General features: G+C 45.1%; 3 protein-coding genes and 1 pseudogene across 3 annotated transcripts; 1 reads left to right on the top strand and 3 right to left on the bottom strand.

The window, feature by feature from the left end:
* Positions 1-10,763: 10,763 nt before the first annotated feature.
* Positions 10,764-11,303, top strand: LOC112880904. Its single transcript, XM_025945635.1, has one exon. The coding sequence runs from the start codon at positions 10,764-10,766 to the stop codon at positions 11,301-11,303; it is 540 nt and encodes a 179-aa protein (XP_025801420.1).
* Positions 11,304-40,370: 29,067 nt separating this feature from the next.
* Positions 40,371-40,985, bottom strand: LOC112880903 (annotated as a pseudogene).
* Positions 40,986-42,065: 1,080 nt separating this feature from the next.
* On the bottom strand, positions 42,066-45,428 carry LOC112882482 (probable LRR receptor-like serine/threonine-protein kinase At4g37250). Its single transcript, XM_025947552.1, has 2 exons — positions 43,165-45,428; positions 42,066-43,084 (listed from the first exon to the last, which is right to left on the bottom strand). The coding sequence occupies exons 1-2, from the start codon at positions 44,903-44,905 to the stop codon at positions 42,351-42,353; spliced, it is 2,475 nt and encodes an 824-aa protein (XP_025803337.1). The 5' UTR covers positions 44,906-45,428; the 3' UTR covers positions 42,066-42,350.
* An 8,981-nt stretch (positions 45,429-54,409) lies between these two features.
* On the bottom strand, positions 54,410-59,551 carry LOC112880902 (B3 domain-containing protein Os01g0234100-like). Its single transcript, XM_025945633.1, has 7 exons — positions 59,378-59,551; positions 57,637-57,774; positions 57,233-57,303; positions 56,273-56,396; positions 55,646-55,852; positions 55,306-55,396; positions 54,410-55,224 (listed from the first exon to the last, which is right to left on the bottom strand). Exons 1-7 carry the CDS (start codon positions 59,549-59,551, stop codon positions 54,557-54,559), a joined length of 1,473 nt encoding a protein of 490 aa, XP_025801418.1. The 3' UTR covers positions 54,410-54,556.
* Positions 59,552-65,073: the final 5,522 nt, after the last annotated feature.

Genomic DNA, 65,073 nt, shown 5'->3' with positions numbered 1-65,073 from the left:
GTGATCTTGGTGACCCTCTCAATCATATACATGACATATGGAGCATAAGGCAGATGCTTCCTTGAGTCATCCATGACTCGCCTTAGCTCATTCTAAATGAAATCAAATGCATTGAATGGCCTTCCACCAGGTGCCATGCGGTTTAAGAGATTCACCGCATAGAAGTTCAGAGCTGTGTAGTCCCCTTTCTTAGGGTCAATGGTGCTTCTCATCATGAAGTTGGCATAGTTGTAAAATAGCTGCAGGTGGATGGACTTGCCCTCACGTGCTAAGATGGGGTTAAAGAACATGAAGGTGGCATCATGTAGCTTGATTCTCCTTTCCACATGAATGGGATCATACTTCTCATGCTCGGAACCAAGTCCAAGGATGTGAGAGAAGGTCATGTAGTCCAGACAATAGTGCTCCCCCTTGGTGGTCCAATGGAAAGTGGTGTTCCTTGCATCATAGAAGAGAGAACAATAGAACTGACTGCTGATCTCGGTGTTCTAGTTGTACATGAAATCCATGAGATCCTTAAGATTGAACTCCTCAAACCTGGCAATGACTAAGTTCACTGCCGGATCATTCATCCTCTCAAAATAATCTCAATCAATGTATTTCATAGGCACAATGGGTGGTTCCTTGGTCTTCAAGATCACTAACACATACACATCCCTTAGGAAGTCACACCAGAAGTGGTACTCCAATCCTTCACTCTTTTATAGTGATAGGGATCAATGGCTCTTTGATTCTTGACTGCGATTGATTGCTTTGAATGTCTTGTGGTGCTGTTGCCACAAACACTTCAACCACTGATGGTCTCCTCAACCTAGGATGATTTGGATAGTTGTGCTAATCGGCATCAAACTCCACAACAAGGCTGTCTAGAGTCCTTGGACAGATGGCATATGCAGCACCTCTTGCCCTTGGATTTGGTCTTGCGGTGGCCCTAGGAACCGGCATTGATCTCATCATGTATGGTCCTTGCCTAGGAGCTGGCTGAGGATGTGGAGCAAATTGTGTCTGAGCGGGTTCCTTTCTGGGTCTTCTTCCATCCCTTCTCCCCCTTGGTTGAGGCTCAGGAACCTCCCCAATCTCTACCTCTTCGCCACTCTCATAGTAGTTGGGGTTAGGATTTGGATCATGCCTTGCCTTGGTCCTTTAGAGGATTCTCCTCCACCACTGTGATGTGTTTCTCTACCCATCTTGAACAGAAGATGATAGATAGGGAGTTAAGAAAGGATCAATGAATCAATGGCATGACATCCCCTATAGGTTTTATGCACAAACTTCGGAGTCTCCGGACATTTCTTTGGAGTCTCCGCACAATTGTTTAGAGATTCCAGAGATTTGTCCAGAGATTCCGGAACTTGCAGCACAAACCCTAAAAGTTGTCATGCACAACAATCCACCATGGGAATATAATGTAACTTGAGATCCTAGATCTAGAAGCCCTATAGATCAGTTCTATTTAGAAGAAAATACCTAGAACAACGTACATTGACAGATCGGGCGAAGACAAGATTAGGGTACCTTGGAATTTAAAAATGATGAATGTGAATCCAAATCCAAGATCCCCCGAACATTTCCTCGCAATGTAGGAGCCTCCCTTGAAGATCTTGATCGATTTTGACACTGGAAGACAAAACTCGCCCAAGGAGGTGTCTAGAGGTAGAAACTAGAGAGAGAGGCGGTGGGGTCAAAGTGAAAAGAAGTAACCGTTCACTTTTTCCCCAGGTAGGATAAATACCCTAGAATCTTCGAAGTCTCCGGAAAAAGTTCTAGAGTCTCCGGAGATCTTCGGAGTTTTCGGAAAAGTTCTGGAGTCTCCGCTCCCCTTGAAACTGAGCTGGATTTTGAAGAGATGAAGCCTATGGTTTGATTCCAGATGGAAGATAGACCTTCTTTGAGAATTCTATATGGCATGAGAAATTTACTTGCTTGAGACCAGCCAGCAATCAATCAATAGTAACAATAGTCTCAAGCTAGCAAATACAAGAAGCGACATTTTCTTCAAAAACACACTTCTAGCAACTAAATAAGGATTTTTGCAAAGATTATTCTAGAGACAAACAAATGTATGCATGATATCAAACTATGTTATGAGAATCCAAGATATTTAATTCACTCCTCAAGGTGCAAAACCTTTGTTCAACGACTGGTTTTGTGAAGATATCGGCTAGTTGTTTATTGGTGCTAACATGGCTTAAAGCGATATCTCCTTTGGCTTCATGGTCTCTCAAGAAATGGTGTCTTATGTCTATGTATTTGGTTCTTCAGTGGTTCACGGGATTGTTCACTAGCTCGATAGCACTCTCATTGTCACACAAGAGTGAAATCTTATTAAACTTATAACCAAAGTCGCTCAAGGTGAACCTCATCCAAAGTAGTTGCGCACAACAAGCACCGGCTGCAACATACTCGGCCTCGGCGGTGAATAGGGCAACGGAATTTTGTTTCTTAGAACTCCAAGACCCTAAAGACTGACCAAGAAATTAGGCAAGTCCCCGATGTACTCTTTTGTAGTACCTTGCAAATGGCATAATCCGAATCGGAATAGCCAAGTAGATCAAAAGTGAAGCCCTTGGGATACCATAAGCCGAGATATGGAGTGTTGACCAAATATCTTAGAATTCTCTAAATAGCCATTAGATGATATTCCTTAGGATTACTTGAAATCTTGCACACATGCACACACTAAGCATGATATTAGGCCTAGATGCAAAAAGGTTAGCAAAGAGCCAATCACGGAGCGATATACCTTTTGATCCATGGCCTTACCACCATCTTCATTTAGGTCAAGATGCCCATTTGTTGCCATAGGTGTCTTGATGGGCTTAGCATTCTCCATGTCAAACTTCTTGAGCATATCTTTTGTGTACTTGGTTTGAAAAATGAAGGTGCCCTCTTTGAGTTGCTTGATTTAAAATCCTAGGAAAAACTTCAACTCTCCCATCATAGACATCTTGAACTTTTTGGTCATGATCCTACTAAAGTCTTCACACCACTCTTGATTAGTAGAACCAAATATAATATCATCGACATATATTTGGCACCCAAAAGTATCATTTTTTACTTTGCGAGTGAAGAGAGTAGGATCGGCTTTGCCTATTTCAAAGTCTTTCCTTAAGAGAAAATCCTTAAGCCACTCATACCATGCTCTAGAACCTTACTTAAGCCCATAGAGCGCCTTATGGATGTAGACGTGGTTCGGATGCTTCAGATCTTCAAACCCCGATGGTTGGTCAACGTAGACCAATTTGGAAATTGATCCGTTGAGAAAGCCACTCTTCACATCCATTTGATATAGCTTGAAATCATAATGAGTAGCATAGGCAAGTAATATACGAATTGACTCAAGCCTAGCTACGGGTGCATACGTCTCACCAAAATCCAAACCTTTGATTTGTGTGAAGCCTTGAGCCACCAACCGATCCTTGTTTCATGTTACCACACCATGTTCATCTTTTTTGTCGCAAAACACCTATTTTGTGCCAATCACATTTTGCCTTGGGTGTTCCACCAAGGACCAGACTTAATTCCAAGTGAAACTGTTCAATTCTCCTTGCATGACCATTATCCAATTGGCATCACCCAAAGCTTCTTCAACCTTAAGAGGTTCCAAAGAGGAAACAAACAAGTAATGTTCACAAAAATTTGCTAACCGAGAACGAGTTGTTACCCCTCTTTGGATGCTCCCTAGGATATTATCCATGGGATGATCACGTTGTATACTTTGGTGAACTCTTGGGTGAGGTGTTTGAGCTTGGTGTTGCACTGGATCATCATCCTCATCTTCTTTGTCTTGATCAAGGGCTTCTTCATCTGCATCTTTGGAGTCTCCCGTAGATTTGGCCAAAGTCTTCGAAATTTTCATCAGCAATGTTTGGCCCATCCTTTGAAACCTCTTGATCATTTCTTTCTTGAGGCCTGATTTCTCCAATGGCTAGGTTTTCAATGGCTTGTTGAGGTGGCAACTCATCTTCTGCATCATTTAAATCAACTTGCTCCTTTTGAGAGCTGTTAGATTCATCAAACATCACGTCGCACATGATTTCAACGCATCCGGGGGAATTGTTGAAAACACGGTAACCATGAGCGTTTGAAGCATAACCAAGAAGAAAACCTTCATCAACTTTAGGTGCAAACTTAGAGCTTTTGGGCTTCCTGTTGAGAATGAAACACCTACTTCTAAAAGCTCTAAAGTAAGACACATTAGGCTTTTTACCGGTTTGAAGCTCGTAGGCTGTCTTTTGCAAGATCTTGTGTAGGTAAAGTTGGTTGATAGCATGGCATGCCGTGTTGACCGCCTCCACCAAAATTGATCCAAAGTCTTGTACTCATCAAGCATGGTTCTTGCAGCTTCAATGAGAGTTCTATTCTTTCTCTCTACAATACCATTTTGTTGAGGAGTGTATGGCACCGAGAACTCACGAGCAACACCTTCTTCATCAAGATATTCTTCTATGTTGGTGTTCTTGAACTTGGAGCCATTGTCACTCCTCACCTTGTTGATCTTCACATCGAACTCATTTGTGCTCTTCTTGTAAATTTCTTGAAGGTTTATTGCACCTCACTCTTACCATGCAAAAAGAACACCCAAGTAAAACGAGAATAATCATCAACAATGATAAAACCATATTTGTTACCACCAATGCTTATATAAGCGACAAGTCCAAAGAGATCCAGTTGAAGGAGCTCTAGAGGTCTTGTGGTGGTGATGATGTTCTTCGGTCGATGTGGCACTCCAACTTATTTCCCCGCTTGACAAGCACTACAAATTTTATTTTTCTCAAAGCAAACAGTAGTAAGCCCGAGGATGTGCTCCCCCTATAGAAGTTTATCAAGGTTCCTCATTCCAACATGTGCTAGCCGGTGATGCCATAACCAGCCCATGTTGGATTTGGCCAACAAACATGTGTCAAGTTGAGCTCTTTCCTTTGTAAAATCTACAGGATAGAGCTTTCCCTTGAGTACACATTTGAAAGCCACCGAATCATCACTTCTTCTAAAGACGGTCACACCCTCATTGGTGAACAAACAATTGTAACCCATCTCACAAAGTTGTGACACGGATAACAAATTGTAGCTCACAAATTCAACCAAGAAAACATTTGAAATTGAATGATCGGTGGAGATAGCAATTTTACCTAATCCAAGTACCTTTCCTTCACTACCATCGGCAAACACAATGTTGTCACTTGCATTTTCATTTTGCTCAAATGATGTCAATAGTTTCTTCTCTCCGGTCATATGGTTGGTACATCCACTATCAAGCACCTGTCACACCCGGTTTTGAAAAGGTAACCGAACGCATCTTATATGTGCGCCAGGATCAAGTTCCACACATATGATAGACAATACAAGTGTATATCCGAAATAATGTCATAGTGAAATAGAGTATCATAGTACTTTATTACATGACCGAAAGTCTTAATCTTAAACGTATAATTAAATATTTATAACTAGCAGCAGACTTCAACTTCACAGGCAGATGACTAGGAGACATACGCCTAGAACTCCTCAAAATCTTTAGGGAACTCCGGACAATTATCTTGTTTCGAGCAGCATTGATTTCAATAAAACAAGCATGAGTACAGTTATGGTTGGTACTCAGCAAGTAGAGTAAATTATATGACATGCAAGGCCAAATCAAGGATAAGCTGACATGGTTTGACTGTGATAAGCATTTTAGTTGATCAAGTTTTATTTAGCAAGCATTAACTAAATGTAAGTATATACCAAACCTTAAATAAATAAAAGAGATGAGATAACAACATTATGAACAAAGAACCTCAATTTAGATCATCTTTAAGTTCAATTATCATGTGAGTGTCCAATCCGCTCTTAACCGTGAACACCGCTGATATATTAGTTTTCAGTCTACAGAGGTCCCCACAATTCATGTTTCCCTTGATATCCGGGTTTGCAAGGCCCTTAAACACTTCCAAGGTGAGTGGCAGAGATTCATTACGAGGCCTTTACAAAGATTCCCTAACTTATGACAATCCACTAAGGTTTCAAGTCAAAGCGGTCATAACTCTCCCTAATGAGGCAGACGCCTTTACCAGGATCATATCACACCCTCAAGAGGACCGAGCTATACCCTGACGATGCAACCCCCCTTGCCCCTTTGGTAAGATTATCATAAGCTAAAGTTTCTAATTAATTAGCCAAGACCAGAGCCATGTAGTATTGTGGTTGCACTATTTTCCTGGGTGGTTCTCCATATTCCAATTAATGCAATGATCTTAATTATCACCATAAAAATATTCCAAAACATGAGTAAATCCAGTGTAGCATGATTTCAGGTTATCCAACCAAAATCTAAGTAAAAGCAACTAGCATAGCTACAATATAAATATAACAACCCAGATTTAATCAAGGAAGTTCAAAAGAAACTAGGCACATCCTTAGCTCGGGATCCATCATATTCTAGACACATGCATGCATATAAAGTAAATGTGTGTATTTATAATGTTATTGGGACTGAAGTATGATCAAGGACCACTTGCATGCACGGTTTTCACCGCGGGCTACACAGGAAGATCGCGGGCGCTACAGGAAACTCATCAAAAGGCTTGAGTTGGCGATGCGGTGGCCAGAGAGGGGCACACGGCGGCGGCGCACGGCACGGCAGTGACGGTGAGGAAGAGGGGGAGAAAGGGTCGGCAAGGTTCCTCACTCCAAGGTGTAGCTCCGGCGGCAGCTTGCGGCGGCAGTGGAGCGATGAGGCGGCGGCTGTGACGGCGACCGAAGCGCGGCGGCAATGGCGGCGGTGGCTAGGCCTTTGAGGGCGAGAGGCGGCAGTTGTGGTTCTGGCGGACTCTAGGGCACAGAACGGCGCTTTAAATAGGGCGGCCGAGGGCGTTGGCGTGCGGGCCCGGGGCTCCGTGCGGTGGGGCATCCGTGCCGTGCCGGACTCATGTGCGAGTCTGAGACAGACTCGCACTGGAGGTCGGGGATGACCCTGACGGGCGGGCCCCACCTGTCAGCGAGAGAGAGAGAGTGAGAGAGAGAGAGAGAGAGAAGGAGAGAGCTGGCGCGCGGGTGGACTTGGCCAGGGGAAAAGAAGCTGGGCCGCGCGCAGTGGAAGGAGAAGGAGGAAAGAGGCCAGCTGGGCTGGGCCATGCGGGGAGAGAGCAAAAAGGGAAATGCTAGCTGGGCTTGGGCCGCAAGGAAGAAAAGAGAGAGGGAAAAAGAAAAAGAGAGTGGGCTGGGCCCAATTAGAAAAAGAGGGAGAAAAAGAATTGCATTCAAATGTTTATGGTTAAGTAATTTTTATGGTTAAGTAATTTAAATTCAAATGGAAGACAAACAATAAAACAGTGCAATGCGGCATGAAATGCACAAAACCTATATTTTCTTATGTTTATTTTTATGGTTAAGTAATTTACTATTAATTTAGATAAATACTCTAAAATCAAAATGTTGGAATAAAAACTTTATGGGTCCTAAAAGAAATCTAGCAAAATTTATTTTGGTTTCTAATTATAAAATTAGGGTGTTACAGCACCCATTTGATCCGCTATGCTAAAATTAAAATATTGGAATAAAAACCTTATGGGTCCTAAAACAAATCTAGTAAAATTTATTTAGGTTTCTAATTTGAAAATTAGGGTGTTACAACACCTATTTGATCTGCTAGAGGAATAAGCCTACAAAATAAGTTTAGGCTCTAATTTCATGTGCCCAAAGAGATTTGTGTTAGACCTAGGGCCACGGGACTGCGCACATGGCGTACATATTCTAGGATAAGGGATGGGAAATGGCCCATGCCCTACATCACCGTAGTAGGACTAGTCGGAACAGAAGGAAACTACCCGAGTAGTACTTAGGTAGGACTCCTAAGCTCGTATCTAGCTAGAATTTCCATGTAACCCTATCCCCGACACTATATAAAGGCAGGTAGGGACCCAGTCGAAACACATCAACATCTAAGGCAATACAAACCACTACACAAGACGTAGGGTATTACACTCTCGGCGGCCTGAACCTGTCCAAATCTTGTGTTCCTTGCATCTTCGAGTTCCTAATCTCGGCGACACCCCACCTACAATCTCTCGAGGATACCCCTTGGTGGGCTTGGAGGTTAAACATCAATAGCTGGCACACCAGGTAGGGGTGTTCATGGAGCATCCACTGGAGAATTCGATGGTATCTTTTGACTTCACCAGCACCGTGCTTGATGAGGGCATAACATTCATCTTCGGCTCCTAGATCTGTGTCGCCAACGGCTCAGGTGGTTTCAACAGCCACCTAGCCGAGACCAGCAAGCCGGAGGCCCCTGTAGCAATCTCGATGAGTTCATCAACAACCTCGACGACATGCTGCTGCCCAATCTCGCTGGGGAGGTCAAGAAGATGTCCGTTCTCCACACGACTTCAACTCGTGCTGCACCAGGACTTCCCGGATTGGACTCAACCCGATCTGAGGAGGGCCATACCCGATTCCAGTTTGGGTTATGCAATCTCGCCTCAGTCTACTAGAAGGCTATGTGGTTTGAGTCCCTCTCCGACCTTCAGGGAGCCACCGCTTGCCGGGGGGGCCCTATCTTCGATAACTACTCGGATTCAGACAACGACCCCGAATCCTTTTCGGGTAGTCACCTAGGTTTGACCATAACTACTACACCGCAAGGTCGGTTAGTGTACTGGAAGGGCATGGAGCCCTCTGAGCTACTCAAATACGACTCCCGCCTTGTGGCCTTCACGCAGGAACTACCTTTCCAGGAAGGCAAGCCCCTTTCTCGCATCACTAAAGAGGAAGAGGACAGCACAGAGCTAGTCGAGTACAGCCATACGGCTAAGACCTTGTTGGATCGCCAAATCTACATGGCTTCCCTCCGTAATGTGGAGGACGATGAGCTAGGTACGGAGTACGACGTCAAACTACTCGCGGACGTATCCGCCGACAAGCGCATGGCGGACGCTCCCCAGGACGAGAACGAAGAGCACGGGAGGATCCGACGGTTGAAGAACGCCAAGCAAGCCAAACGCAGGCGGAACATGGAAAACCGTGCACACAACCGTTGTACCGTAGGAACCTCAACAACACCTTCGCAGCGGTTGAAGATCAGGAGTACAGCACTCCGATCGGTGCCATTGCAGAGGCAGCACTCCTAGTTCAGCAATTGCCACGAAACCCACAGGTGCAAAGGCTACAATACCTGACCCAATGTGCGTTCGTGCAACTCGATGAACAAAACCCATTGTCTTCGACATGGAACACACCCTCGAGATCCAAGCATCATGGTGACTCTGCATAGGTCAGTCGCAACCCTAGAGGTGGACTTAGACCCCGGGGGGGGGGGGACGGGGCGACAACCGCTAGCGCAACCAGGAGAATCATGGCGCCCATGGCAATCGCCAAGGCCAGCAGCCCATGCATGGCAACATCGACCAAGAGGTGCAGCAACCTCAGCGACCACCCCGCAGCTAGCACAACGTAAGGCCTCAAGGCGAATCCTAGCCTAAGACCAGTGTACAAAACGCTCCATCGGCTGATCTAAGGCAGAAGATCAATGACGGTCGCGACGCGCGGTGCGTCATTGAGGCAAGGAGAAGGGACCAACTGACAGATACCACGATGCTGATGATAGTGACCGCTTCCCTACATTCACCTCCAACATCACCGATCATTCCTACCCTAAGGACTTCAAACCAGCCAGCATCCCCAAGTACAACGGTAAGCAAGACCCACACCAGTGGATTCACTGCTACTCCGTTGCCATCGAGGTGTCAGGTGGATCCAACTCTACCAAGGCGCTCTACTTCCTGGTTGCCTTGGAATCCATGCCTCTTAATTGACTCGAGAGCCTCAAGCCGAACTCCACCGACTCTTGGGAGGATCTCAAGAGGGCCTTCATCGACAACTTTCAGGGATCTATAATCCGGGCAGGTACTTGTCATGACTTGTCTTAGGTAAAGCAAGAGATGAACGAGACCCTGAGTTCCTACACCCAGTGTTTCTTCGAGATGCGAGCCTCCATCGCCAACATCACCAACGAGGACGTCATCCGCTGCTTCCACAATGGCTCTTTCTCGAAGCACACCTACCACGACTTCGGATGCAACTGCCCGAATACTGCCGTGGAACTCCGCGACATGAAGGCACGGTGGGCTGACTAGGAAGATGAGGAGAACGAGCGCTTCCCCACGCGCAACAACGACAAGCAGGGCAACACAACAACCACTCTGACAAAGGCCAGCGAAATGACTCGAGAAACCCCTGAAAACGCAAGCTAGACCATTAAGTTGCAGCTGTTGAGCGCAATCCGTGGGGTAAGAAGTTGGGGAACAATCAAACTCAGTTTGAGAAAGTCCTGCACAAGCAATGTCTGATGCACCTGAAGTCTAAGCATTCACTCTTCGAGTGCATTAGCCTTCGCAAGTCACTCAACAGTCCACTCCCTAATCAAGACGGCAAGCGGAAGGATCAGGAGGACGACGATGAGGGCAGCAAGTCGGGGGGCCAAAGATTTCCAAGATCGAAAGAACGTTGTCAACATCATCTTCGGCAGAGACGGTGGCTTCCTCTCGAAGCTTGTGCAGAAGTTGACTCTACGCGAGATCCTCTTTGTCGAGCCAGCCATACAAAAACCTATGAGATACAGTGAGGTCCCAATCTTCTTCTCTAGGGATGATCAGTGGACCAGCTTCTCCGAGCTGAGAAAATTCCCGCTCGTCCTAAATCCTGTCGTGGCAGGCTCACAGTTGACTCGAATACTCATCGATGGTGGGAGTGGCCTCAAACTGCTCTTCACGAAAACACTGAAGAAGATGGGGCTGAACATCACAAAGATGCTCACACCCAGCAAGGCTCCGTTCTATGGTATCATCCCAGGGAACGTGGCTACACCACTCGGTTCGGTAGTCCTGCCAGTTACCATTCGGACCAAAGACAACTACTGCACAAAGTACATCAAGTTCGAGGTGGCCGACTTTGAATCGTCATACCACGCCATCCTCGGTAGACTGGCTCTGGCCAAGTTCATGGCCGTACCTCACTATGTCTACTTGCTACTCAAGATGCTAGGCAAGATAGGGGTACTCACATTCCGCGACGATTTAAAGAAGTTGTATGACTGCGACCAAGAGGCGATCGAGTACACCGCAACATCACGCGTGCCAGAACATTTGACAGAAGTCTTCGCAGCCGCACAAAAGCTCGCCGACTCAGAGATAGAGGTATCCTATCAGAGACCCAGCCAGTCCAGGGTAAAACTCAACCCCAACGGCGTCAGCATCAAGACCATCCAGCTACGAGAAGGCGACCCATCCAAGACAGCTTTCATTGGAGGCGGCTTGAGTGACAAATAGGAAAGTGTGTTCATCAGTTTGCTTAGGGCCAACCACGACATATTCGCGTGGAAACCAGCGGATATGCTAGCGTGCCCAAGGAGCTGATTCAGCACTACCTAAAAGTCAACCCCAAAGCCACTGTGGCAGAACCAACCTGAATTACACCGGCTCAAGTACGCAAGTCCGCTCCCAAGGGCTCCAACGTACTTCAAATGGTGTAAGCCCTTAGCCTGTCGGGTAACGTCCCGATAAACCACCGAATGCAGGATCAAACAAGGTACCTCGCACGAAGGTGAGTCCATAGATACAATCGCCAACATATTTTACATCACAGGCATTTATATCACATGAGTGTTCAAAAGTAACATAAGTTCCCAACTGATGGAAATTATTACAAAATAGATTAAGGTTTCAAGTCATGGAAGCGGAGTTTAAAACACGGTCACTGTACACGTCGCAAATCCAGACATCATGCTAAGCCCTGGCATGACATCACTCGGTATGATCAGAGTTGGCCGAGTACGGGTCCCACTCCACGGCCAACCATCGGGCAGAGGGTAAGACCATGGCATAGGCAAAGCAGAGTCTTTAGGGGGATTACCTGAATGAAAGTCATAATGCAAGATTGAGTATTCTAATACTCAGCAAGGCTTACCCGTTTCATGGTATACTTAGCCATGTAACTAGACTTATGAAGGCTTTAATGGTTATGGGTAAAATTTTCAGCTGAAAAGAAACAAAGAGTAGATCCTTAATTCCAAATTTTAGCTTGCAAGTTCTATGTGATTATCCATTCTAGATAAGCACCTATAACTATTCAAGCATGGTAGAATCTTTAGCCAAACATCATCTTTGATAACCATAAAGTTTCTCTTGTTACTCTATGTGGCAAAGGGATCAATTAGTCTCAATCTCCGCGAGAAACGGATGATTCCTGAATCGAATTTCAGCCTTGCAAGGGTAAACCTAACTCACACGCTTGGAATATCTAGAGATTATTCCGAAGCAACCGTTTGCCTTTCATTCCGACTCGTGGATCAGATCCACCACAAGTGACTGTAGGACCATACGCACATCCAATGTGCAGGACGTACGTCTGTAGTGCGACTACACGACCGTACTCCTGGTTGCCCGGCAACACGTATTCCCACACGATGAAGCAAGTAACAGGAAAAACCAAATACGAGTGGTGGGAGGTATGTCCACTCCTCGGTCCGATTGGTTACTAGGCTTACCGCTTACCATATTTCGCGGCATGTGGCTAGTACTTTCAAACGCTTAACCACAGCTACCACACACTGCGACCTTAGCCAATTTACCAACACAGATGGGGCATCATCTCTTCCATGATACCTCACACAAATCCCGTCCGTTATCCTTATAGTGATTACAGGAATGTAAACATTGCAACTCCTATATCGCGCGAGTGACAGGAAATCACCCGACTTCTACCGGTCCTACTAGCATAGCAGCTATTCGAACTCAAGTTTTAGTATTCAGTATATTGGTTCCTAGGAAAATGCAACTAGGGTTTCCCATACAATTCCTAAAAACTTAATGCCTAGATAGGTATAAATAAATATAAATTGCATTATAAATAAAGCAGTGGATTATGTCTGGGGCTTGCCTTCTTGAGTGGGGTTGGGGGCAGGAGTGTTAAAGTTTTCTGAACTTTGGTTTGGAGCTTCAGTTAAATTTTCGACGATGTTCCCGGGGTCTTCAGAAATTTCCACTCCTTGATCCGGGATCAGTTCGTAGTCTCCATCGGCGAGAGTAGTTGAGTCTATATGACATGCAAACATATAATTTAACGGATGCATATACTTTTATTTTATTTCACGATAAAGTTGCAATCCAATGAAAATATAATTTACTCATCAAACATCTCATTTACCCCAGTCATTTATCGGGTATAAATTAACCTAGTTAGCTACATTAGGCAACATGAGTTGTTGTTACAAAATAAACTACCATAGTACTGGGGTTGAAATTTTTATTAATTGTAGATTAAGCTATGCCTAAACCACTATAGATTTATCGAGATTTTATTTCTACAAAGATTAAGCCACAAGGATAATTAACATTAGTACTAACTTATTAGGTATTATTTATAGCTATACATACATGCAAGATTTTGTTCTAGATTTTTGGTGTACAAGTTATACTATTTAAATTCAACATCTCAAAATATTTTCATAATTTTTAAATGTCTAGAGCTGTAGCTATTAAATATCTAAGATCAAATAAGCATTATTCATGATTAAACTCATACATTATAAAAATACTATACAAACAGTAGGTTAATTATTTTTCCTAAATACTACATGTCAAAGCAAAACTCACACAATTGGTTTTACATTTTTACCATTTTTCTATTATTTACTAAGCATTTTTATAGATTCCAACTACATAAACTTGACTTTTATTTTAGAGTAAAACTATTTAGAAATTGGAAGTCAACCTGTAATGAAAGTTGTAGATTTAGAATAAGGAATCCAACAAATTTTAGTTTGCATTTTTATAATTTTTCTTGAATTGCTATGGAATTTCAAAGTTGGCAGCAAAAATGACAAAGGGGTCCTTAATGACACTATTCCTCTGAGTCTTAGGCTCTACAGACAGCCCCCTGGGCTTTTGCATCTTCCAGCCCGAGGTCCCTGGCCGTGGTCAGAGAGGGGGGCACGGGGGTTGACCGGCCAAATCCGGCGACGGCGATCGCCGGCGGCGAGAGTGGAGGGCCGGGGAAGCATCACAAGGTCCTTGCGCACCTGTGACTGCTCGGGATCAGGTGGGGGCAGCCTGTAGCGGCAGTGCGACAGAAACAGGCGGCCGGCGGCGGAGGTGGATGGCGGAGGCAGCGCTCTGGTGGTCGTGGGTGGCGAGGAAGTGGTCGGGAAGCTTCAGGGCGGTGTGGGGAAGCTCGAGGTAGAGTCAATTGAGGTCGAGGAGGGTCGGAGGAATGGGTTCGACGAGGACAGAGGCTCACCGGCGAAGGGGTCACGGCGGCGAGGTCGTTCCGGTGGCTGGGATGCCGGAGGGCAGTGAAGGAACTACTGAGAAGCTTCTGCTGGACGATGTGGTGCTGCTGGTACCCCTGGTGGGGGCTGAGGGGCTCTGTGGCGGTGCGTCAACGGTGAGGCCAAGCGGCGGCGAAGCTCGAGCTTGCCGGCGCTGTGGGAGACGAGGCTCGGACGCGGGAGATTGAAATTGAATGGGCTGGAGAGCACCAGTGGGTTGTCGTGGTGCGGTAGGAGTATTGGATCGGGGTTGAACGACGGCCACGGCGGCTGTCAACGGTGAGCTGTGGCCGCGGCGGGAGTCCGGCGAGGCACTGCGCTCGGGAAAGGAGAATGCCATGGAAAAGAAGTGCGGGAATGCGTAAACAAGACCATTGAGCAGCTGTTGGGTGTGTTTTAAGGCCAGGAGCGGTGCTGTGTGTGCAAGCAGGAGCTGGCAACGACGACGAGATGCGTGGCAGCCGGCCGTGAGCTCAGGCAGTCGTGGCGCTCGCGGAGGAGGGCAGCAGGAGAGATGAACAGGGCCGGGGTAGAGAAAGGGCAACGCGTGGAGGCCGTCCAAGCAGGAGGTGGAGCGGCGGCGGCAGCACAGCGGTGGCGGGGAGGTGCTTTGCACCAGCGGCAGAGGAGGCAGGGGGGGCAGAGGGGTGCCAGAGGAAGAAGAAAGAAGGGGGGGGGGGTCCGAGGGACTTATATGCAAAACCAAAAGAGTTTAGGGACCTCTCGGTAAAGTAAAATTTCCTGCTAATCTAAAACTCTAATGAGTAAATGACCAAAATAGAAGTTGGAGAGTTTTTCAAACCCTACAACATTGCTTTAGGGTTCAAGTTCAAAAACCTAAAGCATACAGCTTTACATTTTAAATTTTGAGCAAAAGTGGTATTTGAATAGGTTTTGTCCTTACTAAGGTAGATTTCATGTAATTTTGGACACAATTGCTAGTTTTCATGCAATGTCATGATGACTTGTATTCTTATATTTTAGCCCTAAGTAAAATTTGAGAGTTACTTTTATACTTCATTAATTTGCATAAAAGGACCCATACTTTTGCTTTAATCACATCTTGGTCCCTGTTTTCACATAAAGACCCAAATTTCCTAGAATTTAACATATCTATTGCAATTTCTTTCCTATGGTGATACAAATTTGACACCTAGTGTTACATTTTTCCTAGGTTTTGATGCTACCTCCCATTCTTACCCAATTAGCACTAAAGGGCCCACATTTTTTTAAAATTACATAAACACCCTTTTTCCCTTTGCACTTCAATTTGAACACACATAAATAAGATCAAACAAGCACACTTAACTCTAAGATCTAGTGTTTTAAAATTCTAAATACCTGAATGTTACAGCCTTCCCCAAAAAAAGAATCTCATCCCGAGATTCCAAAGCAGAATAGAATTGGACGATTAGATTTGGGAATTGGCTTGAAGGAAGTTTGGGAAATTTCGTTGAAGGTAAGATTCAGTTTCCCAAGTTGCTTCTTTTTCGGTGTGATGATTCCATAAGATATTGTGCATCTTAATTTTCTTGCTTCTGGTGACTCTCTCCTTGGTATCCAGGATCTGGATAGGTTGTTCGGTGTAAGATAGATCAGGTTCAATCTCAATGGCTTGTGTTTTAACGATCTCCGTAGGTACTTTGATACATTTCTTGAGTTGAGAAATATGGAAGACATCGTGAATGGCAGCCAATTGAGATGGAAGATGAATTTTGTAAGCCACTGGCCGCAGACTTCAAGGATCTCGAATGGTCCGACATATCGGGGTGCCAACTTCCCTTTTATGCCGAAACGTTGAACACCTTTGGTAGGAGATACTCGGAGATAGACAAAATCTCCTACATGGAATTGTAGAGGTTTTCTTCTTTGATCTGCATAACTTTTCTATCTGGATTGAGCTGCTTTAAGACTGGCTTGAATAACCTTGACCTTATCTTCAGCTTCGATAACTAGATCTGGTCCAAAGATTTTGCGTTCGCCGGTCTCAGGCCAACTCAAAGGAGTTCGACATCTTTGACTGTATAACGCTTCAAAAGGAGCCATCTGAAGACTAGATTGATAGCTATTATTGTAAGAAAACTCGGCCAAGGCAAGACACTTGTCCCAGCTTGTACCATAGTGAATAATACAAGCTCGGAGCATGTCTTCAAGAATTTGGTTGACCCGCTCAGTCTGTCCATCAGTCTGAGGATGATACGCAGAGCTTCGAATTAGTTTGGTTCCAAGAGCAACTGCAATTGTTCCCAGAAGCGTGCAATGAATTGGGCCCCTCGATCATAAATGATGGTCTTAGGGACACCATGTAATCGAATAATTTGATCAAGATAGACTTCAGCATACTTCTTGGCAGAATAAGTGGTATGTACCGGAAGAAAGTGAGCAGTTTTGGTAAGTCTATCAATGATCACTCATATGGAATCATGTTTTTGGGATGTGTTGGGAAGACCTACTATAAAATCCACACTAATGTCTTCCCACTTCCATGATGGGATGGGTAGGGGTTGGAGTGTACCAGATGCTCTTAGATGACTGGCTTTGACTCTCTGGCATGTATCACACTCGGATACATATTTAGCAATTTCTCTTTTCATCCTGGTCCACCAAAAATTTTGGCGAAGATCTTGGTACATTTTGGTACTACCAGGATGAATAGAGAATTTAGATAGATGTGCTTCATCAAGGATTTGTTTACGAAGTTGATGATCCTTAGGTACAACAATACGATTATTGAACCATAGAACTCCTTGATGATCAGTGTGGAAGCATCTGTACTTGGCTTCTCCCTGAGATAGTTTTAACTTGATAATTTTGATACCTTCATCATGTATTTACGACGTGATGATTCTATTTTGAAGAGTAGACTTGATAGACAATAGATTCAGACTACCTTGAGGAATGATCTCTAGATTGAGTTTTCTCATCTGATTGCAAAGAGTTTCACTGAAGATCTCTATAGATAAGCAATGACAATGTGCTTTGCGGCTAAGTGCATCCACAACCACATTGGCCTTGCCAGGATGGTAGTGCTCCTCAAGATCGTAGTCTTTGATCAGTTCTAACCAACACCTTTGCCTCATATTAAGGTCAGCTTGAGTAAAGATATATTTGAGGCTCTTATGGTCAGTGTAAATATTACACTTGGCGCCCATAAGATGATGTCTCCAGATCTTGAGAGCGTGAATAACTGCTACCAATTCAAGATCATGTGTTGGATAGTTTTGTTCATGCTTCCGAAGTGCTCGGGATGCATAAGCAATGACCCGGTTGTTTTGCATAAGAACACAACCAAGTTCAGTTCCGGAAGCATCACAATAGACATTGAAAGGCTGAGTATTATCTGGCTGAGCTAGCACTGGAGCAGTTGTTAGAAGTTTTCTCAAGGTGTGAAACACTTCTTCACACTTGTCGTCCCAATGGAACTTAACCTCTTTCTTAAGTAGCTCAGTTATAGGTTTGGCTATTTTGGAGAAGTCAGGAATGAATCGGCGATAGTATCCCGCCAATCCAAGGAAACTTCGGATTTGATGGACTGAAGTTGGAGGCTTCCAATCCATAACCTCTTGGACTTTGGTTGGATCAACCGATATGCCTTTACTGGAGATAGTATGTCCCAAAAATTTCACACTATCCAGCCAGAATTCACATTTCGAGAATTTGGCGTAAAGGCGATGATCACGTAGCCGTTGAAGAACGACATGTATATGATTAGCATGATCTTCTTTAGTCTTTGAATATATCAGAATATCATCGATGAAAACCACGATGAATTTGTCGAGTTCCGGCATAAAGACTGAATTCATGAGATACATGAAATATGCCGGGGCGATAGTAAGCCCAAAGGACATAACCAGATATTCATATAATCCATATCTGGTCGAGAAAGCCGTTTTTGGAATGTCACAAGGCTTGATTTTGATCTGATGATAACCAGAGCGTAAGTCAATCTTGGAAAAGATCTTAGCTCCAGCTAGTTGATCGAATAAGATGTCAGTACGGGGAAGAGGGTACTTATTTTTTATAGTGACCGCATGGAGTGGGCGATAATCGACACATAGCCTTAAGCTATTGTCCTTTTTCTTTATAAAGAGAGCAGGACAACCCCATGGTGAAGCACTTGGGCGTATAAAACCTTTGTCAAGAAGATCTTGGAGTTGGATTTTTAGCTCGGCCAACTCGTTTGGAGGCATGCGATATGGCCTCTTTGAAATAGGAGCGGTGCCATGTTGAAATTCGATAATGAACTCAATGTGTCTGTCTGGTGGCATCCCGGTAAGTCATCCGGGAAGACATCGGGATACTCATAGACTACAGGAATATCTTTTACTTTAATGTCTGTGATAGCATAGGTACAAGAATGAGGATATTCTTGCTGAGGCAGATAGAGGGTGGTGGCTCCTTGATATGGTGAGTCAATCTTGATAACTCGGGAAGAGATATCTAACAGTACTCTATGTTCTGTCATCCAATTGGTCCCAAGTATGACATCAGTACCCTCTAAGTTTAACAGTACCAAGTCAGTTTTGATTAATTTACTACCTAACTGAATTGGCACACTTTTAACCATTTGGTTAGAAGTAATCTTTCCTCCAGGGGTAGAAATCATATATGACCCCTTGGTAGAATAAAGATCAAGTCCTATTCGGGTACCACAGTTGTTACTAATGAAACTATGAGTTGCTCCTGAATCGAATAATGTAACAACTGGTTTGTGATAAATAGAGAATGTACCCGACATGACGGGAGCTCCATCCGGAAGTTCTGCAAGGGTGGTGAAGTTAACTCGTCCTTGCCGAACTTTCATCATCGGTCTCTTGCCCTTGTTTTGGTTACTTTGATTGAAACTTTGCCCTTGATTAGGTTTCCTAGGCCGCGGACAGTCTCTGATGAAGTGATCCGCACTCCCGCAGTTGAAACAGCGATAAGTGCTGCTTTTATATTGAAATTGTTGAACATTTGGCCGTGGGCCAGATTGTTGTGGCTGTTGCGGAGGTACGGGAGGTCTATACCCTCCTTGTTGTTGAGGCGGCCTGAAAACCAGTCTGCCAAATAGAGCATTCCGCTGTGGCGCTCTAGGTGATGCATTCTGAACAAATCGATACCGCGAGGGTTGAACGCCCGCGGGTCTAGTGGAAATCCTTCGCTTCTTTTCGGCACGATGTGCCATGATGCAATCCTCCTGGGTTAGGGCCATGTTAACCAGCTCGCTGAAGGTATTTGCCTTTACAAGGTTCAGACATTCTTTGAGCTTAGTGCTCAAGCCCTGACGAAAATGATCTTGCTTCTTGGTGTCACTATCTGCGTGATAACCCGCGTACTGACACAGGTGATTAAAAGCCTGTGCATATTGTAGTACGATGCGGGTGCCTTGGGTAAGTGCCAAGAACTCATTAAGTTTCCGCTCCATCAGTCCTTCGGGTATATGATGTGCTCTGAAAGCATTCCGAAATTCTTCCCAGGAGATAACATGGCCATCAACTTGCATGGCACAATAATTATCCCACCAGATACGGGCAGCTCCACGTAGTTGTTGGGCAGCAAAGTGAGCCTTGTTGGAATCCGCACAGGGAATTGTAAGAAGAGAAAACTTGGATTCAATGGTGCAAAGCCAAGCATCGGCATAAAGAGGCTCCTCAACTTTGCTGAATAGCGGAGGCTGAGTACTGAAGAAATCTTGGTAGTTTGCCACCTGAGGATCATCATGACCTCCTCGTGATTGCTGCCGTTGTTGGTTCCGCTGTGCCTGTACCAGCAGATTAAGAAGTTCGGTCTGCTGGGCCATAACCTCGGCTAGATTTGGAGGTGGCGGTGGCGGTTGTTGGGAACCGCTGGCCTGATCTGCCCGAAAACCTTTCGTGGTTCCGCGCGTGGCTCCAACCATCTGAAATAAAGGAGATATCCATTATTAACCACATAACCTTACTCCCAATTTCAGAAGATATACCACTACGCAGATATGTAATTCACATACTCCATTCAACCAACTCATTTAAGATGCAAAGATACTGATCAAGATGATAAACACAAGATTTAGATTACATCGCAGAAATTGGTCGTCCTTAACATCGTACATCAGAAGGGTCCATACACAGGCCATCTATATTACAACAAATGGCATGAGGTCTAAGTAAGCTAATTACTACCTAAGTCACTACACTGTACACTGGTTACATCTAAAGAGTCGACGATCTAAACAAACTAGAAATCGTCGAGATTGTCTACAGAAGACTGGCTGCTGGAGGAAGAATGATCTAGCTGAGGATTGGATTCTGGATCTCCATGTTCGGAGTCGAGATCGGAGACTCCCTCAATTTCCTCCGGGTCTTCTTCTCCACCTTCAGGGGCTATAGGTACAGCAGGGGGTATTAGCTGCTCCTGGAGTTCATCAATGTGAGCATGGGCATCATCGACCTCAAGGATAAGGTCGTGAATTTGCTCCTGGAGGAATTCAATGATTGTGTTGCGCTGAGTGATTATTGCATCACTTTCGTTGATCTGATCCTCTCGGTGAAGAATAGCCTCCTCCCTTGCTGTGATAATCTCCTCCTTCTTAGTAACCAGGGCTTGAAGCTCCACTATCTGGTGACTTGACGGTCAGCATTTCGATAGTGACCTTGAGCCACACCAGTTAACTGACCCATGCTACGACACACCAAAATCTGATAATGGTGCTAAACATTCATAAACCTGGTGATACTATAGATTGTTTCTTCGGCCGAATCTCCCAACAAGTGACCATAATGAGCTATCCGAAAGTTCCACTCGGGATCACTGGAATCTATTGCAGGGAATAGGCCAATAGGATACCCTGCAACCCCCATTGGATGCTGGTTGCAGAAGATATGGATGGCTTCCAGAGCTGCAGCCTCGATGGTGTCAACTAGATGGTAGCCCACTACATCAACCTTGATGGGCTGCCACTGGGAGCGAAAAGGATGTTGAGGAATTGTCATCCTAACTCGGCATCGAGGAACACCTTCTTCTCAGTACTCCACTCCGTCGTATTGGGGAGGCTCAGTGTAGAAGAACAAACTTAATGATTCCCATAGAAGATGGGAAAAACCCTCCCAGTGCAAGGCATTAGTATGAAGATGCCCTGCATCATCCCAAGAGACGTTCGAAGGAGTGGCCATCTGCAACAAGAATGCAAATGGTGAGATATATTTACCCTGCTGAGAGCTCACAAGGTAAATGGAACGAGATAATCGATTCTGATAACAGCGAAGGCTGGAAATCAGGTGGATACTTAAGGTACTCAACTAAAACTATCACAAAAATCCTATTGACCCACACTAGAGAATAACACTCTACAACATATTCAATGCATTTACTGTGTATTAAGGATGAATTATGCATGCACGTACTATTCGATCTCACAACCAAAACAATTGCCGAATAGCTCCGGACTTACGTGGTTAGTTTCAGTGGCATAATACATACGTCTCTCGCTAATAACTAGTCGATAAGTCCTATCCATCCTAACTTCGTAATCGTGGTTAGTGTACCTGCAGAAAACCATAATATATACGCAATGAACCTTTAATGCCAGCATGTCATGAAAGTATTCCCAATCATTACTGTTTACTATAGAAACAACATCTGTACCATTACCGCCGTACAGACAATGTTAACATACGTTATCAAGACAACGTATTCACGGGGATACCGCAAAATGCGGGGGTATGAACAGCGATCGCCATACCCTACGTCGAACCATATACTCCCAATATAATCAACCTAAGCTGATATATTGGCAGCATCTCAAGTAGGCCACTGCTTGAGAAACAGCGTTCGGTTCGCATCACCGACGGGAAGGCTAACTCCCCAGTTAGCTGAGAATCCTTACCTACTTACCTCATCATCGAAGGTGTCGTTACAGAATGTAAAGTTGGGTTGTGCATAAATTTAAGTTTTGACAGAAAAGTAATGCTGGTAGTTAGAGTTATATATATATACTATAGCCACCTATAACTCCCTTTATCTCATCATCCTAGGGATTTACGTACTAAGCACAATCCTTAACGAACCCAACGTAGTTTTACAAAATACGTTGTTGGTCAAATTTTTATTCTAAAAGTATTTTTAAGGCAATTCATATCTCCGGGGTATCCTTGTTAGCTCTGATACCGGCTATGGCAGAACCAACTTGAATTACACCGACTCAAGTACGCAAGTCCTCTCCCAAGGGCTCCAACGTACTTCAAACGGTGTAAGCCCTTGGCCTGTCGGGCAACGTCCCAATAAACCACCGAATGCAGGATCAAACAAGGTACCTCGCACGAAGGCGAGTCCAGAGATACAATCGCCAACATATTTTACATCACAGGTATTTATATCACATGAGTGTTCAAAAGTAACATAAGTTCCCAACTGATGGAAATTATTACAAAACATATTAAGGTTTCAAGTCATGGCAGCGGAGTTTAAAACACGGTCACTGTACACGTCGCCAATCCAGACATCATGCTAAGCCCTGCATGACATCACTCGGTATGATCAGAGTTGGCCGGGGACGGGTCCCACTCCACGGACCAACCATCGGGCAGAGGGTAAGGCCATGGCATAGGCAGAGCAGAGTCTTCAGGGGGATTACCTGAATAAAAGTCACAATGCAAGACTGAGTATTCTAATACTCAGCAAGACTTACCCGTTTCATGGTATACTTAGCTATGTAACTAGACTTATGAAGGCTTTAATGGTTATGGGTAAAGTTTTCAGCTAAAAAGCAAGAAAGAGTAGATCCTTAATTCCAAATTTTAGCTTTCAAGTTCTATGTGATTATCCATTCTAGATAAGCACCTATAACTATTCAAGCATGGTAGAATCTTTAGCCAAACATCATTTTTGGTAACCATAAAGTTTCTCTTGTTACTCTATGTGGCAAAGGGATCAAGCAGTCTCAATCTCCGCGAGAAACAGACGATTCCTGAATCGAATTTCAGCCTTGCAAGGGTAAACCTAACTCACACGCTTGGAATATCCAGATATTATTCCGAAGCAACCGTTTGCCTTTCATTCCGACTCATGGATCAGATCCACCACAAGCGACTGCAGAATCATGCGCACATCCAATGTGCAGGACGTACGTCTATAGTGCGACTACACGACCGTACTCCTGGTTGCCCGGCAACACATATTCCCACACGTCGAAGCGAGTAATAGGAAAAACCAAATACGAGTGGTGGGAGGTATGTCCACTCCTCGGGCCGATTGGTTACTAGTCTTACCGCTTACCATATTTCGCGGCATGTGGCTAGTACTTTCAAACGCTTAACTGCCGCTACCACACACTGCGATCTTAGCCAATTTACCAACACAGACGGGGCATCATCTCTTTCATGATACCTCACACAAATCCCGTCCGTCATCCTTATAGTGATTACAGGAATGTAAACATTGCAACTCCTATATCGCGCGAGTGACAAAAAATCACCCGACTTCTATCGGTCCTACTAGCGTAGCAGCTATTCAAACTCAAGTTTTAGTATTCAGTACATTGGTTCCTAGAAAAATGCAACTAGGGTTTCCCATACAATTCCTAAGAACTTAGTGCATAGATAGGTATAAATAAATATAAATTGCAGTGTAAATAAAGTAGTGAATTATGTCCGGGGCTTGCCTTCTTGAGTGGGGTTGGGGGCAGGAGTGTCAAAGTTTTCCGAACTTTGGTTCGGAGCTTCAGTTAAATTTTCGACGACGTTCCCGAGGTCTTCAAAAATTTCCACTCCTTGATCCGGGATCAGTTTGTAGTCTCCGTCGGCGAGAGTAATTGAGTCTATATGACATGCAAAGATGTAATTTAACGGATGCATATACTTTTATTTTATTTCACGATAAAGTTGCAATCCAATGAAAATATAATTTACTCATCAAACATCTCATTTACCCCTTTTACTGGGCAGTCATTTATCGGGTATAAATTAACCTAGTTAGCTACATTAGGCAACATGAGTTGTTGTTACAAAATAAACTACCATAGTACTGGGGTTGAAATTTTTATTAATTGTAGATTAAGCTATGCCTAAACCACTATAGATTTATCGAGATTTTATTTCTACAAAGATTAAGCCACAAGGATAATTAACATTAGTACTAATTTATTAGGTATTATTTATAGCTATACATACATGCAAGATTTTGTTCTAGATTTTTGGTGTACAAGTTATACTATTTAAATTCAACATCTCAAAATATTTTCATAATTTTTAAATGTCTAGAGCTGTAGCTATTAAATATCTAAGATCAAATAAGCATTATTCATGATTAAACTCATACATTATAAAAATACTATACAAACAGTAGGTTAATTATTTTTCCTAAATACTACATGTCAAAGCAAAACTCACACAATTGGTTTTACATTTTTACCATTTTTCTATTATTTACTAAGCATTTTTATAGATTCCAACTACATAAACTTGACTTTTAATTTAGAGTAAAATTATTTAGAAATTGGAAGTCAACCTGTAATGAAAGTTGTAGATTTTAGAATAAGGAATCCAACAAATTTTAGTTTGCATTTTTATGAGTTTTTCTTGAATTGCTATGGAATTTCAAAGTTGACAGCAAAAATAACAAAGGGGTCCTTAATGACACTATTCCTCTGAGTCTTAGGCTTTGCAGACAGCCCCCTGGGCTTTTGCATCTTCCAGCCCGAGGTCCCTGGCCGTGGTCAGAGAGGGGGGCACGGGGGTTGACCGGCCAAATCCGGCGACGGCGATCGCCGGCGGCGAGAGTGGAGGGGCGGGAAAGCATCACAAGGTCCTTGCGCACCTGTGACTGCTCGGGATCGGGTGGGGGCAGCCTGTAGCGGCAGTGCGACAGAAACAGGCGGCCGGCGGTGGAGGTGAATGGCGGAGGCAGTGCTCTGGTGGTCGTGGGTGGCGAGGAAGTGGTCGGGAAGCTTCAGGGCGGTGTGGGGAAGCTCGAGGTAGAGTCAATTGGGGTCGAGGAGGGTCGGAGGAACGGGTTCGACGAGGACAGAGGCTCACCGGCGAAGGGGTAACGGCGGCGAGGTTGTTCCGGTGGCTGGGATGCCGGAGGGCGGTGAAGGAACTACTGAGAAGCTTCTGCTGGACGATGTGGTGCTGCTGGTACCCCTGGTGGGGGCTGAGGAGCTCTGTGGCGGTGCGTCGACGGTGAGGCCGAGCGGCGGCGGAGCTCGAGCTTGCCGGCGCTGTGGGAGACGAGGCTCGGACGCGGGAGATTGAAATTGAATGGGCTGAAGAGCACCAGTGGGTTGTCGTGGTGCCGTAGGAGTATTGGATCGGGGTTGAGCGATGGCCACGGCGGCTGTCGACGGTGAGCTGTGGCCGCGGCGCGAGTCCGGCGAGGCACTGCGCTCGGGAAAGGAGAATGCCGTGGAAAAGAAGTGTGGGAATGAGTAAACAAGACCACTGAGCAGCTGTTGGGTGTGTTTTAAGGCCAGGAGCGGTGCTGTGTGTGCAAGTAGGAGCTGGCAACGATGACGAGATGCGTGGCAACCGGCCGTGAGCTCGGGCGGTCGTGGCGCTCGCGGAGGAGGGCAGCAGGAGTGAGGAACAGGGCCGGGGTAGAGAAAGGGCGACGCGTGGAGGCCGTCCAAGCAGGAGGTGGAGCGGCGGCGGCAGCACAGCGGCAGCGGGGAGGTGCTCTGCACCGGCGGCAGAGGAGGCAGGGGGGGCAGAGGGGTGCCAGAGGAAGAAGAAAGAAGGGGGGTCCGAGGGACTTATATGCAAAACCAAAAGAGTCTAGGGACCTCTCGGTAAAGTAAAATTTCCTGCTAATCTAAAACTCTAATGAGTAAATGACCAAAATAGAAGTTGGAGAGTTTTTCAAACCCTACAACATTGCTTTAGGGTTCAAGTTCAAAAACCCAAAAAATACAGCTTTACATTTTAAATTTTGTGCAAAAGTGGTATTTGAATAGGTTTTGTCCTTACTAAGGTAGATTTCATGTAATTTTGGACACAATTGCTAGTTTTCATGCAATGTCATGATGAATTGTATTCTTATATTTTAGCCCTAAGTAAACTTTGAGAGTTACTTTTATGCTTTAATCACATCTTGGTCCTTGTTTTCACATAAAGACCCAAATTTCATAGAATTTAACATATCTATTGCAATTTCTTTCCTATGGTGATACAAATTTGACACCTAGTGTTACATTTTTCCTAGGTTTTGATGCTACCTCCCATTCTTACCCAATTAGCACTAAAGGGCCCACATTTTTTAAAAATTACATAAACACCCTTTTTTCCTTTGCACTTCAATTTGAACACACATAAATAAGATCAAACATGCACACTTAACTCTAAGATCTAGTGTTTTAAAATTCTAAATACCTAAATGCTACAGCCACTCCGAAGAAGCAACGACTACGATGCTTCGCTCCAGACAAGAGGGAGGCCATCAAGGAGTTTGCAAAACTACTCGTAGCTAGTTTTAGTAAAGAAGTCTACCACCCAGAGTGGCTAGCTAACCCTGTACTAGTTTTAAAAAAGTATAATAATGAATGGAGGATGTGTGTGGATTACACTGATCTCAACAGACACTGCCCGAAGGATCCCTTCGCGCTCCCATGCATTGACCAAGTCATTGACACCACGACTGGCTGCGTCCAGCCCTCTTTCCTTGATTGCTACTGCGGCTACCATCAGATTGCCCTCAAGGAAGAAGACCAGATCAAGATGGCGTTCATCAACCCATTCGGTGCATATGCTAACACAACTATGTCCTTTGGGTTGAAGAACACATGAGCCACCTATCAGCAGGCTAACCAATTATGTCTTGCTGACCAGCTACATCGCAATGTTGAAGCCTACATGGACAACATGGTCATCAAGACTAGAACCCACGACGATTTCATCTCCAACCTCGAAGAAACCTTCAGCAGCCTACTCAAGTTCCAGTGGAAGCTCAACCCGACTAAGTGCATCTTTGGCGTACCGTAAGGCAAACTACTCGGTTTCATCGTCAGTCACCGAGGAAATAAAGCAAACCCGGAGAAGATCACCGCCATCATAGACATGGGGGCTTCACAGATGATCAAGAATGTCTAGAAGCTCACAGGCTGTATGGCGGCCCTGAACAGATTCATCTCGCAACTTGGAGAATGGGGATTACCTTTTTTCAAGTTGCTAAAGTGACAAGACAAGTTCCATTGGACCGAGGAGGCGGAGCAGGCGCTGGAAGACCTCAAGCATCATCTGTAGTCGCACCCATCCTCATAGCTCTACAGCTAGGCGAGAACCTTCTACTCTACATCTTGAGACTACTCACGTCATCAGCATGGAAAAAGTGGTGGAACGCCCGGAGGAAGGCCATGCCTTTGGTGTGCAGTGGCCAGTCTACTTCGTCAGTGAAGTCCTTTCTGAATCCAAGGTTTGTTACTCGTCAATTCAGAAACTACACTACGTTGTACTCATCACCTCCAGGAAGCTTCACCACTACTTCGACGAATACAAGATATCAATTATCACTGATTTCCCATTGGCGGATATACTCCACAATCAGGATGCCAATATATGTATCTCCAAGTGGGCAATGGAATTGGGGACTCTTATTCTCGACTTCAAGCCTCCCACCGCCATTAAGTCGCAAGCACTAGTCGATTTCATGGCAAAAAGGTGAGAAAACCAAGTGGAAGCTCCAGCCAACCTGCCAAACCATTGGGTGATGTACTTCGACGGTTCACTCAAACTCGAAGGCGGTGGCGCCGGAGTACTCATCATCAGTCCAACAGGTAAACAACTCAAATGTGTATTTCAAATACTATTTGAGGTCTCAAACAACGAAGCCGAGTATCAGGCACTATTGCATGAGCTACGCCTAGCAATCTTTCTAGGCATCAAGCGACTACATGTCTACGGCGAGTCCTTGCTGGTGGTCCAACAAGTCAGCAAGGAGTGGGATATCAACAAGGATACCATGGACGCGTACGTCGTAGAGATACGCAAGCTCGAGAATAAGTTCTCAGGCTTGGAAATTCATCATGTGATTCGCGATAGCAATGTGGGGGCGGATGTGCTCTCAAAGCTGGGCTCCGATCGAGCAAATGTCCCACCAAGAGTTTTTGTCCACGAGTTGCATCACCCATCCATCAAGATACCAGATCAAAGCACCATCGTTCAGGGTCCAACAGAACCCGACCGAGAGGTCATGATGATCGAGGTTGACTAGCAGACGACCTTTATCGACTTCATCAAGGAGCACAAACTACCCCCCTCCGCCGACAAGAAGAGCGCCGAGGCTGCACGCATCTTAAGGCGAATCAAAGGGTACATCCTAGTCGGAGACAACCTATACAAACGTGGATCAACATCAGGCATACTCATGAAGTGTGTCCGCGCAGAGGAAGGCAAAGAAATACACTAGGAGATCCACGAAGGTACGGTAGGAACCATGCTGCTTCTCACACGCTGGTAGGGAAGGCTTTCAGATCTGGGTTCTACTGGCCGACGGCTTTGGCAGACGCTAAAGAACTCGTCCGCCAGTGTACCAACTACCAGTGTTCCATTAGGCAATCCCATATCCCGGCTCACAACCTCATCACCATACCACCTTCATGGCCGTTTGCATGCTGGGGCCTGGACATGATACGGCCCTTGACAACTGCGCTAGGAGGTTTTACTCATTCGTTGGTGCCATCGACAAGTTTACAAAGTGCATCGAGTACAAACCAATTACAAAGCTCTCCGCAGATTGAGTGGTCAGCTTGATCTGTGACATCCTGCACCCATTCAGCTTCCCCAACACTATAATTACAGATCTTGGATCCAACTTCCACTCGCACGAATTCTGGGAATTCTGCGAGTGCAGTGCCATTGAGGTCAAGTATGTCTCGGTGGCTCACCCACCGACCAGCAGCTAGGTTGAGCACACCAACGGCATGATCCTTGATTGACTAAAGAAAAGACTCTACAATGAGAATAGCAAAAAGGATGGCAAGTGGATCTATGAGACCTCATCAGTAGTCTAGGGGCCTCGCACACAACCAAGCAAAGCCACAAGACAGTCACCTTTCTACCTAGTCTATGGGTCCGAAGCCATACTACCGGCTGATGTCATGTGGCAATCTCCACGACTGGAGATGTACGACGAGGTTGAGGCTGATGATGCAAGACATCTTGAACTTGACTCAGTTGAAGAAGTCAAACATAGTGTCCTGCTCTAGTTGGTCCGCTACTTACAAGGCGTTCATCGTTACCATGACCGGAACATTCAAGAAAAGATCCTTCAACGTTGGAGATTTGGTCCTTCGCCGCATCCAGGATGAAACTGGGCAACACAAGCTCAACTCAAGATGGGAGGGGCCCTTCATCGTGCTCAAGGATTCAAGACCAGGGTCGTATCGCTTACAATACTCTGATGGCCAGGAAGTCGCAAACTTCTGGAATATCGAGCACCTACACCGTTTCTACCCTTAGATAACTTGTACCCAAAGTTGTCAGCTGCAACGCAGCATCTTGTCATCAATAAAGAATTGATTCAATCTCAAAACGACTACTTTTTCATTAGCAACATTGAAAGAATTTGGGGGTTGCAGCCATGAGTACTAACAATATGCTAACTATGATAAGTCTTCAATTATACTCGGGGGCTACGCCACGAGTACCTTTCAACACGACTACTTCGCAATGGCCCTACGGGTCTCCAGGTACTAAGTGCGTACGAACGCTACCGACTACTTCGAGTACTACCCTACACAGTTCACCATAACTAATGGCTCTAGTTACTATGATATAGTTGGAGAGGCTTCTACACCTACAAAACAATCTAGGACATCGCACAACACGATTTCACCCTAGTTTGTCTACATCCCTATTTGGGTTTAACTTTTTGAACGCACAACCATTGACTACCTCAAGAAGCGTTGCCTTCCGGTTAGCTCTATATGGGCGTCTCTACTATTTCTAAGTCCTACAATTTTCGGTCCTACTCTATGAGTCAGTACACTGAACACATCGCCAGGCAAGCATCCAATACATATATTTACAGTTATACATAACTACGATAGAGTTTTCAATGTTTTCACATCTGAACCTACTCCTGCTCTAAGCTATCGATTAGCTTCTAGGCTACCAGCTTCACCTCTTCAACAAGTTCCTTGAACTTGTCTTTGGTGCAGTCCACAGACATCCCAGTCGCTAGCGGCTCTAGGTTGGCCTTGGGCCAGTAGGACTTAAAGAGTCCTAGGATGTGCTCCACATAGGTCCTAGTGGTCTCTGATACATAACTGGAAATTTTTAGGGGAGTTTCGCGAAGTCGGTCCAATAGCATCTTGTTGCTCACCACCCCTTCATCTGGTGGATCCACCATGTCGACCACAACCTAGGCAGCACTCTTGAGCTCTTCAAGTTACCTCTTATTTTGCTCTTTTGCAGCGGTCAACTCCTTGATCTGTGTCATACACTCCATGAGTTGTACATCTGTATCTTGAAGGGCTTGAATCAACTTCTCTGCGTTATTTGAATGACGCTACACAAGATTCTTCAAGTCAGTGATATGGTTATCCTTATTTCTTATGAAACTATTAAGTTCTGCAAGCAAAATGAGACGGAGAAGCACTTCTACTAAGTTCAGATACTACTCTTCACTTATGGCAAGCAAGGATAAATAAGTTGACAGAGTATTACCTCTGTAAGACTTAGCCTATAGTCTGTTTCTATCCATCAGATTTTCAATCTGTTTCCCCAACAGACAGACCTCCCGGGTGTGCTCGAGCTTCAAGGTGTCCAGTTCACACTGTACTTTAGCATTTTCTGCTGCTTGTGCTTCGATTTCTTGCTCCCTGGCTTGCAACTGCTTGAATTTGATCTCCATGGCTAGCAATTTGTCCGACTTGATGCAAGATCGATTGGCCATGGTCTGTCTGACATTTAGGAGTTTGAGAAGTTTTCCTACTTGACAACAGCACATATGGACAATTTAGGGAACTAATCGTGGAGAACCGGAACTAATCCCGGAATGAATCATCGAATTCTTTCATCCGTTCATTTACAAGCATTGGATCATGGATGAGCTCCAACGGGGTGCCGCTCTCAAAAATTGACGATTTCGTCGGAGCTACAACTGTTGAACTACTCACAGCGCCTTGATCAATAGGGTCATGCTACTGTGGTTGCGGGCTCCCTGTCACATGGTTACTCCATAAGTAAACATGCAAGCAACAAAGAACTCGGTTGCAGATCAACGCAACCGACCTATGGGATTCTCTTGAGGCTCTTCTGCGACCGTCAGCTCTGGTTCAGCGACTGGTACCTCCCTTTCACCGGCACATTTAGTTCTTGTGAGTGAGGGGACTCGAGCACCTGGCTGCTGCAATGGTTCCACAACTTTCGTGGCCACCGATGTTGCATCAACCACCTTCTCTGGCTCAGGGGCTTGGGCATCCGCGGCATTGCTAGGCTGCTCCAAGCCTAGAGCAGAGGATGACCTGCGTAGGGAAACAACATTATGAGTTGTTATCAGAAAGATAAGAACCTACAATACACAAAGGAAAAACACTCGGATACTTACAGTGCAGACTTCTTTATTGATAATACTTTTTCTTAAGTACTCAGGGCACCGCTCTAGTACTTAGAGCACTTGTCACCATAGGTTCGCCAGTCGAGGGCGGCGTCTGCCCCGACGAGGCAGCCGCAATGGTCACCATCAAACTGTGGTCAGCCGGGGACGGTGATCGTTCCGGCGCGGCCTTAGCAGTACCACACCCTGTCCCATTGCAATATCATCCCCGAGCTCTTCTTCAACCGTACCCCTGGTATGTTAGGGGTTCAGGGAGCTACCAAACAAAATCAAGAAGAAGGGGGAAACTCAACCAGAAAATGCCCAAGCGAAAGTAGAAAAAGTACCCGAGATGCAATGCAAGCACTCACCTGGACGCTCCGACATCATCACCAGCCAGTGAGGCGCTCGCCTTGCACTTCCGAGTGGTCGCTCTTGGTTCACGCGGATGGCTGTGCAAAAGATCATCACCAGGCTCTCCTGGGCGGTCTTCTTATCCTGGCCTTTTATCACTTCAGCCAAGGTGCGACCATCATCGCTGTCCTAATCATCGTCTGTGCTAACTGGATCATTGGAAGGATGAAAGATCGGCTTCTGATACGCCGATGGCACCAGATGCCGCGAACGTGTGATGTCCGGCATCAGCAGCATACTTCTATATACATCCACATCCTGCTGCAACACAATGGACAGATGAGTCAGTTTCACTCAAGACATGAATGAAGTATAGGAGGATATGGATACTTACATGATTTGGAGGGTCCTTAGCAGAGAACATCTTCGGGACATAGGGCACTGTCTCAACGCCCATGAGTATCCGGCCCGCTCAAACTACGGCATCTGATTTCTAAATCGGCTCTGCAGAAAACTGAGAAGGGTGTAAGACTCCAAGATAGTTGAAGCCAAACCTTGCCCGCTTCTGTAGTGGCTGGATCCGCCTGTCGATCCACATGAACATCACCACTACGCTAGTAACGCCCGCATCCCTCTATTTCTTGATCATACCAAGCAATTCTGGGATCTGGCTTTCATCCCTGCAAGGTTTGGACCACTCGCGCATGATCTTCAGTGCTCCCACGGTCCTCTCTGGCAAGGAAGGTGCGTAGTTTCCCATGTAGAACCACTTCTCTCTCCACCCTGACAAACAACTTGGGAATTTGTATGGGATGTATTTTTTCTCCATCCCTTGCCTCAGCTGCAGCCCAGCACCCCCGACCTCATACGGGACCTTATCGTTGGGCTGGGACCTGAGGTGGACAAGATAGGCGAAGAGATCGAAGTGCGGCTCTATTCCTAAGAATACTTCATAGAACTGAACAAAGATGGAAATGTGAAGGATGGAGTTGGGGTTAAGATGATGCAACTGGATTTGGTAGTAAAAGAGGAGGCCATGGAAAAAGTCAGAATTCGGGAGGGCTAATCCCCGCTCAACGAAGTATTGAGATAGAACAATCTCATCAACTCCTTCAAATGGCCTTTTGTCCCTAGTGGCAGGGTGCCACTTGATGACTTCTTTGCTCTGGAGAAGACCCCCATCAACGAGGGCCTGGAGATCAGCTTCGGAGCACTTACCTGGTTTCCACCCGTCTCTTGCGATGGCGGCGGCCTTAGACTCCTTTACCTTCCCCTTGGAGGCACCTCACTTGTTGTCGGCCATCCTTGTGGTCACGAGATGCTTCACTCATATGCGCTCGGGGGCTACGATGAGAGAGGCAGCGGAGCAGGGCTTTTTGGGGAGAAGGATGAATTGGGCGACTACTTCTAGCAATGCAAATGACCTAGATCTAACTCTAAAAGTGGCGGTGGCTGCGAGATAGAGGAAGATGAAAGGCCCAAGCAGTAAAAAGTGCAAGTGAAAGGGTGAGTAAAACCCTAGGTCACCGCGCGGTTGATTAACTAGCGGCAGGTCCAAGTTTACTTTGTGGAATGTGAAGAGTTTTATATGAGATAAGATTTATTTTGAGCAATAATCTCGAGTTACTTTGGGAAAGTTATTTGTTTAACCATTTTTTCAGGGATATCATTCCGAAAAAAGAGGTTTTCTAATTTGTGAACAAATTTACCCATTTTAACCATCAATTCAAACTCTTACTTTCTTACATAACCCATGACACGACTCTTTGTATCCTTTTTTCCAAACCTTGGGATTTGGAATCAAGGCTCAATGACCGCGGGACACGTGTTATCAACGGTTTATTTTTCAATTTTTTTGAAGGATAAGGACGGAAGACTCAAGAATAATTTGACACTCAGCCTGATTCTTTGATTCAACCTAAGGCTCGGGGGCTACTCCATATGAAGTGCGAGTTCAATCGCACCCCATATAAAAGAAGACTTGAAAACTACTTGGGGCATGAGCACCTCACGGCCTCAATGCAGCTAAGGAAGTACTCGGAAGACACCTTCAAGATGAGGTTCGGAAGAACTCGGAGATGCCTTCAGAAGTACTCGGAAGTCTATAGTACTCGATTATGAAGAGCCAGGGGGCTTGTCAGACCTGGGTCCACGGGACTACGCACATGGCGTACATATTCTAGGATAAGCAATGGGACATGGTCCACATCCTACATCAGTTATAACTACTCGTACCGTAGTAGGACTAGTCGGAACAGAAGGAAACTACCTGAGTAGTATTCGGGTAGGACTCCTAAGCTCGTATCTAGCTAGGATTTTCATGTAACCCTATCCCCCCAGACTATATAAGGGTGGGCAGGGACTCCCTCGAAACACATCAACACCTAAGGCAATACAAACCACCACACAAGACGTAGGGTATTACGCTCTCGGCGGCCTGAACGTGTCTAAATCTTGTGTTCCTTGCACCTTCGAGTTTCTGATCTCGACGACACCCCACCTATAATCTACCACCTCAGGGATATCCCTCGATGGGCTTGGAGTTAAACACCGACAATTGGGTCCTAGAGTGTTAGTGACAAGAACCTTGGGCACCCACACATTCCTTTTCACCAATGGGCTCTTTGTGCGAGGCCCATCATACTTGGCGACCACCTTACCATTGCGGTCCCATGTAAGCACATAATCGGCATAAAATGAACTTTGAGGAGCATGTGGATTGCGCTTGCTTGCTTGTGAGGTGTTGGTCTTGTTCACTTTGACTTGAGGTGAGCTACCCTTAGGTTGCTTACCATCAACCTTTGTCCTAATGGGCACCAATTCTTGATGAAAGGAATGGGTTCTTGACGACCTTGTTTATTCTTACCTAAACCCTTCCCTTTCATGAAACCATACTTCTCCATGTAGCCACTTCCAAAGGCTTTGCTATGTTTCTCAAACTCACCAATGCTTTGGGTTGACTTGTCCACCTTGATCAAAGTTGTGAGCCTTGTGATATCACTTCTCATTACATGCATCTCCGCAAGGTTAGTAGCACAAGATTCAACATTTATATTATTACACCTTGCACAACCATTGCTAGTGATAGAAACAAAGGACTTGGTTGCATCATTGGAGTTAGAAGAGGTGCTTTCCTTAAGGAGATCATGTTCCACTTCAAGATCCATGTGTTTGGCATGTAAAAATGAGAAGTTTTCATGAAGTATTTCATTTGCCCTCTTAGTTGAGCGTTTGATTCATTGGCCAAACAGAGCTCTTTGGTCAATTCACAATCTTTTCTTTCTCCTTAGCTAGAGCCTCTTCAAGCTCAAGAAGTTTGTCTATTTTAGATTTGAGCAAGTCCTCTTGCACCATGAAACTATTCCTTTCTTCGGAAAGGGATTTCTCAAGGTCTATAGTTTTCTCTTGCTCAAGCCTAATTAACTCTTCTTGAACCTCAAGAGTCTCATCCCTAGCCTCTATATGTATCATAAGCTTCGTTATTTTATTTGTTGGCTTTTTACCAAGTTCTTTTATCATGTTTTCACATTCATTATCATCAAGAGTATCATCATCATCATCATTGGGGTTGGGTTTGGAATCTACCTTTGCCCCTTTTGCCATGAAGCAAGTGGGAGTGAAGTCATCTTCATCATTGGTGAGATCTCTAAAGAGCGATGACTTGGTGATGTGAGCTTCCGTGACCATGGTTGCCGCACCTTCATCATTGGAGGATAATTCTTCACTTGAGTCCCACTCCACACCAAGATGAGCTTCACACGTGTGCCCCTTCTTGCCTTTGCCTTGCTCCTTCTTCTCACCCTTGTTCTTGTTCTTTGGGTTGGGGCAATCGGCAATGAAATGGCCAACTTCCCCACACCCAAAGCATGGCTTGTTTGACCTCCTTGTGATCTTGGATCTACTCTTGTAGTTGTTGAATATCCATCTTTCTTCATGACTTTCTTGAATCTCTTGATAATCAAGGCTATGTCATCATCACTATCACTATCACTCTCCTTCTTCTTTGATGATGTGCTCTCAACCTTGGTCTTTGCTTTCTTCTTCAAGCTTGATTTGAGAGCAACACCATTGTTCTTCTCCATTTGCTTATGGATTCTTGACAACTCTTGAGAGATCTTGGCTTCTTTCATGGTGGTAAGATGTTGCTCAATTCTTCCAATGACATCGGCAGGAGTAAATCTCTTGAAGCCTCTTTTCTCCCTTATCAAAGTAGGTAAGTTGATATCTATAGCCATGTATGCGGTCAAGATCTTGTTAACTACATTCTTATCACTCCACTTATCACCACTGAGTGCTCTAATCTTGTTCACAATTTTGTTCAACCGGTTGAACATTTCTTGTGGTGTCTTATTCTCACAAATGATGAACCGGTTGAGCTCTCCTTTTAGTCAACAAATTCTTCCTTCACGCACTTTCCTTGTGCCTTCATGGTTGACTTGGAGTGTGTCCCATATTTGCTTAGCCGAGTCCATTCCATCAATCTTGTCAAATTCTTCCGGACACAAAGAGCTAAGAAGTATGGAAGCGGCTTGCATATTGCGTTGAATCTCGAATTCTCCTCATGGGTAATGACTTCATCCTCCTCGGGAATGTTGACACCTACACACACAATATTCCAAACGTCTGGATGGACCCCGATCAAATACACACGCATCGAGTGTCGCCATGAGGATTAGCCCCATCAAAGCGGGGGTGCTTCCCTAGGTTCACCGATGCGCTTTGGGAGGAGCTACTTAACCGACCATAATTGAAAGAAATCTTGGCAAAGGTTTTGTAGCTTCCCTTTTTGGTTACCTTTATTGATTTGGTGTCATAGTCAGAGTCCTCATCAGATGACTCTACCTCCTTCTCTTCATTCTTGTTCTTCTCATCATCCACCTTGTGTTGATCTCCAACATTGGGTAGAATTTCTTCGGGTGAAGTTAACATGTCGATTCTCCAAGCGGTTAACCTTTAATCTGGAGACCAAATCTCTTTTACCAAGTGAAACGATCTAAATGTCGACTAGAGGGGGTGAATAGTCAAAACTGAAAAATTACAACACTTCAAATAATTCTATTAGTAACTTTTGGAGTTTTCGGATATTTGTCTGGAATCTTAGCAACTTCCGGAGATTCCGAAGAAATATCTGGACACTTCGGATCAATGTGCTGAAAACAAACTCAACCAACAAAACCTTAACCGAAAGTAGATCGGAGAAATTTTCAAGGTTTATGGACTTGTTTCTTCCCCTTTACTCCAACTACCTGCAGCCAAAACCTATCCGACAAGTAGATCGAGAGCAAACCCTAGAATTCTAGTTCAAACCAAGAACAACAACAAAAAGCAAAGTAAATGCACCAAGACTCAAGGATTTATTTCCCGAAATTAAGCTCCCCACAAGAAGCCTACGTCTCCGTTGAGGCACCCAAGAAGAACACTTACTACTCGAGCTATGTAGCTTCCCCTTAGCAATCCAAGGTTACTAAGGTCACTTACTAGAATGTAGAGGTCGTTACAAACATCCCGGGGCACACCACACCTTGGGTGCTCGACGGACGACGCCTAGCCAGCTAGGAGCTTGAAGCTCCAAGAGTAACAAATACGAAATCCACCAGCTTGACGAAGAATGAAGTGCTCAAAAGATGGAAAATCAACTCACTAGCACTCTCACTTGCTCCCCCTTCAAATTCCCCTCGATCCCCTCATCAAACCTTGCTTGGAAGTAAAAAGAGGGAGCGAGGAGGGCTCTTGAATGCTCAGAAATGAGGCAGGTGAGTTCTGGTTGGAAGGAGTAAATGTGAAGGGGGTGAAGGGGTATTTATACCCCAGCCCCCAAAAATAGCCGTTGGCGGGTTAAGTTACGGAGACTCCAAAGAATTCTTCGGAGATTCCGGACAACTCCTCCGGAATCTCCGGAGATGTGCGGAGACACCGCACATGTCCAGACTCCGGACATTCCGCAGAAACCCTATGTCCGGAGACTCCGAAAAAACTTCCGGAAACTCCAGACTTTTCTGCAGAGAGCACTCCAAACATATTCCAAGTGTTGTGTAAGTGCAAAGGTGTCTCTCATGGGTTTGTTAGATCATCTTGAGCACCTTATTCTACGCAAAGCGAGTACATTTCATATCTCTTTTGGTAGTATGGCACTCGTATACTCTATGTTAAAATATAAACAAATTAAATCCTCATAATTCTTCGATTTGCAACTTTCATTTCCTTTTTGGTAGTCATCTTCTTATATTAATTCATCTATCACCTGTAGTACCTGCTCATCATGCTCATAGATAATATTAGTTCCACAAGCGTATGTCATTAATCAACCAAAACCCACTAAGCGAGTCTATTTGTTCTTTCACAGCCGGCGTCCCGAGGAAGAAGAAGATAAGGATTGAAAGGATGACATGTGGGGCCATGAGTTAGGGGCAAAAAGGACAATCCATCCTCAAAACCCTTTTTCCTGGAGCTGGGGGCACACTCCATGCCAAACACCCTATGCAGTCAGCTCCAACTCTATCCAAAGCTAGCTCCAGCTGGAGTTTTGGAGTGGAGCTGCTCCGGGCAGAGTTGGTACCATGCCAAATAGGCCCTCTGACTGGCAGGATCATTGAGGAGCGGTGACGGCGTCCGGCCCCTAAGATGGTGGAGATGCTGGTTCTGGTGAAGGATTGGCAGTAAGGAGATACAAGACTTCAGCATGCCATAGAGGATCAAGAACTTGAAGAATCTTTTGAAAACTTGTATCTTGATGGTGAATATATGTAGTGTGGACATGTGGTCCAGAACTTGAACATGTGATGTACCGATATATTTGAATAATTTAGAGCTAATTGTACTCTTTTTTTCCTTTGTTTGTAGAGTTTTCTCCGCACGAGGTGTGAGGTTTTACCTACAAAGGCTTTTAATGAGGCAACAAATAAAACAAATCAAGTTAATATATGTTGTTCTTTTCAAATTTGTGAATGTGTATGTGTGAATGTTTGAACTTTGGATGTGTATGTTTCTGTCTATGTGTATGTGTATGTTTGAATGTGTACGTGTGAATAAGAGTGTTTGAATGTGACAATGTGTTAAGATTTCAATACATTTCTTGTCAAATTTGCATTGTTGAGACAATTCTAGATAAATGAAGCGGTTCATAGCTACACGGGCCACGGGCTGGCATGGTATGCAGAGCACGAATGTGATATCGGGCTGGGCCGGCATGGATAACAGGCATTCGTGCTGTGCCTGGGCTGAGGCCTCGGCCCATGATACAGCCCGGCACGGCATGAAATTGTAGCCAGGCCAGGCCTAATCGTGCCGGGCCGAATCGGAGCCCTGGCCGTGCCAGGCGGCCCGAATGGCCAACTGTACGAGTGGCCTTCTTTAACATGGACAGCTCAACAACCACATGCTAGGTTTATTTCCATGTCAAAAACTGATGGTGGACGCACGGGTTAGCAGGGTATGGCGGGCTGGTTAGATCGATGCACACTCTAAGAAGCAGTATTATAGCTTGAGGTTGGAAAACCTAGTGAAAGGATCAAGATGGCGAAGACGGGGTGAATTAGGCTGGCCAGACTGCTGCACACTCTAAGAAGCAGTATCATTCTTTCGAGCGAGCGATTTCGGTGAAGCTTCAAGAAACCGGTCCAACCTCTTTCGGAAACCGGTCTAGCCTTATTTTTCACTCATAATGTTTCAATCCATTTGCGATCTCCACACTTTAGTACTTTGGTTTTTGGCTGGGTTTTATGTCAACACAAATTTTGGCGACTCGACTGGGAAGATTTTTCTATTTATTGAAACAACAAAATTTCTTCGCGCTAGCCAAATAACCTTTTTGATAATTTTATTTGTGTTTCGCTATAATCGTCGCAACAGGCAGGCCGATTGCATATGTTTGTCACCATTGCATCGGGCCCTTAGGCCGATTGCAATTTCCTACTTATCACTGCACAAGATCTTGTGAGCTGCCTGTGGTTCTGCTAGGAAGCACTTTTGGTTATTGTGCGCGGCTGGAGTAAAATCAGAAGCAAGATTGGATAAAAGAAGCGTCAGTGATATAGCGCACAAGAGACACGAGGAGCAGGTTATTTAACTTTTTACCACGAGTTAGGACCACTATAAAAGTAAGGCAAAATTGAATCCATACCATTAAAAAGAACCCATCTTTAGAGATATATCATTGAAAGATTCAATTATAGAGATATACCATTAAAAGATGATACTTCTTAGCTGCTTACCATTTCTATCAACTCCATGTTAAATGTGACCATTGTATCCTTGCTGAGAACGTAATTATATGGCCACGATACATCTCTCATTGCAATGGATGGGATGGTTTCTCAGCAAGCAGGCGAGGAAGCTTTGACTGCTCAGCAACCTCTCCCTCCATAGCAGGAGGAGTAGCCTGCGCAACAAGGGTCTTGACAGGGACCTTGACCACATCCCGGCGAACGCCGATATCCAAGACATATCGACCGATGCAGTACAAGCCGGTGGTGACAGGGGCGAGGCCGGCCGCGGGTGCTGGCGGTGAGGAAACGCAGCGGCGATGAGGCCACCGTGTTGAAGGCGGTCGTGAGGGATGCGAGCTGGCCGCTGCAACCAACAATAAAAGCGGGCTCGACGAGCAGCCTCGTCTTGCAGTAGATGATGAAGTCCTCGCAGTTGTTCTTGAAGAGTGAGTAGGCGCCGAATCCCTCCTGTCCAGGAGGTAGCGGGCGTGGTGGATGACGACATGGCTAGGGTCGGAGGCAGCCAGAGTGAAGGTCCCTCTGCGCGCCTTGGTGAGGAAGAAGGCGGGCGAGACGGCGTAGAGGTAGAGGCTGCCGTTGACCCCACCCCCCCCCCCCCCCCCGTCCTTGTGCCACATGGCCACATCGCTGGCAGGTGGTTGCAACCGCCGGTGAGGAGGAGCTTAAGAGGAAGGAATCCAGGAAGGTGCTGGGGGAGCGCGCTGCTGGGGAGACGCGCTGTGCGGTCTCTACTCTACGCGGGGATGAGTTGACTAGAGTTTGTTTGGGGCTGGCTGCCGCCTGTGTTGATGTGTTTTGGAGAAGGGCAAAATTGGAACTTTCACGTACTATATTGGCAGAAAAAAGAATGAAACTAACGGTGATGATAATGGAAGCAATGCCTGTAACATTCAATCTTTTGATGCTATATACTTGTAGTTGAATCTTTTGATGGTATATATCTAAAGATGGGTTCTTTTAGTGGTATGTATCCAATTTTGCCTAAAAGTAATTGTGCAAGCTTTCCTACCCTAATGACTAGAATAACCCTTGGCATGTATACGTAGACGCAGACATAGCCGGCGCCCGGCAGACAGGCCATGCAACGGAGTACATACGAAAATGATGGCATCCGCCGTACCGAGGAGTGGGCCGCATATGCATGCTTTGTTGCTTTGTTCGCGAGTGGTTTGGCGCCCCCGCGCCATCCAGTGAAGCCCCGACGCTTTTTGGAGTCTTCCCCTTCCCTTCCCGCGCTCGGAGCGGAGGCGAATCCCCATCTGCAATTTTTCGAATAAAAAAAATCCCCATCCGCATCACGGGCGATGTAACTGTTGCTGTACATGCCTTCGTCCTGCTCGCCTGCTTCACTAGCATATACTAGCTAGCAGCACTAGGTTCTGAAATGTGCAAGAGCTGTCACAGCAAGTCTTATATCCTGCGCCCGCTGTGATTATTTCGGCACTAGTATCTGTAATTTTGAAGCAATAGAAATACAAGGGGACCTGGAGCTCCTTTGATAATGGCTAATGGCAGTTCATGATGACAGATCGAGGAATGTTTTTTCTAGTTCTACTAGCAGGACAGAGACTTGCATTTATACTAGCTAGCTTCCATTCGATGTCATTAATTGCCAGATGAGATTGCTGGACCTCTGAATGAACCGCACGCCATGGCAGTAGTAGCACAATTCGCCTACACGGCACATTGACTAGCTCTGTCTATTAATCAGCCGTTTATTCCGTTTAATAACCATTTAAATATCCAAATAAATAGCTAAACAGCAGGTGACGGACTGTTTAGCCTTTACCTGGCTGACACCGAGTAGTAGCATGAATGAGATGCAATGCAAACCGATTCCTTTCAGGATCTGGGCTTACAAAACCGTGAATTTGTGGTATGGTACAGAGAACGAGAAGAGACGAAAAACACGCATCAACAACGACCAATTCTCGCCTTCACAGGATCACAGATCACAACCGTCGTCACGACCAAGATTCTCTTCACCGATGCGCCGCCGTGGAGCAGGACGACGAGGAGGACGCGGCAGCCAGGGCAGGTATCCTCTCGATGGCCTGCAGCGCGTCCCGGATGGACGGCCTCTTGCCAGGCGCCATGGCGCAGCAGGCGGCGCCCAGCCGGAGGCAGCTCGCCACCGCCTCCTCCCGCCCTTCCACCTCGTCGCGGAGCGCGGGGTCCGCCAGCCGGAGGGCCTGCGCCTGCGCCTTCTCGTCCGCCGCGCACTGGCACAGCTCCACGCTCGTCAGCGCGCGCCCGGCCACCAGCTCCAGCACCAGCACGCCGAAGGAGTACACGTCCCACTTGGCGCTCGGCTTCGGGCTCCGCACGGCCTCCGGCGCCCGGTAGTGCGCCGCAGTGTCGCCGGCGGCGGGAGCGCCGGAGGGGAGCGGGCTTGCTGGCGGCCCGCCCGCGTGGCTCGGCGGCGGCGACAGGTCGGGGAGGCTCTTCGCCGAGCGCTTGCTCCCGAACCGCCCCGCCAGCGCCGACGCCGCCGCCGACGATGGCTTGTGCCCGGCGCCCGCGCCGCGGACCAGCCGGTCGACGCCGAGGTCGGCGAGCAGCGGCTCCATGTCCGCGTCCAGCAGGATGTTGCTCGGCTTCACGTTGCCGTGCACCCACTTCTTGTCGTGCAGGTACGCGAGGCCTCTCGCCACGCCGCGCGCGATGCGGAGCCGCTTGCTCCACCCGAGGTTGATCGGCGACGACCCCGGCTTCCCTGCATACCCATCCGTTAGCAGCATGTCCAACATCAATGGCGTTCGGCATTGGGAAGATCAGACCAGATCAGTTACGCACTTTTCACGGAGAGGTTGGCGAGGTTGCCGTTGACGGCGAACTCGTGGATGATGAGCATTTCGTCGGGGCCCCAGTAGAAGCCGCGCAGACGGAGGATGTTGCCGTGCCGCAGCTTCGCCACGGCGCGCATCTGCGCGTCTAGCTCGCTGAATCGCCGCACGCCGGCGTCGTCGCTGCCGATCCGCCGCACCGCCAGCGCCGCGCCGTCGGCCAGCACGGCCTTGTACACGATGCTGCCGCCGGCCGCGCCCAGGATGTACGCCGAGGCCTTCAGCAGCGTCTCCAGCTCCAGCTCCGCGCCGCCGTCCACCGTCACCAGCACCGCGCCGTCGCCGCCCATCTTCTTGCTCGCCGCTTCGACTCCTTCCTTGCTGTTCTTTTCTGTGATGCCTTCCTTGGTGGCGAAGGAGGCCTCGTCCGTGATCTCCTCCGTGTCGTCGCTGTCGTCGCCGGCCTTCTTACGCAGGCAGCAGGACAGGCTCCGGCAGACGGTGTCCGGCGACTCATCCGGCTCCGGTTTCTTGAACACGACGCCCATCCTCTGCTTCGCCACCTCCTGACGCTGCCTCCTCTTCCTCACCTGGTACACGTACAGGACCACCACGAAGAGGACGGCGATGCCAGCCACGTCGCCAGCGGCGATGGCGACGATGGTAGCAAGGCGCATCCGGCCGCGCTGCTCGCCCGACGCCGACGCTCCGGCGGCACTGCTGGTGTCATCGCCAGGAAGCGCCTCGGTCGGGTCCCTCGGTATCGCCGCGATGGCCGGCGGCGACTTCGCGGGGCCGTTTGGGGGTTCCACGGCGGAGGAAGACGTGAAGGCGCAGAGGCTGTCCAGCGGCTTCCCGCAGAGCTCGACGTTCCCCTCGAACGCCGTGGGCCTCTGCACCGAGAACGGTGGCACCGCCGGGATGACGCCAGTGAGGTTGTTGTAGGAGAGGTCGATGGTGACATTGACCGGCAGGTTCGACGCCATCTCCGGCGGTATGGCGCCTGCGATGCGGTTGGACGACAGGTTCACGTATCGCAGCGCGGCACCGCCAAAGTCCGACGGCAGCGTGCCGTTGAGCATGTTGGCGCTGACGTCGAGTATCTGAAGCGCCGGGAAACCCCCGCCGGGGAGCGAGCCGGAGAAGAAGTTGTTGGCGAGCGAGACGGCGGTGAGGTTGGGGAGCAGGGTGAGGTTCTGCGGAACGGCGCCGGAGAGCGCGTTGCCAGCAAGGTTGAGCGCGCGGAGGCTGCGCAGCTGGCCGACCTGCTCCAGCAGGTCGCCGGTAATGCCATTGCCGGCAAGCGAGAGCACTCGGAGCTCCGGCGCGCGGAGCAGCTCGGGCGGGATGGTGCCGTTGAGCGCGTTCCCGGAGAGGTCAAGGTGTCGGAGGTGCTCAATGAGTCCGAGCTCCTTGGCCACGGGGCCGACGAGCTGCGCGTTGGGGAGGACGACGCTGACGACCCGCGAGTCCGGCGAGCAGACGACGCCGTTCCACGCGCAGGGCGTAGCGTCGGTGTAGCCCCAGCCGGAGAGGGAGCCGAGCGGGTCGTCGGCGAGCGAGAGCTTGAAGGAGAGGAGCAGTGTGCCGTCCTGGTTAAGCGCCGAGGCGAGGCACAGCAGTTGTAGCAGCACTGCTAGCCGCAGTAGCGGCAACGAGGTGGCAGCAGTAGGGAGCCGGAGAAGGCGAGGCGCGCCATTGCCGGCCATGGCGGTGGAGGTGACTGGCGAGTCGTGCTGATGCCGTGGCATGCAGCATACATGGAGGTTAAGAAGAGGAGGTGCTGTGGCAGTGGCGATGCCAATGGTGGTGCTGGTTTTGCTTGGATTGGTTGAGAAGGTGGTTCACCAAAACGGTGGCAAAGGGGGGAAGGAGAAGACTTGGGAGGAGATGGGAGGGAGTGGAGTGGAGACTCGGAAGCAATGGAGCAGAGGAGAGCGAAGCAGCAATGGAGAATGGAGAGACCCCTCCCCTGCCTTTGAGGTATCAAAAGGGGCTAAAGGGAATGGGGTGAAAGGGATATATCATACTCGAGCTCGACTAGTCGTGGTGATGGAGTAGAAGGGGATCTCGCCATGGATAAGGTATACCCATGCTCCGGTGTGCGCATGGGCCAAGGAAAGAGAGCAGGTAGCAGGTTGATGCAGCACGCACGCCAAGTACTTTTGTTTTGTCAGCTTTTGGACCCCTCATGCATGATGTGGACGCATTGGTAGTAGAAAGCTCACTCTGCTAGCTCCACCTTTGGTCCTTTGGCTTGGCAGGGCTGCCTTTCCAGGAGAATAGAGGAAAGGAAACCTATTGTTGGAACATGTGTGTGAAGGGAATATACATTCACAAAAGCAGTAAAACTTACCTGTCTCGCAGAGGGTTTTGTCTAACTGTGATGATGGGTACCTAGACTGTGATGAACCAATTTCTTATGACTTAGATCAAACATAGATATTAAACTATTTTAATTTAGTGTACAAACTGCAAATCCTGCCTAAACCTGAGAATTGGAGTTGTGCTAATAGATACATACTCCCTTCATCTTATAATACAAGGCTTCGGTTTGTCCTAAGTTAAAAAGGTCTACGTTTGATCAAATTTATAGAAAAGAGTAACAATATTTTGTAGATGCATTAAGAAATATATTTTTATAATTTACTTATTTAATGTGTTAGATATTAATATTTTTCACAATAAATTTGGTCAAACTTAGACTATCTTTACATAGAATAAATTAAAATGCTTTATATTTCAAGCCTGCTCACTAGCAGCCTGAGACCACCAAAACTGCAGCATACATATTTATGTAGAAATATGTAACTTAGATATTTTAAAGAATACATTTTGGAATTTTCTAGCCAAAGTATTATATTAGAGACCACATGGATAGGATATCGACTTATACATGCAACATTTTCTATGTATGTAGTTTTATTTTCTATTAAAATCCATAAATCTTAATTCTATACATAATTAGAATGCATATTGGAGTAAGAGCTGAAATGGAATTTTTTTCAAGTGTCTTATGAATGTTTTGATTTCTTAAATACTTTTATATTGACAAATGATGTAATTTGCTATCTATGGACCTGTATTGCTTCTCACATCTTTTGAATGACTGACATGGTACGCATTCGTGCGAATGTGTCATACTTGGAGTAACGGAGTAACGGGACTGCTCATAAGGCATAGAAGTATCCGAGTATTCCTAGTTGATACAGAAGGAAACTACCAGAGTAGTTCTCGGGTAGAACTTCTAAGCTAGTATCGGATAGGATTCCATGTAATTCTGTCCCCCAGTGTATATAAGGACAGGCACGGACACCCTCCAAAGACAACATCAATAACCAATCCAAGGCAATACAAACTACCATACAGGACGTATGGTATTACTCACATTGAGGTCCGAGCCTATCTAAACCTTGTGTTGTTTGCATTTTCGAATTCCTGATCTCGGGGACACCCTACCTACAAATCTACTGCCTCAGGATATCTCTCGGTAGGCTTAGCAGCTAAACACCGACAGTTGGCGTCGGGTAGGGGTGTTCATCGAAGATCCCCTGGCGAATTCAATGGCATCGTTCAACTTCACCACCGTTGCACTCGAGGAGGGCGCCACTTTCATCTTCGACTCGTGGGTTTGTGTCGCCAACGGCGCAGGCAACTTCCGTCAGCACCTTATCGACACCAGGAAGCTGGAGGCATCTGCATCCGCATCCCATCGCGACATCGACAACCTCATCCAAGATCTTGATGAGATTCAACTCTCTGATTTGATCAAAACCCTAACGATCTCGACTACTCGGCTTGACTTCAGCTAGCGCCGCAATGATGACATGTCGTTGCTACTTGGACTACTTATCTCAACTAGAAACTAGTTGGGGATGGCTGCCGCACGCTTAACAACTAGCCGGAATCGACTCCGACTAGATGGCTTCATCAACAAATCGCCTATGAATTAAGCTAAGTGACTTATGCCTTTCTCCAACTTGTTAACGACAAGATTGTTCATGTCAACCACTAGTTTGGGTACGCCCATTGATAGGAATTACCCTCAAGGGCTACACCACAACCGACTACTTTACACGTAACCCGCGCTCTCGCCGACTATACTTTATGCTAACGAGCATTCTTTTTTTCGCAACAATGACTACTTTTTCCTCCATATGTTGTCTTCTCTTAACGGTCGTTAATCTACTCGGGTAGCAAATGCCTTAATCCGTGAAACCTCGGATCTTCAGTCAAGCCTAAGAGACTCTATGCGTACACGGGACAAAGATCTCATACACGCTATGAGCGAAGGCTAGAACGGGACCGGATGTTTAAACGTAACAGGCGGATTACCTGGGAGATTTAGATGGTCTAAACAAGAGCTCGACACAGCAAGTTTATTTTTATACTGAGTAAATTTTGGTATTTGCATATTATGCTACATAATGTGTATATCTCATGTTTCAGGTCAACCTTTGGTGACAACTCTCCAGGACGCTCAGCACATCTCCAATGACTCTGCTAGTTCTCAAGCTCGGGGACTGGACACCAATAAAATACTCAACGTGGCTGCTACTGCTCACCTGGCTCATAAGCTCGGGGTCTGGACACCGCAAAACTACTCTGAAGATTTGCAAAAGAACCCGATTTAATAGGCTTTTGAGGATTTATCTTGGGAAGATAATTGTTTAACCATTATTTTAAGGATTTTATTTCCGGAATAAGGGGGTTTTAAAATTTTTAAGCCAGAGGTCTTATCTAGCCATTAAATCAGGGATAAGATTTATTTTGAGCGGTAATTTAGGGTTTGTTTGAGGAAGTTATTTGTTTAACCATTTTTTCAGGGATTTTATCCAAAAAAGGGGGTTTTCGAATTTCAAACCAATCAATTCAATTTCTCAAAAATATTCTACAACGCATGCCACGTTCTTTTGGATCCTTTTACCAAACTTTGGATTTGGATTTAAGGATCGGGAGCTGCAGCACACGTGTCATCAGCGACTTGTTTTTCAAATTTATTTGAAAGACAAAGAAGATTCGAGACCAATTTCACCGTCAGTCTGATTCTTCGATTCAACCTAAGACTCGAGGGCTGCTCCATGTGGAGTGCGATTTTTATCGCACCTCGTATAAAAGTTTTAAACTACTCGGGTTAAGAGCACCTCATAGCCTTGAAGCATACAAAAAGTACCGGGAAGTTATATTCAAGACAGAGTTTTGAAGAACTCGAAGATGATTTTAGAAGTACTCAAAGCCTGCAGTACTTAACTACGAAGAGTTCGGGGGCTTATCAAAATCCGGAGTAATGTGACTGCTCATGAGGCATAGAAGTATTCGAGTATGACTAGTTGGTACAGACGGAAACTACCCGAGTAGCACTTGGGTAGGACTCGTAAGCTAGTATCGGGCTAGGATTCCATGTAACCCTATCCCCCAGAGTATATAGGGATGGGCATGGATCCCCTCCAAAGACAGCATCAATAACCAATCAAGACGATACAAAATACCGTACAAGACATAGGGTATTACGCATATCGCGGTCTGAACCTGTCTAAATATTACGTTGCTTGCATATTTGAGTTTCTGATCTCGGCGACACCCTACCTACAAATCTCTTACCTCGGAGTATCTCTCGGTAGTCTTGGTGGCTAAACACCACAGAATGTGTTTGTGTGTTTTGCCATCCATTTTGAAAAAATGTCATATGAATATCTAGACCCAATGCAAACTCAGATGCCATTGTTGTTGTTAGCTAATGATGACAATGACATATAGCTTGCACTTCTAGTTATATGGCTTCATACTCACGCTAAATGAATGGCTGAAAATCTGTCGGTCTTCAAATGAATATACATTCATCATCAAAAGAATACGGTATGTTTAGGAACAAATATTAACAAAGTACAATTTCATACAAGATTAGATAAAATGATTTACATGTGTTTGGAGTTACATGGATGCTTGGATTCAGAACTCGATAAAAATCTTTGCACGACTCATGGATCGGCTATTTTACAAGCGCCATTTGCTTGCTTTTAATAAAAAGTTCTAGATGCTTGATAGCACTAGATTGCATCTCCAGATTTGTACAGATTATGACGGTAAACTAAACAAATAAAAAATAATTGTTCAGATCCTACTTGGATGTACGAGGGTGGATATAGTTACCCTGCCCAGCAGCGTGTATATCTGTGATGATTAGGGTAGTAACGCGTACCAAAAGCAGAGTAAGAATTTTGCACTTTCTCACCAGTCAAAATCTCCAAGGATATTGTGTTCCTTTTCTTTCCATTAACATCTTTTTTAAGGATTTTCGAAATCTTGTTATTTTGTAGACAATTAACTTTTTACACATACGCAGACGCTCGTATACACGTACGTATACTTATCCTCGCACGGAACCCTACCTGTACGAGTATCTCCGAGAGCCAGAGCTGTCAGATTTTTAAGATTGACTAAATAACCGTTGATACCTAGTAAAGCGAAGAGAGACCGCAAAACACATTGATGCGGAGGTTGATTTCTACCATACATTTTTGCAGAGCAGTACACTGAAACTGTATACTTGACCCGTTTATTCGCACGATGTGCCTTGACAATATAAGTGTGCGAGAGGACGAACGGTTCTCTGAATATTATTGTAGTCAGTCAGGGGTAGCAGAGCGGAGCAGGCAGGCGAGCAGAGCGGCACACGCATGTGGGAGGCACCAGCGAGCTGGTGGCGTGGAGTGGAGTTGGCCTGGTGCTCTTTGTTCGGGAGCGGATAGAATACACGGGCGGCACAGCGCATCATCAGACATGCAGGACTTAGCTTTGTCGAAACGCGCATAGATATATTGCATTGCATCGACGGGAGCCAGCGTGCAGGACAGGACCAAGAAGAACAGAGACACCTACTGCGTGCTACGCCCGCGTTGGAAGTGCTGGATACCAAGGATTTTATTTTTATCTGCATATAGGTTGAACCGTTGAAAAGTGAACTAGTTGGCTATGTTAAGTTACGTTTAGCTCTAAAAGGTATTGTTTTTAAAAAGAATGTACTCCTTCCTTCTCTTGCGTATTAGGATTTGAAAACCGTATACGAAAAGATTCGTATCTGATAGATCTTTAATATGAAATTGATTATTACTGCAGCAATTGGTAACATATTTTAAGAGAAACTACTAGGGCAAATATAATTTGCAATTGTAATTATTGTAACAACATATATAGCCGAAAGAATTATTTATATTATTATATTATGGGAAACTCTATAAAGTAAGTAATTGTTTTCTTTATTATGGGGCAAAAGCAAAGAGTTGTTATATACTCTATCGAACGTTAGCTTTATACTGTATCAACAAATACAATAATTTTATTATTAAAGTTATCAACATAACGATACAATAAATCGAGTCTAATAATTTTTAACTTAATAATGCAGCGAATCTATTTTTAATGGAGTTCTTTCATATGTCCAATCTAATTATAAATTTTCCAACGGCTTACACCATTTCTGCAAGTAGCCAATGTAGCGTCAGCAAACAGCATCGTTGATGGGAAAATTCAAGCAGTACGTACAGTATTAGGAATACCTTGTTTAGCTTAATAAAAGGCTATGCTCGATGTTTATCTGCACGGTTGAACGCTAGCTGCTTGCCACACCGAATTCAGCTACGGAAGGGACGCGTTCTACCGTGCAGACAAATGGGTGAATGGGTCGTGCACAGTAAAAAAGAAAGAAAGAAACAGAGAAGCGGCAGTATAGTAGCTGCTTGCTGCAGGAATCTTTCTCCGGGAGTCTGGAGAAAGTAGGCACACAACATGGGTCGTACACGGCCAAATGGCCCTTTTCTATGCTGCTGCCAAGCAGACAAATGTCTTCTAGTCGAGCTCAGTTCATAATTACTTATACCGTCACATTTTCCTACGTCCGTAATATCAGCAACTGGATTTTGATTATTCGAGGCGAACTGTTACTCATCTTGAGAGAAATCTATCGATGTATGGTCGTGCAAGATGATTAATAAAAAAATAGATTGTCTTAGCATCGAGTTGCATACAAGCACTGAATATATGCCCCTCCAACAAGAGGAACATGGTTGCAAATTGTTGCTTTAGACTATTCTCAGTGGAAGTTTTATCCGCATTAAATGATATGCCACATTAATAAATTTGATGTCATGGCAGAATATTTAAGATGGTAGAGAAGAGATTGGCTTCATCACGATGAAACTGGATGTATATTGTTTTCAAGACTATGAAATGTATTAAAGAGCTACAAAGTTTCATTTCATCTGATTTCATCTAATCCGATGTATCATAATTAATGTCTATGGCTTGTCTATGAAATTATGTATTTGAGGTATACTAATAGTTTCATGCATCACCTAAAATTAGTTTCGAGGATTTGGCCGCCATGGAAACCGTCTTATGAAATCTTCCTCTAAGAATGGTCTTCGAGTTACACATAATAATAAGGGGTGCACGTATCTTGAAAGTTAAAGATCATTTTCAACCAATAAGTATTCTCACATGGTATAAAATTTTGTAATATGAAATAGTTATAATTGGATTCACACTTGACGATAATTATTTATTTCATGAATTTGTTGCTCCATGTTGTATGAAAAGAGAAATTAAGAATCAAAGTCTAGTTTTGAAGACTATACCAAGTCAAACCACACCTTATTTTGAAATGGAGGGAGTACATTGCAAAGAAATGTTTTATTTATTTGTGAGAGTGATAGCATTTATTTAGCAAGGCCAAGAAACAAAGAAAATAGCAATAAAAGATGCATAGAAGTTTTAGGATAATGTGTATCTTGGAAAGTAGTTGAGAAGGTTAACATAATAAGTATTTTGAATGGAAAGAGTAGGTTTGTGTATAGAGGTGCAGCTCAGGTGTATTTGGTCCTCATTTTCTAAGTATTGCAAGTTCATTATAAATTCTGCTTAAAGGTTCCGAAAAATTCATAGGTGGTAAGTAAGGATATGTTCCATGTCTATGCAGAAATTCAAATTCGATCCCATGTAGGACACAATTTCACAGTATGTTAGGCAAAAGGGAATCTAGCAGGTCTAGATTAGACTTTTCATGGGAGCGAATTAAACGGGTCACAAATAAAAAATACAAAAAATAGATTGGGACTTCCTCTACTGACTTCAGTAAAAAAAATTCCACAATATGTTAGGTATTCATGAATGAGCTCTACCACTCATTATTGCTCATCCATTTTGACTTGCGGAAAAATTATTTGACTTTATTCTCTCCAAATTTTCGTGAGTACCGACATGAACTACTAGAAAAAAAGAGTCTTCCATTCATCAAAAAATACCGGTGGGGAATTGGACCTGGTACTAATGTGGTAGTAATGATAACTTTAGTACCTGGTCTAATTCTCATCGGTGCTTTTATAGCGGCTGGAAGGTCCTCGAGGCCTTCAAGGCTATACATCGATACTGATTGATGTTATCATTCAGTATTAATGTCTATATTCAAACTAGTCTCGAATTATGGTACCTAAATCTGGAGTACTAAATGCATGTTCTCCACTAGTGATAAACTTGCATGGAGGACGGTGCATCTCGTGGATGCCAAACCTTATGTGTGGACCTATAATCTGGGTAAACCTTAAATTCTCCAAAGAAATTCGTATTATATGAACTTTTCGGACCATGAACTTAAATCAAGTGATCATTTTCGTTTCTGGTGACCTTTCCCACTTCACTATAAAATTAGATCGCCGACTGCTACAAACTGAGCGTAACTCAGCTAGTAGGATTTGTTGCGGTGGAATTTGCCCATCGGGATTTAAAACCATCGGGATTTAAAACCTTAACTCGGTACGAGTGCTCATATCTTTCTGTATTTATTCTAGAATTTAACCGGCGCTCTTCTCTCGGTGGTAGCCGACATACCCGTCAACAGCAATCTCGAGATTTAACGGATCTATCTCTCGGAGGTGGTTGTGCCTTCAGTGTCTTTGGTAATCTTAAGAGGTGAGTGTGCATGCGTGTACACGAGCATCCGCGTCTTTACTATGTTTTGAAAAAAACTAGCTGCTTCCACATCTCTTCACACTACTGTACAACTCTAATCTATAGTGCAATATACATTTGTATATAGTACTATGTTTTATTTCCTGAACAAATATCTTGATTGACCACGCACTACCCGTTTGGGGTGCTGTAACTGCCAGTACTCTAGGCTGCAGCTGCGGCTGATGCTCATTCCGTTATAGCAAAAGATGCGTCTGTAAAAGAGCTGCATACTGCTAACAGCATCACATGTGAGCGGGGTACACAGTGATGCTTCCATCTGCAGACGCTGCCTCATTTCTTCAGCATTCCCGTGAGCGACATCTAGCGTGGTTACCTGGATTTGGCATGCCTATTTAGCTGCATTTCTTCAGCATAAAAATAACACGCGCACACAGGGCTAGGATGCCCCCCTGTCTAGTAACATCTGTCTGCAGCCTGCCTATTGGTAGCACTCGATCTTATGATCAGCCAAAATAGCATCAAGAGGGCCACGGCCAAAATACTGTATGCCCTTTGTCATTTCTTCAGCCAGGTCAGATGCAAATACAACAGGGCCATGGTCTATTATTGGCCTCATGCTAATGCTGCTCCCGCGCAGTGTTCTGTCCCCGGCGACCAGGTCACATTTGAGACTTTGGTGCCACTCCATTTCTTGGTGCCACGCGAGGCAAAAACGAGATCAAGAAGTATTAGACATGGGAAAAGAACAATACTCACTCTATTTCAGAATATAGCTAAGTTTAGATTTTTTCAAAGTTAAATCTTTTTTATTTTGACTGTAGATAGCAAAACAATCATAGAGACTAATACTATAAAAATTATGTTAGTAGATTGATCGTGAAACCAACTATCATAATATGTAATCTTTTCTATTTAAAATAATTTATGTTTAAAGATATTGTTGGTCAAAGTTAAAAAGTTTGACAATGAAAAAAATCTAAAGGTAGCAATATTATAGGACGGAGGCAGTAGTAGCCAAGTAGAGTAAATATTAGTTTCTGACTTTCTCGCATTGGGGTTTGGGAACAGCGGAATTCCCAATCCGAAATCTCCTACGTGGTTAATATCATTTACCTGCACAAAATTACCATCCTCCTCCCTCTGTTTCAGCATCAATGAAAACAGGATTTATCTTTTTCTTAGCTCGCCTACACAGGATTGGCCCATTGGCAGTTCAGAGCAAAGCACATGATGCAGGAACAATTACAGCGAAGGATGGAGATTACACTAGCAGAAGGGAGTGTCCCCGGTCACTGCTGGACAAGAAGTCTGTCAGCCACTGATAACTCCTAACAATCAAATTCACCATCGTTAGACATGATGCAGTGGCCATTCTTTACATTACTACTGAAAGTTTGGTCCCAAAATGTTGTCTGTGGTAACTATCACGATCAGGATCACCATGGCGCAGAGGCTAGCTCCTGGAGTGCTTCATCGCTTTTCTTCAAGCTTGACTCCAGTTCCACCATCTCCACGTCCACTTTTTGCATAACATCCTTCACATTCGACAACTGAAGCTCAAGAACTTTCATTTTCTCCCCGGCACAAGCCCGCTCCAGCTTCAGTTCCTTGTACTTCTCCTGCCACTCTGAGGATTCTCCTGACCGAGTAGCGAGGAGCTCGTTGACACGTTTGAGCAAGAACGCAACATTCATACCCAGCAGCTCAAAGGACTCGAGCGTCTTCTTCCGATTCAACAAGTCCTCACGGGAAGATGATTGTGCCTTGCAGGCCCTGATACCCTCCGCGATGCTGACCGTCTCCACGATCACTCCTGCAACGAGGGTGGGATGCAACTGTCTGAGCAGGTTCTTGTGGAGGAGCGACCTCCGGGAACAGCAGAGCTCGTAGTATATCCGGCGTAGGTGATCATGAAATCCACAGTCGGTGGCCAGGCAGTCCAGGATCAAGTTGACGTTGCTGAAACTTGTCACGTCATCAAAATCGATGTCTGAATCCAAACCAATGCCATCTGTAGTGCTGCCATCACTAGGGGGTACTTCGCGATAGGGTGTGCCAACCTTCGCGTCCTCATCAGTTATGACGTCTTCAGAACTTTCTTCTTCTGGTGATTCAGGATATTCAAAAGTTAGCCTATTTCTGTGTACTGTGATGGATCATGGTTGCAGAAACCGCAAGAACTTACTCGATTGCTTCTCTTTCTTGCTCGCACCCAAATTCAGCAGATTGAGATCTACATCTGTCGTAGTAAATTCATTTGCTCTGACTATATAAACCTGAATGTAAAGGCATATAGAAACTAAGACTTTATAATATTAGATTAATGAGGGGGGGTGAGTATTAAATAACGACAATTGAACAACTCAGTATGCAAATGAAATGGTTCAAGAAATCGCGGTAACATGTGCAAAGATTAAGCAATCACAGCACGTTGGGGAAAAACTTGCCTTATAGCCAAGTCCTTGTATTTATCTGGCACAGCCTCGTGCCAGTTTGTTCAAAAAGCCAAAAAACAAAAAGCTTGCCTTGAATTTCGTTGGCTTCACGAGCTCAAAAACCACAACATCGCCAACTTTAATATCATGATCAATTGCGAAACCTCTCCAGCCAGCACTAAGCCCCTGCTTGTAATAAAAATATGTCGTGTGATGGTCTTCTCCATGCTCATCTTCGAGCACAATTCCAGCTTCTTTCTTTGGAAGATGCTTCTGACTGAAGTCTTTTGGTAAACCCTAGGAGAGGGACAAGAACGTCAAATACAGATGAAGCAAAAGGGATGCTGATCTAGGGTGGCTTGTACTGAACATGTGGTTGTCTATTTTCTTAAAGCACGGGAATCTTTTCAATAAAGTGCCAAATTGCAAGATATTTAGGAAATGCCAATAGCTTGCACATTTTTTGGTTCACAGACTTGATTTTGTGCTCTGGGTATTTCCATGAATGTCAGAGCAATATGTTTAGGCCCCCAGGAACACAGCGAAAATTGTCCTATGCTTCTGGAGTTGAAACATTTCCAAGCCTTCATTGTGATTTTGAATATAGTATTTCCTCTCATTTCTCTATTTGGTTCATCATGTTTTTGATAAGAAGCAGATATCAAATTCTTCAGAATTGGGCAAACATTAAATAGCTAGTAACAAATAGCAACTTACCAGCCAAAAACCTCTGACGACGTGGGATTGTAACATACGCTTGACAGAGCTAGGATGTCCTACTGGTAAATTGGCCTGTATCTCCTGACCTCTAGACATAGCAGATTCCCAGTTGTCGTCCACACTACAATTTTTTAATTAAGTGCATAAGTGGACAGACTTGAGAACTTGAGATACAGTTTACTCATGACCATAGAAAAATAAAACAAGAGTTGAATTACCTTGCATGTATCTGACGGCCATCAACATCAGATTCCTGTCAAGTTGCTTGTTCAGCGTTAGTTCAACCCTTCAGTCTATTACCAACAAAAGACAAAAAAAATGTGGAACTTCCACAAACAGAACAATTTCAGATGGAATTGTGGAAAGGGAATCAGTTAAATCCATTCAAAATATATGTTTACACGTATTGTGCTCTGACACAATTCAATTCATAAAATCTGAGTGAGAGGTAAAAGGTCTGAAGTGTTCAATAAGCAATGTTGAATCCATGTGAGCTTATTAATGAAAATTTAAAGCCTTTATGCTGATTATAATTTTCCATGATAAGAAATTCCTTACTCCAGTAGTTATATGGATGTCCTTGCTAATGTGCTTGGCATCGTCAGTTTGAGGAACACCATGAAGCTTTCTTCGTACTCTCCTTGGCCTCACCATCTATGATAAGAATGATATTCCGAGCAGTTTCAGAAAGATTGGAACAATAAATTTTACAACAAGGATCATTGCAGTACTGTTAAATTGTTGTTTTTTGTTGGTCATGTAGTATTGCTCTGAGAAATTGCAAATTCACATATGTTGTTAGTAATAATTATGTGTAGGGTCCTCCCCTACTGTTTCACGTCCAAAAAGAGAAAAGGAAAAATAAACTGCATCTGTAGTGTATAACTATATAACATAGTCAGCATGATGTGTACAATAGAAATGAAGTGGCAGCACACTTACTTTTATGGGAATAACCCGTCATCGTCTGTATCACCACAAGGAATTACTACAGGTTGGTGCGCGACAACAACAGAGAGCTCATCATCCTGCAATCACTGCATATGTCATGAAAATATCACATTGACAGTAGACCAGAAGGAAAATGTACCGTGATAACATGAAAATGCTTACGATAATTCTGGTACCAGATATTTGTGGGAATTTACAGAAGAACATTCCGAATAATTTCTGGACTTGACTTATGACTATAGTTCTGAAGATACTACTCTGAGTGACGAGTTACCAAACTTAGCAAACAAAGAGACTCCAATAGCAACACATTCTACAGTACTTTAGAGTTATGAATTGGTGCTAGTCTGAAATAGTGTGTCTAGAAACACTGCAGTGTAGCCCAAAAATCATGTGACACAAGGACTCACCATTGGGTGGTAATCGTCATCCTTGTCACTATCGCCGCCGCCGCTATCAAGCAAGGCCATCCTCTGCTTGACCAATGCCATCTTCTGCTCCATCTGGGTGTTGGGGTGCCGGGAACCGGCTGGCCTCCCTCTCTTCCTCTGTGTTTTTCAGAGAAAAAACAACAAAAGCAGGGTAACGGATTCAGTACTCTAATCAATACCAAGAATAAAAACCAAATGTGGCATCAGGAGACGATTCAAGAAAAACCCCTGAGACATGAAGAACCAACCCTGGATCGTCAGCGGGATCAATCTATCATAATAAAAGCAATGCACGGGATGATACAAGAACTGGATGGCAAGGGAGTTGGAGGAAAAGGAACATGCTTTGATGGGCTGGTCGATCCCCATTACCGCCGCTAACCTTGAGCTCGAACGCCCTGGCTGTTCACTGCGATTAGGAGTTGAGGTTTCAGGTTCGAGATGTGGATGTGGGGAGGAGGACGAGCAGGACGGAGAAACAAGTAGGGGATGCGTTGCGTATTGTACAACTAAACTGGAAAGGAGAGGACCGTTGAGTGATTGACGGTAGGACGGCGATATCCATGGGGCTCTACGTTGTCTGCTGAAGGATGTTGTTTCCCTTTTTCGAAAGACAAAAGACCATTCCACCGAACACCGATAGAGTACAACGCCATTTTCGCGATTAGCTTGTTTGCTGGAGGAGATCTTATCACGAGGGTTAAAATATCATCGATTCAGTACCATCTATATTTCCTATCCTCAAATTTTAGGATGGTGCAGCGTTGTTTCCTTACTATTTTCCTTAGCCTGCTTATACCAATCCTGTCAGGAACCGGCTGATCGAAGCAAAGATACCGAAAGAATCACAGAGGAATGCAGCGAAACTAAGATATAACTCTAGAACTAGAACAAGATATTGGAAGAACAAGCTGCTATAGCACTGAATCGGCAAGATAAGTTGGATCTGTTCCTTGATACAGTAGGCCGCCGTGGTGACGAGCCGCTACAGCTAGAACTAGTTCTTATCTAGGGTTTACTTGTTCAGGATCCAGATAGATTACAAGCCAAGGACCAGCGCCTAAATAGCAGTGGCACGGTCAGTAAAGGTAAACGAAAATTACACGTAAGCACTATTTAACATCTGAAAAAGGAACGCCGAATGACTTAAGCAGTCTAGCTTGATCTTCGACCGTCGGATGGAGTGTAGACGACATCCTCGTAGTCGCTGAAACGTTACTTTGAACACCGCCCTTTCTGCTCATGTTATACTGACGAATCTGAATGGTGGAGCTTCTTAATTACTGACAATACCCTCCTCCTAAGCATCCTTGTCCTCAAGGATGAAAGGATGGAAAGACTTTTCTTATAAAAGCAGCATCTTCCCATGTAGATACAGACTCAGGCATGTTTATCCAGTGTATCAACCATTGAACAACTGGCTCGTTGTTGCGTGGAATCATTCTCCTCTGCATTATGGAGTGTGTAGCTACCTTGATATTGCTTTTTCATCGATTAATGGTAATTCAGGGCATGGAATTGCTTGAGCGCCAATATGTTTCTTGAGTTGACTGACATGAGAAACATTGTGTAGTTGGCAATGTTCAGGGAGAAGTAATCTGTAGGCTGCTTTGCCTATCTTATCTAGAATTCTGAAAGGGCCATAAAACTTGGAATGCAGCTTCAAAGATTTATGAGCACTGAGAGAAGTATGCCTGTATGGTTGGATTTTCAGGTATACCATGTCGCCAACTGCAAATTCTCTGTCAGTCATATGCTTGTCAGCTTGATTCTTCATTCTTGCTTGAGCTTTTTGGAGAGTATCTTTAATCACTTGATTTCCCAACTGTTTGTTCCTTGCTTGTTCTTGAGCTGATAGGTCAGGGAAATCAGGTTTCACCACCTCAGCCACCATTGGGGGAAGAAAACCATGTAAAGCCTGAAATGGGGTCATGTTGAGAGATGTGTGGAATTTATACCACCACTCAACTAAAGAAAACTAGTGATGCCATTTCCTTGGACAAGCAAAACACATGCACCTCAAAGAGTTTTCCAAACACCGATTCACTCTCTTTGTTTGATCATCAGTTCGGGGATGGTATGCTGAGCTCATATGTAATTTCACTTCCATGGCCTTGAATAAGGATTGCCAAATGCTGCTAGTAAAAATTGGGTCTTTGTCAGATATGATCACTTCTGGCAGACCATGCAATTTGAAGATGTTGTCAAGGACCAAGTTCACTACTGTTTGAGCAGTATATGGATGAGTAAGGGCAATGAAGTGAGAGTACTTTGTGAATCTGTCCACTACTACCAGGATTACGTCCTTGCCTTCAGACTTTGGTAAGCCTTCTATGAGATCCATAGATATGTGGGTCCATCCCATATCAGGGATTGGCAATGGAGCTAGTAAACCAGGGTAAAGAACATTTTTCAGATTTATTCTTCTAGCAAGTAGGACATTGTCTGACAAGCTCTTTTGTATGCTGTTGCATCTTATGCCAGAAAAATAGAAGCTTCAATCTGTGATAAGTAGCTCTTTCTCCAGAGTGACCACCCAAAGCAGACTTATGGAAGCTAAGTAAAAGCTGTTGTCTGAGTTCTCCTTGGTCTCCTTTACCAGCTTGTTGTTGTATCTGCGAAGACCATTGTTCAAAGTATAATCAGGCACTGCCTAAGGATCAATACTTAGCTTTGTTATGGGATCACTGCTGAATTTGTCATTTTCATAACTTTGGACCACCTGCTCCATCCATACAGGAATTGCATATGAGATTGCCAGAACTTGAGTAGCATGTGTGGTTCTAGATAAAGCATCAGCTGCTTTATTCTCTTTTCCTTTTTTATATTCCACTTTGTAATTGTAACCAAGAAGTTCGACCAAAAGTTTGTGCTCGATGCCCTCTACCAGTTTTTGATCTTGGATGTACTTCCAGCTTTGCTGATCTGTTCTGATCACTGATGTGCTGGCAAAATAGTGTTACCATTTCTTCAAAACTTCCAAAATTTCTATAGGCTCCTTCTCATAAGTGGATAAGGCTGCAGCCTTTGGACACAAGGTTTTGCACATGAAGGAAATTGCTCTGCCTTGCTGCACAAGAACAGGCCCAATTCCTATCCCACTAGCATCTGCTTCCAGTATGAATGGTTTGGTAAAGTCTGCTTCAAACTGTTGAAGGCATGACTTTGGTGAGAAGTCCACTGAAATGAATTTTTCATGAGCAAATCAAATAATGGTCTGCAAATGACTCCATAGCCTTGAATAAATATTTTATAGTACCCTGTTAGGCCCAAAAAGGCTCTTAGCTGAGTCACTGACTGTGGCTGAGGCCATTGTTGAATGATGGCTAATTTACTAGGATAAGTAGTCACTCCTTCCTTATTGATTATGTGATCCAAATACTCAATTTCTGGTTGAGCAAATGTGCATTTGCTCATCTTAGCAAACAGCTTATGTTGCCTCAACACTTCTAGAATTGCTCTCAAATGAATAATATGAGCAGCAGTGGCGGGGAAAAAATTCAAGGTATGGCGAGGTCGCTGAATTGTCGAAAGATTAAGATTCAAGTTAAAAGTAGTATGTAATGTACATTTCAAAATGTAATAATCCACTAAGCATGAAACTTAGAAGTACAAAACATATATAGAGAGATGATCTAACATCTACTTACTTAGATCGGTAGCATCAATTCACCAAAGCAAAGAAGAAAACAAATGAAAACTGAAAAGTAATTATTCAAATTTCACTTTATGTACCTCTCGTATTAGACTCTTCGCTGGTTAAATCGCTGGCTGCGGCTGACACGGCGCACACTCGCCAGACGCGGCGACAAGCACAGCTTGCTGCCATCGCACACTCGCCAGACGTGGCACCGGATGGCAGGAGACCAGATTGCTGCCTCGCGGCCTCGTTGTTTCGTCTTCGATCGGGAATCCCGCGCGTTTCAGGAGACGAGTCGCAGCGTCAGGTGGAACTCAATGGGGCATGTATGGACGGAGCCGGCCCATTAAACAAAAAGAGTCCATCCGTCGGTCCAATTTAGCGCACATAATGGTTCGCATGGCCCAATACTATTTTTCTTCCTCCCTGCCCCCAGCACCCGCTTCCTCTACTCAGAACGTTGGAGTCGGAGCTCCTATGGCTGCCGGCGACAAAACAGTGGAAGACCTGGTGGTAGTTGTCAAAAAATCAAGGTATGGCGGCTGCCATACCTTGCCATACTAGGTCCTAAGCCCCTGATGAGAAGCCATAGTGGAACTATAGATTAAAATTTCATCAAAGAAAACTAGAGCAAACTTTCTGAGAAATTGAGCCAGGGTAGAGTTCATTAATGATAGAATGTAGCTGGTGCATTTGTTAATCCAAAAGGCATTACAACAAACTCAAAGTGACCCATGTGTCTGGTAAATGCTGTTTTTGGTATATCTTGGGTCTGCGTTCTAATTTGGTGATACCCAGATTTGAGGTCAATTTTGAAGAATATTTTAGCTCCAAACAATTCATACAAAAGATCCTCAATGATTGGTATTGGGTATTTGTTCTTGAGTGTGTTTGAATTCAATTGCTTGGCACTTGCTTTTTCCTGCAAATTTCGCATTGATGAATGAAACATCACTGCGGGTATCCACCAAAGCATTAGCTGTCTTCTTTCCAATTTGGATTTTAATGAGAATGTGTTTGAATTTGGTAAGGTTCCACACAAAGCATGCATGAAAATATTTAAGACTAGGTGTGGTTGAGCATCATGATATTCTCCCTCTTCAGATGTTGGGTTGTCATCAACCACAGCTACATCCTCTTGCCCTTCTGCATTTTCCACCAAAATAACAAAAATAAACTTGCTTTGGTTTGCAGGTTTTTGCATGTCCTAGTACCCAGGGCTCTCTGCATTTGAAGCATTTACATGCAGCTCTTAGCTCAGCTATATTAGGTACACTGTTGTCCTTTGGATCTTTTTTACTTAACATCTTTGACCCATTGTCTGACAGCTTTAGCAGATGGGTTGAATTGTTGATATCTCCTAGGTCCCTTACTTGCTTGTTCCAGCCTATGAGCATACCAATAAGCCCTTCTGTTTTGTTTAAGAATTATCAAAATTTAGTGTATTACTTCTCAAGTAGGTTTATCCTTGTTCTGTTTTCTTTTTTTGGATGAAACAGAGCGGTGCATGACTGGCTTCGAGCTACCTGAAAACTTCCACAATAATCCAGAGCCACTAGTAAGGTGTTGGTATTTCTTATAGTCACAGATAAATCCACAAGCGCACGGATATACTGTCATAGTATTTTACCCATGAGTATCCGGGTGTTGTATTTATATTTCCACAGGGAAGACGGTGGTTATAGAATAACTAAGTTAATGATTAAATCTTGATTGAATATCCAATGTACAAACATGGGTAAGTATAATATATGGGTAGAGGTAGTGTGACACACAAGTTTTACTCAAGCTCATCACATAGATATAGGCAGGGAGAAAGGTAGAAGAGAACTACTAGAGACTTATGTACTTCTAATCTAAAAATACAACTTATATTGTACACACATACACATACACATACACGTACACATACACATACACATACACATACACATACACATACACATACACACACACATACACACACACATACACACACACATACACACACACATACACATACACATACACATACACATACACATACACATACACATAATCAGGATCCAGTTGTAGGCTCCTAGACACTACCGAGAGAACCGCACATGATTGGCGGAGGAGCCACCAGCCAACTTGATTACTTTATGGACCTCTTACTGCTCGACCCAAATGTGGAGGATTATGGAGGACGGATAGAGCTGTTACCACCTGCCTACCTCTACAAAACATGGGCTAAAGCTACATCCAGCAACAATTGACCAACCCAGGCCGCATGCTTGCATTGATAAACGATACTCAAGCGCCCCGCGCGGAACCCCGACTCTTCGGATTGACAGACATTGCACTAGAGCAAACATACAAATACTGGAACCAATACCGTGGCACTAGATTTACTCGTCTAATCATGCAAGGTATATGATACACATATAAACTAAGCAAGGGGCATACGTATGACAAAGCATTATATAAACCATGCGTAAGTAAAGATAAAGAAATGGCTCTATTGATGATATCCGAGAATTACAAAGAGAGGCGAGTACTATATGAACCTGGCCGGAGGCGCGAGTTCGCATTTTTCTGCAAAGCTCCGACCATCCACCGCTGCCACCGCTCGTCGCCGGCATCCCGCTCCGCCATCCCCGGCCCGAGCTGTCATATCTTGATCCGACAGATCAGATCTAATCTAACCCTAGGCGGAGTGGGCGGATCAAGATCTGACGGCTCGAGCCGGGGATGGCGGAGCGGGTGGCAGCGCAGGATGCCGACGGCGAGCGGTGGCAGCAGCGGATGGTCGGAGCTTCACTGGAAAATGTGAACTAGTGCCTCCGGCCAGGTTTTGGAGGGGTCAGGTTTGGAGGGGGGAAGGAGAGGGGGAGAGAGAGCAAGGTGGGAAAATGATGGTGAGGTCGGTGAGGGGCCTTAAAGACGGGAGAGGTGCAGTGACGGTGAGGGGCGGCTCAAGTCAAAAGAGCTCGCTCCACCGAGGAAGTCCAGGAAGAGGAGACCACAATGGAGAGGGAGACAACACGGACGAGTTCCTTACCACATGGGAGATCTCCGGCGACTGCTTGTCATCAAGGGAGTGCGGTGGAGTGGTGAATTGGGTGGCGGCCGAGCTCAAGTAGGTAGCGGCATTAAGGTTTCAGGGTGGGTGAAGGTGGTGTGGTCCTCGGTGGGGTGTTAGGGGGGCACGTGGCGGTGCTTTTATAGGGGGGAAGGGAGGGACCTTGGTGTGCGGGCCAAGGAAGGCGCGCTGGCTCAGACTCACTTGAGTCTAGGTCAGGTGGGAGGTTGGGGGTGACCTTGATAGGTGGGGTCCACCTATCGGCGGAGTGGAGAGAGAGAAGCGGCGGAGCGTGTTGGACTGGGGGAGAGATTTTGGGGTGGACGAAGAGAGAAAAGAGAGAGGGTTGTTGGGTAGGGCCAAAAGGATAGGAAAGGGGAGGGGTTCGGGGTTACTCGGCTGAAAAGAAAAGGAGGGGAAGAAAAAGAAGGAAAAGGGGAAAATAAATTTTTTGGAAGAAACATGAAAAGGATCAAGCAAATTCAATTGAATTTAAATTTAGCAAATTTAAACTCAACTGAAGCACATTAATAAAAACCAATGCAATGGCATGGATGCCCAAAATCTAAGTAACCTTATATTTCGTTTTAGGGTGAAGTAATTGATATAAAATTCATAGTAAATATTCTAAAATTAAAAGAAAATAAATTAAAGCCTTAATGATCCTACAATAATTCTAATAAATTTTATTTAGGTTTCTAAAATAAAAACTAGGGTGTTACAGCCCTTTTCT

The sequence above is a fragment of the Panicum hallii genome, chromosome 2 (assembly GCF_002211085.1).
Source record: "Panicum hallii strain FIL2 chromosome 2, PHallii_v3.1, whole genome shotgun sequence".
Classification (NCBI taxonomy): domain Eukaryota; kingdom Viridiplantae; phylum Streptophyta; class Magnoliopsida; order Poales; family Poaceae; genus Panicum; species Panicum hallii.
Note: the sequence above shows the minus strand (reverse complement) of the source record. Positions and strands in the feature narration are given on the sequence as shown.

What these genes read in the sequence shown, in the direction of transcription:
- LOC112880904 (XM_025945635.1), top strand. Translation starts at nt 10,764, where the DNA reads ATGGGGCTGAACATCACAAAGATGCTCACACCCAGCAAGGCTCCGTTC.
- LOC112882482 (XM_025947552.1), bottom strand. Translation starts at nt 44,905, where the DNA reads ATGCCACGGCATCAGCACGACTCGCCAGTCACCTCCACCGCCATGGCC. An exon ending in CGCCAACCTCTCCGTGAAAA is followed by an intron (nt 43,085 to 43,164) that starts GTGCGTAACTGA and finishes ATGGGTATGCAG; the next exon opens with GGAAGCCGGGGTCGTCGCCG.
- LOC112880902 (XM_025945633.1), bottom strand. Translation starts at nt 59,551, where the DNA reads ATGGTGGCTGAGGTGGTGAAACCTGATTTCCCTGACCTATCAGCTCAA. An exon ending in AATTTGCAGTTGGCGACATG is followed by an intron (nt 57,775 to 59,377) that starts GTATACCTGAAA and finishes TGAAAAACACAG; the next exon opens with AGGAAGAGAGGGAGGCCAGC. An exon ending in ATGACGATTACCACCCAATG is followed by an intron (nt 57,304 to 57,636) that starts GTGAGTCCTTGT and finishes CAGTGATTGCAG; the next exon opens with GATGATGAGCTCTCTGTTGT.